Source organism: Ovis aries, chromosome 16, assembly GCF_016772045.2.
Source record: "Ovis aries strain OAR_USU_Benz2616 breed Rambouillet chromosome 16, ARS-UI_Ramb_v3.0, whole genome shotgun sequence".
Lineage (NCBI taxonomy): Eukaryota > Metazoa > Chordata > Mammalia > Artiodactyla > Bovidae > Ovis > Ovis aries.
In genome coordinates this window covers 39,883,863-39,944,692 of record NC_056069.1, presented here as the reverse complement: position 1 = coordinate 39,944,692, position 60,830 = coordinate 39,883,863, and the positions used below count along the sequence as shown (strand labels likewise).

The 60,830-nt window shown below is 42.2% G+C and overlaps 2 protein-coding genes, 1 non-coding gene and 1 pseudogene across 5 annotated transcripts; 1 reads left to right on the top strand and 3 right to left on the bottom strand.

The window, feature by feature from the left end:
* Positions 1–7,622: 7,622 nt before the first annotated feature.
* Positions 7,623–23,075, bottom strand: AMACR (alpha-methylacyl-CoA racemase). The gene is made up of 5 exons (XM_004017063.6): positions 22,769–23,075; positions 19,942–20,085; positions 15,893–16,053; positions 12,368–12,554; positions 7,623–8,375 (listed from the first exon to the last, which is right to left on the bottom strand). The coding sequence occupies exons 1-5, from the start codon at positions 23,013–23,015 to the stop codon at positions 7,966–7,968; spliced, it is 1,149 nt and encodes a 382-aa protein (XP_004017112.2). The 5' UTR covers positions 23,016–23,075; the 3' UTR covers positions 7,623–7,965.
* Positions 23,076–27,338: 4,263 nt separating this feature from the next.
* On the bottom strand, positions 27,339–59,816 carry C1QTNF3 (C1q and TNF related 3). 3 transcript variants are annotated; one of them, XM_004017062.6, is made up of 6 exons: positions 59,422–59,816; positions 51,702–51,813; positions 49,203–49,357; positions 43,589–43,718; positions 31,008–31,107; positions 27,339–29,461 (listed from the first exon to the last, which is right to left on the bottom strand). In XM_004017062.6, exons 1-6 carry the CDS (start codon positions 59,722–59,724, stop codon positions 29,302–29,304), a joined length of 960 nt encoding a protein of 319 aa, XP_004017111.1. In that variant the 5' UTR covers positions 59,725–59,816; the 3' UTR covers positions 27,339–29,301. The 3 variants fall into 3 exon arrangements, with proteins under 3 accessions (XP_004017111.1, XP_011952502.1, XP_004017110.1); XM_012097112.5 differs by having other exon boundaries at positions 59,461–59,816; XM_004017061.6 differs by having other exon boundaries at positions 59,641–59,816.
* Positions 31,964–34,370, bottom strand: LOC114118745 (zinc finger CCCH domain-containing protein 14-like; annotated as a pseudogene).
* LOC114118791 (U6 spliceosomal RNA) lies at positions 37,475–37,581 on the top strand. The gene has a single exon (XR_003591954.1). It is a non-coding gene; the product is annotated as a U6 spliceosomal RNA (small nuclear RNA).
* Positions 59,817–60,830: the final 1,014 nt, after the last annotated feature.

Here is a 60,830-nt window from a genome sequence, read left to right as displayed (position 1 = left end):
CTATAATGTAGATGTTAAGTGTGAAGGGGGTTAATATTTTTTCTAAACTTTTTCTGGATATAAATATTCTGTCTTCCTTGAACACAGGTTTTCTACATACACACACATTGGGTCAATTAACTAGACTTAAAACAGTGAGAGGCTGCCCCTTCTAAATTACTAACTCTCCCACAGCACTGCAATATTTTTCATCCATACTTGACATAGCTCTGTTTATTCTCCTCCTGCTTTTTTTTTTAAATTAATTTTTTTATTGAAGGATAATTGCTTTACGGAATTTTGTTGTTTTCTGTCTAACCTCAACACGAATCAGCCATAAGTATACATATATCCCCTCCCTTTTGAACCTCCCTCCCATCTTCCTCCGCATCCCATCCCTCTAGGTTGATACAGAGCCCCTATTTGGGTTTCCAGAGCCATTCGGCAAATTCCTGTTGGCTATCTGTTTTACATATGGTAATGTAAGTTTCCATGTGTTTTCATAAGTGTATTCTCTATGTCTGTTTCTCCTTTCAGTTCAGTTCAGTTGCTCAGTCACGTCCGACTCTTTGTGACACCATGAACCGCAGCATACCAGGCCTCCCTGTCCATTACCAACTCCCAGAGTTCACCCAAACCCATGTCCATCGAGTCGGTAATGCCATCCAACCATCTCATCCTCTGTCATCTCCTTCTCCTCCTGCCCTCAACCTTTCCCAGCATCAGGGTCTTTTCAAATGAGTCAGCTCTTCACATCAGCTGGCCAAAGTATTGGAGTTTCAGCTTCAACATCAGTCCTTCCAATGAACATCCAGGACTGATCTCCTTTAGAATGGACTGGCTGGATCTCCTTGTAATCCAAGGGACTCTCAAGAGTCTTCTCTAACACCACAGTTCAAAAGCATCAATTCTTTGGCACTCAGCTTTCTTTATAGTCCAACTCTCACATCCATACATGACCACTGGAAAAACCATAGCCTTGACTAGACAGACCTTTGTTGGCAAGGTAATGTCTCTGCTTTTTAACATGCTGTCTAGGTTGGTCATAACTTTCCTTCCAGGGAGTAAGCATCTTTTAATTTCATGGCGGCAATCACCATCTGCAGTGATTTTGGAGCCCAGAAAAATAAAGTCAGCCACTGTTTCCCCATCTATTTGCCATGTTGCTTCCCTGTAAATAAATTCTTCAGAACCATGTTTCTAGATTCTGTGTATGTGCGTTAGAATATGATATTTATCTTTCTCTTTCTGACTCACTTCACTCTGTATAATAGGTTCTAGGTTCATCCACCTCATCAGAACTGACTCAAATGTGTTCTTTTTTATGGCTGAGTAATGTTCCATTGTGTATATGTACCACAACTTCTTTATCCATTCATCTGTCGTTTCCTTCTGTTTTAGTCTTTGATCCTCTAATGAGCAGTGGTCAGGTCTGTTCTGCTCATTACGGCATCTAGCATGACACCTGGCACCTAGTAGGTCCTCAGTAAATGTTTGCTAAAGGAAGTATAAAGTATATGTGCTACACTTTGCAGTGCTGGTCAACTGCCTGTTGGCTCAGATCCATTCCTTCCCCCTCATCTTATGCTCCATACCTAAGGGACTATGTTTCCCAGGTTCCCTTGCTCTCTGGCTTCCAGGTAGATTTGTCCAGTGGGAGGAACTGGTGGGAAGTCTGGAGACAGGAGAAAGGAAGATATCAGGATACTTCCTCCCCCTCTTTCTGTATCCTGAGACATCTCTGGCAGTGGCTGCATTTCCACTGTGGGTCTAGCTGCCAACCTTAGCTTCTGGGTCCCCATAACACTACCTTTCCCATCGATCCTGCACCTCTGGGAGTGTTCCTAGATTCCTGTGGTCGCTTGTATCTGAGTTGCCTCACTGTTCCCTTGGCTTCTCATCTCTTTTATCACCAATGTAATAATTGGTGATATTAATTTCCTCTGTTTTAAAGACTTCTAGTGGTTTGTATTGGAGAAGGCAATGGCACCCCACTCCAGTACTTTCGCCTGGAAAATCCCATGGACGGAGGAGCCTGGAGGGCTGCAGTTCATGGAGTCGCTAAGAGTCAGACATGACTGAACGACTTCACTTTCACTTTTCACTTTCATGCACTGGAGAAGGAAATGGCAACCCATTCCAGTGTTCTTGCCTGGAGAATCCCAGGGACGGGGGAGCCTGGTGGGCTGCCGTCTATGGGGTCGCACAGAGTCAGACACGACTGAAGTGACTTAGCAGCAGCAGCTGCGGTGGTTTGTATTTTCCTTGTTGGACACTGAATTCAAATGAAAGTCTGAGTGACAAGGGAAACATGATCTCATAGGAAAGACAGTAAAAATGGTTTAAGAACAAGACTTGGAGTCAAAATGTTAAAGTTTAAATGCTGGTTCTGCCTGTTTCTTCCTGTATCACCCTGAGCAAATCACTTAAACTGGTATTTCTCAAACTGTGTGCCAAGGTAACCTAGGGAGCCACAGTGAACTCAAAGGAGTATCTCAGGAGATTTAAGATTTTTAAGACAGTAGAACAGTGAAACTCAACATCTTTCAGATTAACACATGAAGTAAGAGTGAAGCAGTTCATACTTGCAACATTAGACTGCACTACAATCCTTTCACTGACTTTAGATTATTGTAAGGCTGGGTTTTCCACAGACATAAGAAGCATTATGAATCTCAGTGTGGAACAGAAAACGAAGATACTGACATCCAATCTGATTCCAAGGTATGAGAAGCTGCACAGAGTACAACAGGCGCTTATGACCCATTAGTGATTAAAAATGATATAAGCAGGAAGATCAAGATGATGGGGTAGGAGGATGTGGAGCCTAACTCCCTTCACAAACACAACAGAAATGCAATTTACTAAAACTGAGTCAAGAAGAAACAGGCAATGTGAACAGACTGGTCACTAGAAGTGAAATAGAACCTATACTTAAAAAAAAAAAAAAAAACCTTCTTGCAAACAAAAGTCCAAGATTGGATGGCTTCACTGGGAAATTCTGCCAAACATACAAATAAGAACTTACACCTATCCTTCTCAAACTACTCCCAAATATTAAAAAGGAGGAAACATTCCCAAAGTCATTCTATGAAGCCACCATCACCCTGATACCAAATCAGACAAAAAATATTACCAATAAAGAAAATTACAGGACAATATCTTTAATGAAAAGCAAAAATCCTCAACAAAATATTGGCAAATTGCATCCAAAAATACATAAAAAGGATCATATACTATGATCAAGTGGTATTTATTCCAGGGTCAAAAGGATGGTTCAGTTCAGTTCAGTCGCTCAGTCGTGTCCGACTCTTTGCGACCCCATGAATTGCAGCACGCCAGGCCTCCCTGTCCATCACCAACTCCGGAGTTCACTCAAACTCATGTCGACTGAGTCGGTGATGCCATCCAGCCATCTCATCCTCTGTCGTCCCTTTCTCCTCCTGGCCCCAATCCCTCCCAGCATCAGAGTCTTTTCCAATGAGTCAACTCTTCTCATGAGGTGGCCAAATTAAACAAGCACAAATCAATGGGAAGCATTACGTTAAGAAAAAAGGAAAAACAAAAACCACATGATCATTTCAATAGACACAGAAAAAGAATTTGACAAAATTCAACATCCATTCATGACAAAGCCTCTCATCAAAATGAGTATAGAAGGAAAATATCTCAACATAATAAAAAGCACTTACCACAAACCCACAGCCAACATAATACTCAACAGTGAAAAACTAAAGCTTTCCTGCTAAATCCATAAATAAAACAAGGATGCCCACTCTTACCACTTCCATTCAACATAGCATTGGAAGTCCTAGCCATAACAATCAAACAAGAAAATGAAATCAAAGGTACTAAATTTGGAAAGGAAGAGTAAAATTGTCATTATTTGGATATGACATGATACTCTGTACAGAGAACCCTAAAGACTTCACACAAAAACTATTAGAACAAATGAATTCAGCAAGGTAGCAGGATACATGATTAACACAGAACTCTGTTGCATTTCTTTATGCTAACAATGAACTATCAGAAAGAGAAAGTGAAAGTGAAGTTGCTCAGTCATGTCCGACTCTTTGCGACCCCATGGACTGTAGCCCACCAGGCTCCTCTGTCCATGGAATTCTCCAGGCAAGAATAATGAAATGGGTTGCCATTTCCTTCTCCAGGGGATCTTCCGGACCCAGGGATCAAACCTGGGTCTCCTGCATCATAGGCAGACACTTTTACCATCTGAGCCACCAGGGAATGCAAAGAGAAAGAGAAAGTTCTCAGAAAGAGAAAGTTTTCTCAGAAAGTTAAAAAATCATTTTAAAATTACATTTAGAAAGATGGTAACGATAACCCTGTGTGCGAGACAGCAAAAGAGACACAGATGTATAGAACAGTCTTTTGGACTCTGTGGGAGAGGGAGAGGGTGGGATGATTTGGGAGAATGGCACTGAAACATGTATAATATCATATAAGAAACGAATCGCCAGACTAGGTTCGATGCAGGATACAGGATGCTTGTGGCTGGTGCACTGGGATGACCCAGAGAGATGGTATGGGGAGAGAGGTGGGAGGGGGGTTCAGGATTGAGAACATGTGTACACCCGTGGTGGATTCGTGTTGATGTATGGCAAAACCAATACAATATTGTAAAGTTTAAAAAAAAAAAAAATACCTGGGAATAAACTTAACCAAGGTGGTGAGCTACCATGTGAACCAGTAATCTCATTTCTGAGGACATAGGCAGAAAAGACAAAAACTCTAATTTGAAAAGATGCATGCACCTCAATGTTCATAGCATCACTATTTACAATAGCCAAAACATGGAAACAACCTAACTGCCCATCAACAGACAATTAGATTAAGAAGATGTGGTATATATATATACACAATAGAATACAACAGAATACTACTCAGCAATAAAAAAGCATGAAATACTGTCATTTGCAGCAATATGGATGGACATAGAGAATATGATACTTAATGTCAGAGAAAGACAAATATTATATAGTTTCACTAATATGTGGAATCTAAACAATACAAATGAACCTATATAAAAAACAGAAACATACTCATAGAAAACAAACTTATGGTTAACAAAAGAGAAAGGTGATAAAGGGGTAGAGAAAGGATAAACTAGGAGCATGGGATTAACAGATACAAACTACTATATGTAAATAAGTAAACAAAGATTTACAATCCTTACATAACACAGGGAACTATATTCAATATCTTGTAATAACTTATAAAGGAAAATAGTCTGAGAAGTATATATACATAAATGAATCACATTGCTATATTTGAAACACAATGTTGTAAATCAACTATAATTTTTTTAAAAAGAATGAAAAAATTAAAAATTTTAAAAAAGAATGAAAAATAAATGTCTTCTTTCAAGTGTGTCCACTATATTTTTCAATCAGCTAATAAGCTGTTAGGACAAAAATACTTAAGTTGTTGCTGCTGCTGCTGCTAAGTTGCTTCAGTCGTGTGCGACTCTGTGTGACCCCATAGACGGCAGCCCACCAGGCTCTCCCGTCCCTGGGATTCTCCAGGCAAGAACACTGGAGTGGGTTGCCATTTCCTTCTCCAATGCATGAAAGTGAAAAGTAAAAGTGAAGTCACTCAGTCATGTCTGACTTCGCTACCCCATGGACTACAGCCTACCAGGCTCCTCCGTCCACGGGATTTTCCAGGCAAGAGTACTGGAGTGGGGTGCCATTGCCTTGTTGGGACCTAATTATTTACAAATGGAATGATTATGTATTTCTTTTGGCTTAGGGCCACCATGAAAAAAATCAAGACACTAAGGGACATGTGAACTAAGGTTTAGGACCATCTGAGCCTTGTGTCCACATCTATAAAGTGTAGAAACCTACGCTGTCTACCTCTTGTGATTGGTAAAGAGCAACTGAGATACTGTATGTCAGAGATGTTAACATAAATTCTCCACTCCTTCATTCTGATGGAATCTGGACCAGCTTCCAGAATCTACCCCTCCCTCAAACATCCACATGCTTCCAGGAAGTTGAGTCCAGGGGAGCTCCAGGAGCAAGTTGGTTTTCTCTAAGGATAATCCTACCTTCTCCACCAAAGACCAGTATGGGGATGGCTTGTGATTTAACTTGACCCAAGGAGACACGCTTGCTCCTTGGAAGAAAAGCTATGACCAACCTAGACAGCATATTAAAAAGCAGAGACATTACTTGGCCAATGGTCCGTGTAGTCAAAGCTATGGTTTTTCCAGTGGTCATGTATGGATGTGAGAGGTGGACCGTAAAGAAGGCTGAGTGCTGAAGAATTGATGCTTTTGAACTGTGGTGTTGGAGAAGACTCTTGAGAGTCCCTTGGACTGCAAGGAGATCCAACTGGTTGATCCTAAAGGAAATCAGTCCTGAGTGTTCATTGGAAGGACTGCTGCTGAAGCTGAAGCTCCAATACTTTGGCCACCTCATGGGAAGAACTGACTCACTTGAAAAGACCCTGATGCTGGGAAAGATTGAAGGCAGGAGGAGAAGGGGATGACAGAGAATGAGATGGTTTGATGGCATCATCGACTGAATGGACATGAGTTTGAGCAAGCTCCAGGAGATGGTGAAGGACAGGGAAGTCTGGCCTGCTGCAGTCCACGGGGTGGAAAAGAGTCGAACATGACTGAGTAATTGAACAACAAAAGGAAACATGAGATAAGATTTGCAGAGGGCGGCTGAGACCCTCTCTTCTTTTGGATGTTGTGCTGTGTGGAAATGAGATTCCAGATCTTTCTAAGGATGGGGGGCAGGGAAATTGAAGGCAATGATACTAGGGGTGTAAAGCTGGGTAGGGAAGTTGAACAGTAGTCCAAGGAAGAAGTGATAGTGTCTGGATGAAAGAAGCAATGGGATATGGGGAAAGGGAAGGAGATGGGAGTTCTGAAAGTGGAACTGATAGCACTTCACTATTGAGATTCATCACTTTAATAAATATTCACAAAATTTCCCATATGGGCCAGGCACTATTCCAGGAACTGGGAACTGAGCAATGAATGAAACCTACAAAGTCCTTCATAAAGTTTCCATTTTAGCACTCCCTAATTTAGAAGGAATGAGGCAGGGGTTAATCCATACAATGTCAGCAGTGATAGGCAGTATGAAGGAAAATGAAAAGGGTTCCCGGAGAGTGAGTGAGTGCTATTTTAGACAGGGATCAGGAAAGGACTCTCTGGAAGGGACATTTGAACAGTGGCCAAATGGAGTGATAGGTAAACTGTGGGGTCTATTGAGATAGAGGTAGACATACTGGGAGTGGAAGCTGGAGACTAGTAAGAGGAAGGAAAGTCTAGTAAGACTTTCAAATGGATGATGGTACAGTTTATTGATAAAGAGACACACGTGGATGATGCTAATAACAGGCAGTTATACACAGGAGCTGGTCTAGATGGAGAGGTGGCAGTTATCTGAACGAAACCTCAAGGACATTTTCTAAAATTTCAATTCAGAGACACCAGCTGAATGGTTTTCTTACCAAATTAAAAGGATCAGACTTTTCCACCTAAGGACATTCATTCTGGTTAACAGCAGAGCCTAAAATATTTCAATGAGCAACAAAAGGCTATGTTAGTACTACTGAAAGAACTTTCTTGAAAGCTTTTCACAAATTTAGAAGCAGGAGTAAACTTTATGGGGAATAAAGCTTTATTTAATAAAAAGCATTATATTAATGTATTTCAAGTATTTTATAAATATATAAGCATTTTAAATTGACAAATATAACCTATCAAGTAAATTGAAAGGCAGAAAAACTGCCACAATTTAGTACAGGCAAACTAAAAATATTCCCAAATCAAAAGCCACAATAACCATTTTCACAATTCCATCATTACTCTATAATCAGTCCTGTTTCCTGATTAGAATAGTTAGACCACTGTGATACTGTTTTTTCATGTTTCCATGCACACAATTTTTTGTATTATACTGTAAATGCAATGTTCAAATTCATTTGCATTATGGGGCTTGGAACTTAGAGATTAACACTAAGTTTATGAATTTCAACAATATTATCTAACTTAAGCTGAATGATCTCTTTCTGGCTGAACCCAAGTTCTTTAAGAATCTGTTCAGTGTGTTCTCCTACAAAAGGATCCCTTTTAGTCGAAGGGAGAGCTGGGGTGTTGGACAGCAGAGGAGCAGGGCGGGGACTCACACGCTGCTCTGTATCAGTAATAAACGAGCCTCGATCTTTGTTGTGACCATGATGGATAACCTCTTCAAAAGTCAGCACAGGAGTCACGCATGCATCAGTGCCGTCAAAGATCTGACACCACTCTGCCTTTGTCTTCTTTGCAAAGATATCTGCAAATTTCTTCTTCATTTCTGGCCAATCCTTTATACTCATCTGATTGGGAAGTTCATCAGACTTTAGCCCAAGTCCTGAGAGAAAAACAGAATTTCTTAAATCAGCATGCTTTGGGTATAGTAAATATAATCAGTGCAAATGAGTTTTGAACTCATCATACTTGCCCCAAATGGGATATTTTATAAGAATTCTCAAGTGAGTCAAGAGAAGAAATTTAAACTCAACTTGAAGTTGGAGCCAAAGCTGGAGAAGGCAGTAGTGTAACGGGACTCAAAACAGACAGTTTCTAAGTCTTTGCGAGATCTTACTATTTACATTTCATCAAAAGCAGTCTATTTTTAATTGTCTAGTTTCCAGAAATCAACTTCTTCCCTCTGAGAAGTTTTTCCAAAAGAGACTTCCTCATGAAGTTAGTATCTGCCATGTGTGTGCTAAGTCGCTAAGCTGTGTCTGACTCTTTCGTGACCCCCTGTAGCCCAGCAGGCTTCTCTGTCCATGGGATTTCCCAGGCAAGAACACTGGAGTGGATTGTCATTTTCTTCTCCAGGGGATCTTCCTGACCCAGGAATTAAACCCAAGTCTCCTGCATTGGCAGGCAGATTCTTTACCACTGAGCCACCTGGGAAGCCCAAAGACACAAGCAAATTGTTCCGACAGCGCACATGAGAGCAAGTTATCAGCCAGCCAGTCAACAGGGGACACAGAGACCTTTTCTCTCTCAAGTACAAAGAGCTCTGAAGGGCCCCTTAACACAAGGGGCAGAGAAGATGAAAGGATTTGCCAGGGAATATCACAAGAAGGATGGCTTCTCCAGTCCATGACTTCATCTGTGCTCCCTTTATTGACTATAGGAACCCACCCCTGTAGACACACCCCAACTCCAGTGCTGATTAAATTATACCCAAAGGGCAACTTTGCCTTTGGGGTTTGGTGTAACTGTCATTTTTATTCTCTCTTGTATAAGAGGGTTTCTCAATTTAAATTATGCATAATATTTTGCATAAGTTTAGCCAAGTTAATCAAGCAGTTCTCATTTTTTATCATCCTTTCCTTATCTACCATGTTGAAAAACAATGACCAATAATTGTAAGCTGCTCTGAAGATGCAGAAGTGCCTACAGAGGTAAGAAGACAGGAATACTATAAGCTCTTCTTAGAGTTTTGAGGGATATAAGGCTATAAGAACTCACATAATTCTGAACAGCTGTGAAAAAACATCTGTGCAAATACATTGTTCTCTGTAGCCACCTGTCCCATTCAAAACCAGGAAAGAGATAAAGCCATAGTTTCAGATTTACCACAGTAATCTATGAAGAACTATTTCTAAGGATGTCTTTCACTTTGCTTTCTTCTTCTTGACTGTCCCAAACTCTATGATTAAGAAGCATATAAAATGAGCAGTTAGCCAAAGCACTTAAGTAGACCACAGCTAACTGCTGGAAACATACACGCATGCTTTTATGAAGTTTCCTTTTTTTTTAATCAGAATGTGATCAGAATCACCAACTAAAACTGGAGCCAATAGTTCTCCAACAAACACTAAACTTAAGGTTACACAGGTTTTGTTAAGGTACACAGGTTTGTACACTGGAATCAGTTCAGTTCAGTTCAGTCACTCAGTCATGTCCGACTCTTTCTAGAAATCAGGACACTTCCACCCCTGACTGTGACACACCAGCTGTGTCAACACGGCTGCTATTTAAAAGGGTGAGGAGGAAGATATTTGGTACTGACAAAAAAGGATGTCTTTGCTATATTTTTTAATTAAAAAATTATTAATTATAAACTTATATGATTATGTATTTTACAAATTATATACTGTATATAGTTTTATATACATTATAAAAATTATATAATACAAATACATATACAAATTATAATATATTTATATTATATAGATTATTTTAAAAATTTAATTGTGTCCGTATGTGTACAGGGAAAATTCATAAAGGCCACATTCCAAACTTTCCTAAAGTAGAAGGACATGGGAGAATTTTTACCTCTTACCTTATAAATTCTGTGTTGTTTACACTTTTTTCATAAAAAATACATTATTTTGAATTCTTTCATTTTTTAAAATTGTGGTAAAATATACAAAATATAAAATTGACCATTTTAGCCACTATTAAGAATACAGTACTATGTTATTAAGTACATTCATACTGTTCTGGAACCATTACCACCATTCATCTCCAGAACTTTTTATCTTTCCAAATTGAAACTGTACCGGCTTCCCTGGTGGCTCAGATGGTAAAATATCTGCCTGCAATGCAGGAGACCCAGGTTCAATTCCTGAGTTGGGAAGATCCCCTGGCGAAGGGAATGACAACCCACTCCAATATTCTTGCATGAAGAAATCCATGGACAGAGGAGCCTGGCGGGCTACAGTCCATGGGGTTGCAAAGAGCTGGACACAACTGAGCCACTAACACTTTTACCCATTAAACACTAATATTCTATTCTCTGCTTTCCCAAGTCCTTGTTCAAATATCTGTTCAAGTTCCCACTTTTAATTCTTTTGGATATATAACCAGAAGTAGAATTGCTGGGTCATATGGTAATTCTATGTTTAATTTTTTGAGGAGTCACTATATCATTTTCCACAATGGTTGTACAATTTTACATTCTTACCAGTAATGCATGGGGTTCCAATCTCTCCACATCCTCACCAACACTTATTTCCTGGCTTTCTTTTAATAAGTATTTTGAAATTTTAAAGCAACTTAAAAAAATTCTCTATTGCCTTTACTACAAGAATGTTATGTCATGAGAGTCTCAGTATCTTCAGATTTCTTTGCCCTGGAAAGCATTAGGAACATAGCACAGAGGAGTCTGAGCCTTACAAAAACCTTGTGTATTTATGCTCAGACACTGAGAGCTAAATGAAGCTATGGTCTCAAAGATCTCAAAATGTACGGTGAAATAATAAATTAACACTAACAAAAAAATCATTACAGATGTGGGAGTTTGTCCAAACCACTCTGTTCTATCGTTCTTCTAACTTATGGTTAAGTTAGTGAAGTTAATATAGTTGGTCACAGAATGCATTCTGATGCTTATAAAAACCATCATTCCAGCTATATACAGACTACTCTGAGCAGCATTTTGCATCTGAAAAGCTATCAAACATAGAACTCCAGACTTAAAACTGGAAGATGAATGTGCTGCAGCACATGTGCCTGTCACACTGCTTCAGCATATATTCTAAAACTTCTTAGAAACCAAATGATCTGTGAAGTAAACTTTAAATTCACATTTCACAGGGACAAAATAAGTGCAGTCCAATTATCAGTCAGGGCAGAAGGGATCCCAAATTTTTCTGCTAACCTGTGGCAACATATCAGTAAGACAAGAATCTGCAAGAAAGGTGAACCGCAGAAGCATCAAGTGATGGTGACATATCCCAACAAACTCTCACTTGCCAAAGTCTCTCTGTGCTCTGGTGACCCCATTATTAAGAACCAGGAGGGGCAACTATCCATCAAGGAATAAAAACTGGTAGAACCAGCAGACCATTTCTAGGCAAGAACAGACTGTGGCCATGCAACGGGCAAGAAAAATATCCAGCACTACTGAGTATGGGCTTCCCAGGTGGCACCAGTGGTAAAGACCCTGCCTGCCAGTGCAGGAGACATAAGAGATCTGAGTTCGATCCCTGGGTTGGGAGGGTCCCCTGGAGAAGGGCATGGCAACCCACTCCAGGATTCTTGCCTGGAGAATCCCAGGGACAGAGGAGCCTGGCGGGCTACGGTCCATAGCATCGCACAGAGTTGGACACAACTGAAGAGACTTAGCACAGCACTGAGTATGAAATGTAATAAAAACACTGAACGCCCACAAAAAGGATTATGATCTGTTTAATCTGAGCTAATTTATAGACCTTTTTAATAAAACTACTTGTCAATTTAAAAGATGGGGGAAGTGCCTCACAATATAATGATGACCATCATTAGGCTAATTATAAACTGGATATATACACATAATAAAAGACATCATGAACTTCACAAGACCCCAAAATAGAGGCTGGAAAACATCCACAGAAAAGAAGTTCCTGAAAAGTTACTCACCCTTGATCAGCAGCTCGTAGAACTGGGGCTCTAATGCTCCGACAGCCATGAACCCCCCGTCGGCTGTCCGGTAGGTTGTGTAGAATGGCGCTCCGCCATCTAACACGTTCTGTCCACGGGGCTGGTCCCACAATCCTGCTTCTTGGGTTTTCCACAGAAAAGAACTTAGATATGCTGTTCCTTCCACCTTTGAAGAAACAGAATGCAATGTGAATCCAGGTAATGAAACTATACAAATTATGACTGTTTCCTACTTGGGTTTTTAAAAAAATGTTTGTATAAAAATGTTTATCTTCTAATAAGAAGGATTATACCTAATAATACAACTTCTTTGATATTTTGAGAAAGTGAATTAGGGCAGGTTTATGATAGAGCTCCTGCACTATTCAGATCAGGGAATATTGTTCAGAAAAGACTTCAGGGAACTACTTCTGCTCTTCCTTTCAAATAAGACTGGCAGAATGTTGACAATTTTTGAAGCTAAGTGAGGCTAGCTTCACTAGTAAGCTTACTGCACCATTAGGAAGCTAATTATATATTCTCTTTACGTTTATATATGTTCAGGATAAAAAAGCTGAAAATAAAAAGGTTTTTTAAAAATCTATCATCTGATCTCAATACTTATAAACACATACACACAAACACATGAAGCAGATCACATTTTAAAGGTAAATCGCATGACAGTTATATTTAGTTGATTCTAGTTTTGATACCAAGCACAAGAAAAACAAATTTGAATATTTAACATATTTTAACTTTAATTATCACTAGAAAGTTACAGAATAAACATAACAACATGGGTGGCAGGTGATAAGGGTTTTCTGAGTACAGACAAACTAGTTTGGGAATGCCAGCTTCCCACTAGTCCTGAAATAAAAAGGACTCACATCTCCGGTATGATTGTCATGAGACTGGATGCACTGAGCTAACTAAAGCACACTTCCCTACGCTGCTGGCAGTCCAGGAAGAGGGCCAGCAAAGTATCCTTGTCTCTGAGGTTACTAATAGAAAGGCCCCATTCCAACCGTGAGCATGGGATTTCTCACAGATTCTGGCTACGAAACAAACACAAAATTTAACAGGCAAGAAGACTGCAGTGGGTTGCCGTTTCCTCCTCCAGGGGATCTTCCCAACCCAGGCATCAAACCCTTGTCTCCAGGGTCCGCAGGTGGATTCTTTACCACTGAGCCAGTTGGGAGCCCATCTTTAGATACGTCTCAGTTTTCTCTTTTAGCTTGAAGAAGCTCATGAACACTTGAATCCATGGATCTGACATTTGCTGTCACCAAGTAGTGGAGTTTGCATAAGTGGCCTTTGGTGGTGCTGTTTTTTGAAATGAGGTTACACAGATTTTACAGTCCCCACATTTATACATACACACACAAACACACATATAGAAACATCTCACACACACACACATATATACATTTAATCTCTTTTATACACTGGATGTACTGATGAGTATTGAAAAAAGACGTCCTGTCAGTGTTATGGGTCTATTTTGGGTCACTCAGGATACAAACAGGCTCTAATCTAACTCCACCTTTACTGGGCGCCATAGAAGGACACAGGACAAGACACAGCAATTATAATCCTTATCTCATCAAGAGGCTGCCGAGCACACACCTTTCTTCCCCCTTCATCCACACGCAGCGTATGCTGCCACGGATGACAGCCCTTGACACAGGGAAATTGCAGCCTCAATTTCCCAACTTTTTATATTATTCTCATCACATAGGCAATGGCCTGCATGCCAACATGCAGTCCCCCAGGTCAGAAGTGTTCCCTTAGGTCAGGAGTAAACACAGTAAAACAGACCCCACATGCCATGTGCATGCATGCTGTTGCTTCAGTCCTGTCTGATATCCAGACTCTTTGTAACCCAATGGATTAGAGCCCAGCAGGCTCCTTTGCCCATGAGGATTCTCCAGGCAAGCATACTGGAGTGTCATGCCATGCCCTCCCCAAGGGGATCCCTGCAACCCAGGGATCGAACCCAAGTCTCAGGCATCTCCTGTATTGGCACGTGGGTTCTTTACCACTAGCACCCCCTGGGAAGCCCTAACTCTAGTTTCTAAGGGAACAGTCTGATGAAGAGATGACTCCAGGTCATCATGGGCAGGCCTAGGTCATAGACTCTGCTGCTAAAGTCATTTGGAAACTATCCGTCTAAAAGAATAAGATGTATGTCCCCTCCAATCAGCCTCCTCCTTCAGTGGTTCTCCCCAGGGTACCAGAGCCACCATCCACTGGGTCTTCTAAGTCAGAGATCAGGGAGCAATCCTTGATTCCTTCCTCTCCCTCCACTGCCAAATAGGAATCGTTAAATTCAGACCTATTCTATCACTGACCATTTTAGTACTTGCCTTTATCTCTTAGTCTTGTCTTCATCAGATCCACTCTACAGCCTACCAGCAAAGATAGGTCCAAATGTAACCTGTATAGTGGTACTAGCCTGGGCTCTCATCAACTAGCTGTGAGAACTCAGGCAAAGTTCTGAATGCACTGATGAGTCTGTTGAAGAAAGATGTCCTAACAGCTTTATGGATCTGTGCTTAGTTGCTCATTCATGTCCGACTCTTTGCAACCCCACGGACGGTAGCCCACCAGGCTCCTCTGGCCATGGGATTTTTCAGACAAGAATACTGGAGTGAGTTGCCATTTCCTCCTCCAGGGGATCTTCCTGACCCAGGGATCAAACCCACGTCTCCTGTGTTTCCTGTACTATAGGTGAATTCTTTACCTGCTGAGCCATCAGGGAAGCCCTGTTACGGGTCTAACTGGGTTCAGTACCAATGTATCTCAGGAGAAGGGAATGGCAACCCACTCCAGTATTCTTGCCTGGAAAGTCCGTGGACAAAAAAGCCTCATGGGCTGCAGCCCATGGGGGTCACACAACTGAGTGCACATGTGTGAGGGGTCTGGAGGGAGATGGGTTGGTAGCAATAAACAGGTAGAACTGGAAAAAACAAACAAACAATGTATTCCAAGTGAAATTGTTGTTTGGGGGATTAGGAGAGATCACACAGGAGAAGTGCCTAGGAGAACATGAAGCAAGTGCTCCGTGCGTGAGAGTGAAGACACTGAAGCATCCTGACATTCGAATCTCCACTACACAGAGCAGCAGGAAGGTCTAGACGGTCCATTTTATTTGAGCATCATCAAGAATCTCTTCCTCCTGCTAAAGGAGACCTCCTGAGCCCAGTTTTGAATGAAGATCTCTTAAAAATCATATTCAAAGCGCAAAACACAAGATGGGGAAAATTGCTGAAACACAGTGTAGTAATCAGGTGAGTCATGAACAGTTTAGAAAACTGACTCCACAAACAGACGATCAAAATATGACACTGGGACACATGTCAAACATAGGAAGCTATTTTAAAGAGAAGGCTATCTTTGCTAACTTGGATTCAAATTTCAAATCTCAATTTATCTCCTGTCTTGTTCAAAAGAGGATTTGAGGCAGCCATGTATAAACCTTAGGAAAAAACGCTAGGTTTATCATTTCCCCCAGTTATCACTTACCATGCTTGCATCGATGACCTGACCTTTGCCAGAGCGTGTGCGTTCAAACAACGCCATAATGATGCCCATTGTGCACATGAGGCCACCACCACCAAAATCAGCCAGGAGATTCAACGGGGCATATGGATTCTCACCACTTCTGCCAATTCTTGATAAAACACCTATACCATGGGAAAAAAAATGGAGGACCATTAAGGGTAAATTTAATGTGTCTTTTAAATTTGTATTTATTTATTTTTGGCTGTGCAGGATCTTCGTTGCTCTCTCTGGTTGCACTGAGTGGAGGCTGCTCTCTAATTGCGGTGTGTGGGCTTCTCATTACAGTGGCTTCTCTTTTTGCAGAGCACAGGCTCCAGGACACACAGGCTTCAGTAGCTGTGGCACGTGGGCTCTGTCATTGCGGCTCCGGGGCTATAGAACAACAGGCTCAACAGTAAGCCTGTACTTTACAGGCTTAGTTGCTCCACGGCATATGGGATCTTCCCGGACCTGGGAGCAAACCCTGTGTCTCCTGCATTAGCAGGCAGATTCTTTACCAACAAGCCATCCAGTGGTAAATGGGTTATAAATCCCATTTAATGTGTACTTTAAATAAATACCTGAACATCTTAGAAGGAAAACCAATCTCTTTAGCTACTAGTTGTAAGTAAAAATTAATATCTAATGCCTTTCTAAATCTAAACTTGTTCGGTATAAGATGGTTTTCCTTTTTTTTTTTTTTGTCTTTATTTTCCTTAAAACTTTATTCCTACAAACATTTTCAGAATTCTACTGCTAAGTTTTTATTCACTGAGTTGTGGAGGGGAGGGGAATGGTTGCTATCCACTTAGTTTATGACTTAACAATGGTATAAGGCACTTCCATTCTTATTAGAAAGAGATGCAAGAAAATAAACACAAAAAAGAAAAGGAATTGCATTTTTAAATAGATGTGAAAAATCAACTCTCCACTCACTCTTTTACTCAACCTTTAAATGTGTACACACAGACTATTTGAGACTTCTTTTACTCAGCAATATGATTCTTAGAAATCTAGAATTAGGTCATTCTAAGAGCTCCTCATTGCCAAATTCAGACTTAAATTGAAGAAAGTAGGGAAAACCACTAAACCATTCAGGTATGACCTAAATTAAATCCCTTATGATTATACAGTGGAAGTGAGAAATAGATTTAAGGGACTAGATCTGATAGATAGAGTGCCTGATGAACTATGGACGGAGGTTTGTGACATTGTACAGTAGACAGGGATCAAGACCATCCCCATGGAAAAGAAATGAAAAAAGCAAAATGGCTGTCTGAAGAGGCCTTACAAATATGTATGAAAAGAAGAGAAGTGAAAAGCAAAGGAGAAAAGCAAAGATATAAGCATCTGAATGAAGAGTTCCAAAGAATAGCAAGGAGAGAGAAGAAAGCCTTCCTCAGTGATCAGTGCAAAGAAATAGAGGAAAACAACAGAATGGGAAAGACTAGAGATCTCTTCAAGAAAATTAGAGATACCAAAGGAACATTTCATGCAAAGATGGGCTCGATAAAGGACAGAAATGGTATAGACCTAACAGAAGCAGAAGATATTAAGAAGAGGTGGCAAGAATACACAGAAGAACTGTATAAAAAAGATCTTCAAGACCAGATAATCACAATGGTGTGATCACACACCTAGAGCCAGACATCCTGGAATGTGAAGTCAAGTGGGCCTTAGAAAGCATCACTAAAAACAAAGCAAGTGGAGGTGATGGAATTCCAGTTGAGCTGTTTCAAATCCTGAAAGATGATGCTGTGAAAGTGCCGCACTCAATATGCCAGCAAATTTGGAAAACTCAGCAGTGGCCACAGGACTGGAAAAGGTCAGTTTTCATTCCAGTTCCAAAGAAAGGCAATGCTAAAGAATGCTCAAACTACCACCCAATTGCACTCATCTCACATGCTAGTAAAGCAATGCTCAAAATTCTCCAAGCCAGGCTTCAGCAATACATGAACCGTGAACTTCCAGATGTTCAAGCTGGTTTTAGAAAAGCCAGAGGAACGAGAGATCAAATTGCCAACATCTGCTGGATCATCGAAAAAGCAAGAGAGTTTCAGAAAAACATCTATTTCTGCTTTATTGACTATGCCAAAGCCTTTGACTGGGTGGATCACAATAAACTGTGGAAAATTCTGAAAGAGATGGGAATACCAGACCACCTGACCTGCCTCTTGAGAAACCTGTATACAGGTCAGGAAGCAACAGTTAGAACTGGACATGGAACAACAGACTGGTTGGTTCCAAATAGGAAAAGGAGTACGTCAAGGCTGTATATTGTCACCCTGCTTATTTAACTTCTATGCAGAGTACATCATGAGAAACGCTGGGCTGGAAGAAGCACAAGCTGGAATCAAGATTGCCGGGCGAAATATCAATAACTTCAGATATGCAGATGACTCCACCCTTATGGCAGAAAGTGAAGAGCAACTAAAAAGCTTCTTGATGAAAGTGAAAGAGGAGAGTGAAAAAGTTGGCTTAAAGCTCAACATTTGGAAAACTAAGGTCATGGCATCTGGTCCCATCACTTCGTGGGAAATAGTTGGGGAAACAGTGTCAGACTTTATTTTTCGGGGCTCCAAAATCACTGCAGATGGTGATTGCAGCCATGAAATTAAAAGATGATTACTCCTTGGAAGGAAAGTTATGACCAATCTAGAGAGCATATTCAAAAGCAGAGACATAACTTTGCCAACAAAGGTCCGTCTAGTCAAGGCTATGGTTTTTCCAGTGGTCATGTATGGATGTGAGAGTTGGACTGTGAAGAAAGCTGAGCACCAAAGAATTGATGCTTTTGAACTGTGGTGTTGGAGAAGACTCTTGAGAGTCCCTTGGACTGCAAGGAGATGCAACCAGTCCATCCTAAAGGAGATCAGTCCTGGGATTTCTTTGGAAGGACTGATGCTGAAGCTGAAACTCCAATACTTTGGCCACCTCATGTGAAGAGTTGACTCACTGGAAGACTCTGATGCTGGGAGGGGTTGGGGGCAGGAAGAGAAGGGGATGACAGAGGATGAGATGGTTGGATGGCATCACCGACTCAATAGACATGAGTTTGGGTAAACTCTGGGAGTTGGTGATGAACAGGGAGGCCTGGCGTGCTGCGATTCATGGGGTCGCAAAGAGTCGGACACGACTGAGCGACTGAGCGACAGAACTGAACTGAACTGAAGCGCTTCCCTGGTGGCTCAGAGGGTAAAGAACCTGCCTGTCATGCAGGAGACTCAGATTCTATCCCTGAGTCAGGAAGATCCCCTGGAGAAGGGAATGGCAACCTACTCCAGTATTCTTGCCTGGAAAAATCCATGGACAGAAGAGCCTGGTGGGATACAGTCCATGGGGTCACGAAGAGCTGGACATGACTGAGTGGTTAACACTTTCAAGATATGTTCGTACAGGTGAAAACCATGGGCTTTTTCTAGTATTCACAGAATTTCTAAAATCATGCCTCAGTCAACAATTCACAATAAAGTAAGGGGGTACCAGAATCAAACTATTAATACATCTTTGCAAACCACAGAGCAACCATTTCTGCTATCAATAAGTCTCTTACTTCTTAGCAGGGGCCTGTTTGAGAATTCACTCCACAAACATAGTCAGTAAATGTTACTAGTGAGTGTATTACGCCTCCCTGTGTGTTAAGGCAGGGGAAAGTGAAAGTGTTAGTTGCTCGGCTCTTTGCGACGCCAGGAAGTGTAGACTGCCAGGCTCCTCTGTCCATGTATTCTCCAGGCAAGAATACTGGAGTGGGTGGCCATGCTCTCCTCCAAGGGATATTCCTGACCCAGGCATCAAACCCATGTCTCCTGCTTTGCAGGCAGATTCCTTACGATCTGAGTCACCAGAGGGAGGCTGACAGTGATTGTTCCAAGACAAACCAATCTTTTTTAAAGAAGTACACGCTCTTTATTAATTCCAATAAATATTCCAAACTTCACCTTTAAAACATTCTTTCTAATAAGTGTAACTGTAGATCTTGACTGGGGGAAAAAAGAGTGTAGAGAAATTGCTTTTTTTTTTTCCCAACATACCTGACAAAGCCAAATAGTTGATGTCATGTCCGGCTGCCTTGGAGAACCTTCCTGACTGGCCGAATCCACTCAACCTGCCATAGATAAGCCTTGGGTTCTTCTTCTGCAGAATCTCTGGACCGAGCTGGAGTCTTTCCATTACCCCTTAAGAGAAAAGTTACATTTTTTTTGAAGACAGCATGAACTGAAGATGGGTATAATCCCTTCTTTGTGGCAAATATAAAATAGCACTTTTTTGCAAGGAAAATTGGTAACATTTGTTGTGAGTTTATAGTGAACGTATTGCCAGTAATTAAGAACCCAGACAGTGAAGCCCCCATTTCTGGAATGTGTGGCAGATCCCCCCACCCCAAGAATGCTATTTCCCTTCAGCACTGCCCTACATCCCTGCAGGCATACCCAAACATCTTCAGAGTGGATATGCCATCCCTTCAGTCAGCCCCTTCAGAGTTTCCCCAGTTTGCTCCTAAGTAATTTATTAGAAGTGGTCTGTTCTTTTGGAAGTTACTCTGGGTCTTTAATTGATCAAAAATTCACTTTGGAAGCTGCTTTTCCTTTCAGGACCTCTTTTATGTCTATGCCTGCATGGGTGCCTGCTATGCTTATGCATGTATATATTCCATCTTCCCAAACAGCTCAGATGCTCCTCTGGCAGGATTCATGCCTCATCTGTTCCCACAGGCCTTTAACATGCCCAGCAGTTCCTCTACAAAAAGACTCAGTATAAATATCTGGTGAAAGAAGGGTTAGCAACAACAGCATTTAATTGCTCTTATCAGCGAGTACAGCTGACCCTTGAACAAGGCGAGTTTGAACTGTTTGGGTCCACTGACATCCAGTTTTTCAAAAGTAAATACTACAGTATTACACAGTCTGTGGTTGATGGATGCCGAGGAACTGTGAAGAACCACTGTAACTAAAGTACAGGTTAGCCCTGGTTTGTTCAAGGGTCAATCAATATTTATTCTGCTAAAGCCAGGGAACCTAAGGAGTCCTGGGGTTAAAGACATAAAATTAGATAGTAAAACTCACTGACTTTGTCTCCACAAAGCTATGACAAGTTACAAAAGGATTCTATTCCTAGACTGGTGGTTACCAAGGGGGAAGGATAGGAGAGGGATGAATTGGGAGCTTGGGATTAGCAGATGCAAACAAGTATATACAGAATGGATAAACAATAAGGTTCTACCATATAGCACAGGAAGCTCTATTCAATATCCTGTGATAAACCTGTGATAAATGAAAAATATGAAAAAGAATATATATGTAACTCAGTGGCTCTGCTGTACAGTAGTAATTAACACAACATTGTAAATCAACCATACTTCAATAAAAAATAGAACTCTATTTCTCTAACTAGAAAAACATCAGCCTCAAACCACCCCAACACCCCCTGCAACTAGCTCCACCTCTCCCCTAATTCTGCAACAAATTATTTACCCATATGGAGTCTCCTTCAATTTCAAGTTGTGTATTATTAAATTATAACATAATCCTAATTACTAAATTATTATTGTTGTAATCTCAGATCTGAGGGTGGATTCATTCACATATTTAAATACACCTGGTGCCCCACATAGCAGATTCATTCCCCATTTACTGACTTCCAGCTATATACCAAAGCTTGGGATTTGTACTTGAGCAACAGCAGGTGTCTGAGCAAAGATCAAAGTGGTGCTAGACCCAAACATCAGCTTTAAAAAGGCTGTTACAACTGTTATCAAGGAAGCTGCAGCAGGCATGCAAAGAATCCAGAAGTCACAGAAAGGAAGAAGAATGATGGGACTGATGATAACTGAAAGCTGGTGGTGGAAAAGGAAGATTTGGGAGCCTAGACAAAGGTACGAGTTTTTCATTCAGGCAACTGGGTGGACATTGGTTCTATTCACTGAAATGATACAGAAAGAGAAGAGGACATTTTAGTAGGGAAGACGTGGGACTGTTTGGAATATGTGGAAGCTGCAGTGCCTAGGAGACAGTCAGATAGAAGTGGGCAGAACTTGCCTATTCTGGAAGTCTGTGGCTCTAAAAGAAGGGGGCACAGTTATAGACTTGGCCATCACCTGCCTATAAAAAATAAAAACAGCAGAAATGGATAAGGGCTGCAAGAAGCAGAGTGTAAAGGAAATTGAGCAGAAGCTGGAACCTGAACCCCAGCATTTAAGGAAGCAGGTGTTAGCCTGGCTTTACCCCGGTAAACCAAGCTCCAAAATTTGTCAAAGTTTGACTATGAACCTACATGCAGTTTTCCAGGGAGAGAATCTATGGCTTTCGTTTGTTTCTCATAGGGTTCATGACCTTCACGTAATTAAGAAACGCAAATGGGAAAGAGTAACTAAAAAAAAGGGGGGGAACTTGGGAAGGAGTCAGAGGTATAGGGAAAGTGGGGACAACAGCATTATCTCGGACTCCAAGAGTGGAAGATCGTCTCAGGGGGCGAACGATCAGCAACATCAAATGCAACAGCAAGGTCTAGAAAGGGATGGAAAGGGTTCAGGTGGCAACAGGGTAAAGGTATACCGGTAGGCTGCAGTCCATGGGGTCCCTAGGAGTAGGACACGACTGAGCGACTTCACTTTCACTTTCATGCATTGGAGAAGGAAATGGCAACCCACTCCAGTGCTCTTGCCTGGAGAATCCCAGGGACGGAGGAGCCTGGTGGGCTGCAGTCTATGAGGTCGCACAGAGTTGGACACAACTGAAGCGACTTAGCAGCAGCAGCAGCAGCAGCAGCATGCGGGGTGCAGCCCCAAGCGGCCGGGCGCGGCGACCTCCCTTCTGCGGGGACCGTCCCCTCTCTGGCCCCGCGTAGGGGCAGGAGGCTCACCGGGGCGGAAAGGTTCCAACAGCACGTCCGCCTGGGCGCACAGGCGCCGCAGCACCGCGGCTCCCCGCGGCCGCTTCAGGTCCACCGCCAGCGAGCGCTTGCCTCGGGCCAACCCGCTCGGGTCGCTGCGGGTGCCGGGTCGGTCCACGCGCACCACGTGAGCCCCGAAGTCCGCCAGGACCATACCGCAGAAGGGAACCGGGGCCAGGCCGCCGAGTTCCACGACTGTGATGCCCCTAAGCGCCATGGGCCCCGCGTCTCCTTCCCAAACCGAAGAAGCAGCAGCTGCCTGAACTTCGACCTCTACAGCCTAGCGTCCGCCTCGGGGGCACATTTCCTGCCTCGTGGCCCCGCCCCCACGCGCCTGCGCGCAGCCGTAGAGCCTGCGAGCTAGTGCGTCTTCGGACCGCCTCCAGATCTGGGCGGCTGTTAGTGGACTGAGGTAGCTTAGATTTTAAAATTCTGCTGCTGCTGCTGCTGCTGCTGCTGCTAAATCGCAAACTCTAGGGGATCCTAAATTGTGCCCTAGGGGTTGACCTGGGGGCATGGGGGATGGGAGTGGGGGTGGGACCCATGGCTGGCCCTGGATGTCTCAGGATGGTTTTACTTTCCTTGCAGTCCCAGCCGCTGTGCTCTATGGACCCGTTTATTACCTCTCTGGCCTTGAAAAACATGAAAAATACATAAATATTTAAGAATAATGTTAAAGTGTTGTTTTTAGCTTCTCAGCTATCTGGGGTTAGTATCCTGTGTTTTTACAGCCTGAGTTTCCTCCCTTTCACACCGAGGGAGTGACTGTAGTCCCATGACTGTCAGAAGGAAGGTACTCTTTTCTTTCCTGAGCTGGTTAGGCTCACCAGCTCACCTTTGGCAATAACTACAATGGACCCTTCGTTTAGTGACATGGCAGGCAATGTGCCAGTTATGATTATTCACCACCCACAAAAAGCTTGTGTGCTATCATGGAATATAAAAAGCACATGTTGAGCAGGTGGTGCTCATGAGAGACAAATCTGAGAAGTTTAAAAATATTTTTAATTTGTTGCCTGCCATCTCTACAATTATAGTTTGGAGTTTTTAATTTCAGTGCATTTTAAAAGTACAATAAAATAACAAATAGCCCCACTCCTTGCAGTTTGGAGTCTCCAAGAGCTAGGGAGAGAGTTTAATAGAGAAAAGTTGAGGCAAGGAAATTATTCATTGACTAGATGTAATTGCCTAGTTGACTGCATTTGTTTCGTACTTTGATTTCTGGACTCTCAGACCAGGTTAGATTCCGCTTGCTTACAGAGGATGCCAGGGCATGAGAGCCACATCACTCTAATGGCTTCCTTGTTTAGTTAGCACCTATTTGTTCCCTCTAGCCCTTTGTTCAAGCATAAATTTTCTAACCCAGCCCTCTTTTATTTTGATTTTGAGAAACTTAAAAGGGAAATGTCTAAAAAATACTCTAGCAAACACCCATAGATGGAGGTACTATTATTTCATGGTGACCCCCAGTCTAAAAAATAAGCAGTACAGATATTGCTTAAGCTAACACCCATGATTAGATTCACATGAATCAGATATCTTACCAGAATTAAGCTTTACTAATAAGGTCAAAGATGCAGATCGTAGAGATATTTTCAGACAAAGCTGAGGTCCTGGAAATCTCACTTGACACTGCAGGCCCTTCCTTCCTGCATGGGCAACATACTCTCTGTTACTGATCTCGAGAGGCAGCAGTGAACGGTCCTGAAGAGAGATCTTAGCTGCCTGCCTAGGAATTGAATGTGGGTAGTCTGGCAATGGTGCCCCACTCCAGTACTCTTGCCTAGAAAATCCCATGGACGGAGGAGCCTGGAGGGCTGCAGTCTATGGGGTCGCTGAGGGTCAGACACGACTGAAGTGACTTAGCAGCAGCAGTCTGGATGAAAACCAGGACTCCTAGCCACCAGATCATCAAGGTATTAGAGGCCAGAAGCAGCGGCCCTGACTCGTTCTCCCATTTGAAAGCGAGAATGCTTCAAAAGAGACAAAAACTGTGAAAACAGGTACAAAGTTTATTATAAGAGACACAGCATAGCATGTGGGAGAACGTTCAGAGAAACAGTTTATTTATTTAAGACTGAAGCCAGGTGGCGCAGCGGTAAAGGATCTGCCTGCCAATGCAGGAGACACGAGAGAGATGTGGGTTTGATCCATGAGCCAGGAAGATCCCCTGTAGTAGGAAATGGCAACCCACTCCAGTATTCTTTGAAAAATCCCATGCTCAGAGGAGCCTGGAGGGCTACAGCTCACAGGGTTGCAAAGAGTTGGAGGGAAATGAGCACACACACAGGCAGAGATACAGACCCAGAGAGAAAGGGTGTGGGCCTCCTCTCTCATGATGCATGCAGTAGTGAAATGATTGAAATCAATTATAGAGGACAGGTCTTCCAGGTCTTTGTTTACCTTTGGCCGGTTATCTCATTTCTTTTTTCACACTTGACTGCTCCTAGGACCCTCTCCAAAATGGGTGCACAACTCTTTGTTAAGATGGATCCCATCATGTAGGACTGTGGGTGCATGTCTACTCATTATGGGGTAGGAGCCCCTCCCTTGTTGACCTCCAAGGAGCCTTCCTGTGCATGTGCAGACAGGGAAGTTCTCCTTGACCTCAAGAGTGGTCATCTTATCTCTTTACTTCTGCAGAGCTCAGCTTCTGCCATTAGCTTTTTCATTGGACAAAAATTCAATTTTACTCCATTTGACAAATAGCAGCTATCCAACCTTAGGGCCCATCAGTCTCCTACCTTAATACAAGCTGAATTGTGTCTCTTTAAAATTCATATATTTTAGTCTTTACCCCAGTACTGTGACTGTATTTGGAGACAGAGCCTGTAGAGGTAATTAAGACAAAAAGAGGTCATATGTGTGGGACCTAATCCAATAGGACTGGTGTCCTTATAAGAAAAGATTAGGAAAACACAGACCAAGAGAGGACCATGTGAAGACACAGCAGAAGGCAGCCCTCTGCAAGCCAAGAAAAGAAGCTTCGAAAGAAAGCCGTCCCGCTGACCCATGAGCTTGGACTTTTAGCTAACAAAACTGTGAGAAATTAAATTTCTGTTGTTTAAGCCACCCAGTCTATTAATTTTTTCTGGAATTCCTTGCAAATTAATATATTCTCAGATCCACGGTTACAGATGAGGATCTAATGAGGTCTCTAATGAGGTTCTCAGATCACCAAACAGACTATTTTCTATTCCAGAAAGTTACTTAGCCATGGAACCATGTTTCCTAAATTCTGGGCTTATTTAGCATAATCAAAGGAGATCCAACCAGTCCATCCTAAAGGAGACCAGTCCTGGGTGTTCATTGGAAGGACTGATGCTGAGGCTGAAACTCCAATACTTTGGCCTTCTCATGAGAAGAGCTGACTCATTGGAAAAGACTCTGATGCTGGCGGGGATTGGGGGCAGGAGGAGAAGGGGACAACAGAGGATGAGATGGCTGGATGGCATCACGGACTCAATGCACATGAGTTTGGGTGAACTCCGGGAGTTGGTGATGGACAGGGAAGCCTGGCATGCTGCAATTCTTGGGGTTGCAAAGAGTCGGACACAACTGAGCGACTGAACTGAACTGAACTGAATCAGTCTTGTGACCAGGGATAACCATTAAGTCTATTCAATATGTAAATTCTCTTAAGCCTGGCATGTTGCAGTTTGTGAGGTTGGAAAGAGTCGACCACAACTTAGCGTCTGAACAACGAACTTCTTCTTAGCAAATATGATTAATTTATTTACCTACAGTCCAGTGGAGTCATGTGCCCTTTTCTTTGGCCTCCAGGGCTTCCCTGTACTAAAGAGAGTAAATAGATCAAAAGTCAGCTGCTTTCAACTCTTTCCAAAGCTTCAGTTCAGTTCAGTTCAGTCGTTCAGTCGTGTCCGACTCTTTGCGACCCCATAAATCGCAGCATGCCAGGCCTCCCTGTCCATCACCATCTCCCAGAGCTCACTCAGATTCACGTCCATTGAGTCAGAGATGCCATCCAGCCATCTCATCCTCTGTCGTCCCCTTCTCCTGCCCCCAATCCCTCCCAGCATCAGAGTCTTTTCCAATGAGTCAACTCTTCGCATCAGGTGGCCAAAGTACTGGAGTTTCAGCCTCAGCATCATTCCTTCCAAAGAAATCCCTGGGTTGATCTCCTTCAGAATGAACTGGTTGGATCTCCTTGCAGTCCAAGGGACTCTCAAGAGTCTTCTCCAATACCACAGCTCAAAAGCATCAATTCTTCGGCGCTCAGCCTTCTTCACAGTCCAACTGACATCCACACATGACCACTGGAAAAACCATAGCCTTGACTAGATGGACCTTAGTTGGCAAAGCAATGTCTCTGCTTTTGAATATGCTATCTAGGTTGGTCATAACTTTTCTTCCAAGGAGTAAGCGTCTTTTAATTTCATGGCTGCAGTCACCATCTGCAGTAATTTTGGAGTCCCCCCAAAATAAAGTCTGACACTGTTTCCACTGTTTCCCCATCTATTTCCCATAGTGACTTATAATTACATGATTATTCAACTTAATTAAAAACATTCTAAAATAGTACAATTAACAAAAGTGGGTTTATTTCCATGTAATGCTTATTACATTTTTCTCATCTCAGTTTTATTTAAAGCCAGGTCAATATCTTACTCTAAATCACTTTATTAGTAATGCATGCTCTTTAGATATAAAGTCCTTCTGGGAAACATGCAACATTCAGTTATCTATTGGCAATGCACTTCAAGGAAAGTTTTGAAATTTGGTAAAAATAAACTTCAACCCATGACCCCATACTAAGGTGAGGTGGGAGAGGGAAAATATACACAAAAATCACAAAGATATTACAGTCAAGCACCTTAGAGCTAATATCCATTTCACTTTAAAATAGTATTGCGTATGGATTCAGGAAGAATTTCAAAATATTTGAAGATCAAAAGAAAAGAGTCAAAGACTGACATGAATTTGGAATACATTAAATTAGCTAACAGGGTAGCTCTCATTCACTATTTCCATTTCTAGCTATAGAGGTAATCAAATACAAGTAAATTTACAGTTAAAAGGCTTTTGTGAATATTCAAATTATAACGGAAAATAAATTTAAGGGTTTATTACTTCTAAGGGAATTCATTATGTAATATTTGTTAGATGGACATCTCTGTAGCGCATTTTAAATATGATTCAACATCAAGATAAATTCATATTCCAATAATTCTTTGCTTAAAGTTAATTCTTTGGGGTTCTATCATCAGAATTTATGGCACATTCTCATGAGCATAGTTTTCGTGGAAAATTTAATCCTTTGAGAATTGATTTTGGGGGAGGAATAGGCAAAAGTCTAGCTGTATGGATGCTCCATGAAAATGGATTAAATATGGTAATCAAATAAGTCATATAACTTTTAAAAATACACAGATTTAAAAAAATTTTTGGCCCCACTATGCAGCTTGTGGGATCTTAGTTCCTTGACCAGGGATTGAACCCAGGCCTGGCAATAAAAGCACTGAGTCCTAACCACTGGACCACCAGGGAATTCCCATATAATCTTCTATTTTTAAAAAAGCTTAAGCAATTTTATTATATGTCTGCTGAGCGAAATGCCCTTATATTTTGTACGCATCAGTTTGACTGCATATGACTGGGTTTACAATTCCTTAAATACTCCATGCCAGTGTGTGTAAAGAATATTAGGCTAATTTCTAAGCTGACAGAAAAGTAGGTGATTACATTTGCACAATATGAACCTGCCCTCACTGCAGGCCAGAGTCAACAGAGCTCTATCGTAATGTAAAAAATGCAATGGAAAAAGAGTCCATCTGATAATCTAGACCTGATAAGCCCAATTTTGGATCATAGGAAAATTCTATTTCCAAAAATAAATGCCATTAGAAGTCAAGATTTAATTATAGCAGTATCCTTATGAAAAAGGAGTCAATTATTTGTGAGCATTGTGAATACTTCTGCTATCTAAAAGCTATCTGGAATTACTAAAATATATCTACTTTATTCATGAATATTGACCCACTGGATCAAAGTGTTACTCCCCAGTTTAGACTTTACAAATATTCTGGTACCTTGATCCAGGCAAGTGCCCCTTATTCTTTTGTTGTCCCCATCATAATCACTGCACCCTATTCTCTGAAATGCTCCAAAGAATAAGGAACCCCAAACCTTATAGCTTCCTGAAAGCTGTTATTAGAGCACCCAAAACTGACTTTTCTGATGGGAACAATCATTTCTAACCTGTATGAAGAGGGGAATTCTCTTTTAGGTGCCTGGAAAAGAGCAATAAATGTTGCTGGGTATATTAGTCAAGGTCTCTTGGTAAGACTGTTTTGTGGTTTATTCTTCTGAGCCCCTGAGTCATCCCACATTATTGATGTAACTGTACTGTGATTAGCAATGTAACCAATAAAAATGTTTTTAAATACAACATGTAGAGCCATCAACTCTAAAATCCCTTGGATCGTGACAACACCATCTCAGCTATAAGTCTTTCCCAAAGTGGAGCTGATCTATTCATAGTTTTACTTAGTTTCGAAGAGCAGGAAGCCTGCAAAGGTAGAGAAGCGCTGGTGGTCCCCATGAAGAGCACCATTGCCCATTCTCAGCCACACCTCATCCCCTTTGGCCAGCTTCAGCACTGCATGGTTGCTGGATGTATCTGATTTCCCCTTTGTTTCATAGCTAGAAGGAAAAAGAACAAGCACCAACTACTTAGTCTTTGAAGAGAACAGTCGGCTCTTAACCAAAATCTATCCCCCTTCTCTCCCAGAGTCCATACATTTAGGTATAATCTGGATTAAATTCTCTAAATGACACGTGAGCAGAAATTACATGTGCCACTTATAGAACTGGCCAGTAAAACTCCCACAAACAATCCCCCTTGATCTTTCCTCATTACGACTGTGTGGAATGCTAATAACAATGACCAGAATGAACTTGGAAACCTTTTGTTGAAGCCTGAGTGCTTGAAGACTGTGGCACGAAAAGGAACTTCTATCATGTTCAAGCCCTTGGGTCAATGTTAGAGCAATTCAATCCACCTTAACTAACAATAGAATTTGTATCTAAAGAAGTGTGCTGCCCTAATCCAAACTAAAACATGTTGCATCAGCTAATGGTCAGGGATGGAGCAATGAGGAAATAGATATTGTGGGCTTCAAAGCTGGACATCCTTGTCATGTTAGAGAAAACCATTTGGGAAAATGTGGTGACTTGGAGTAGAATGTCTGATGCATCAAAGCTTGTTCTTCTTTCCACCTTCTGACTGTGGCAATGATAATGACCAGTGCAAATTTGGGAGTCAGTTTCACAGATGGCAGAAAAGCTTTTACCAGCCCACATCCCTCAGAAACCTGTTGGAGCAATCCTCCATCCAACTTCCATACATTCCCCTCCTCTCTTTCTATCCCATTGTTCCCCAACCTGGAACCAACCAAGAAAAATAGAATTCTAATACGTTCAAGCCACAATCTTCTAGATCTCTTTGTTGTAGCAGTTTCACCTATCTAACTCATCTTTTCTCTTTTGGCTTTTTGAATACCCCATCTTACTAGAGGCCAGGTTCCAAAAGAAAAAAAAAAGGATGGCAATCCCCACAAATCATCAAAAAAAAAAAAAATAGATAGCAAACAAAAAGTTTTTCACAGTTTCTCAACACCCATTTATTTAATTATGGGAAAGGTGTTGGCTCTCTGCCTCTTTTCTACATCTTAGGCTTACATCAGAGCAAAGTGCATTTTTTCTTTTTTGTATGGACTTTTCTCCAAGGAGCCTTAGGGCCAGGTTGCTAAGATAAACATCAGAGTTGCAGCACAGCCTAAAGAGGGAGACTGGTTCCCAGCTCTTAATTTGCCAGCTCCAGGGATGATGAAGGTCATCAAGAGAGCTAAACTCTAGGCAAAGGGAGCGGAGAGTAGGAAAGGAGAAGGAAAATCTGAGAGAGAAGGAAAGAAAGAAAGAGTTAAGAAAAGAATGCAAATAATTAGTTATGATGAGCGTTGCTAGTAATTAGCTCAAGACCTCTTATCAACCTGTGTATGTTCAAGTTTATCAGATTCACTGCCCCACAAAGAGTAATGGTAATCTGACCATATACTGGTGTGTGGGAGCTCTGGATGACAACAAAGTTTGTGCTGATCTCTGTTGAATCCTATTCACGTCCTGACATTGGCCATCCTTTGAGCAAACAATGGCAGCATGGATACCTACGATAGGAAAGACCACTTACCTGTACATGCTGAAGACCGTGTTGCCATTGTGCATGAGGTATACATACACTTCCTCAACATCCTCATGCTTCATCATGCTGAAGGTGAAGAAGTACACACCTGGAAGAGGCAGATATGCATCCACATTTTTGTTAACTATTGAACACTGAGGACTGGGACTTCACATTCATGTCACTGGACTTCACATTTCATTTGTTGCTATTCTAAGTGGTATGTAGGTTCTTTTTAAAAAAACATTTTTTTGAAAGTGTAAATGTTACTCGCTCAGTTCTGTCTGACTCTTTGCAACCACATGGACTGTAGCTTGCCAGGCTCCACTGTCCATGGAATTCTCCAGGCCATTTCCTTCTCCAGGGAATCTTCCTTTCCCAGCAATTGAAACTGGGTCTGTTGTATTGAAAGGAGATTCTTTACCATCTGAGCCACCAGGTAAGCTCATTTTTTGTGTGTTTTGGTTTTTTTTTTTTTTCCTGCTGTCCTTGGTCTTAGTTATGGCACTCAGGATCTTCAATCTTCATTGCGGCACGTGAAATCTTTAGTTTCAGCATGAGAACTCCTAGTTGTGCCATGCGGGATCTAGTTCCCTGACCAGGGATTGGACCTCAGGTCCCTGAACTGGGAGCACAGAGTCTTAGCCACTGGACCACTGGGGAATTCCCGATATCCCATGGACGGAGGAGCCTGGTAGGCTGCAGTCCATGGGGTCGCTAAGAGTCGGACACGACTGAGCAACTTCACTTTGACTTTTCATTTGCATGCATTGGAGAAGGAAATGGCAACCCACTCCAGTATTCTTTTTTTTTTTTTTTTTGCCTCAAGTGTTTTAATAGAGTTCAGCTTTTCCTTAAACTGTCTTTCCACAGTCAAAACAAAACAATAAAAAAAGACCCAATGTTAAAATCACTTAATAAACTTACAAACTTGAAAAATTAGACACTTCAGATAGGCAATAAACTTCATATCATGAAAGCAATATATTCCAAGTTTCAAAGACCTGACAAATTCTGCAGAGCGTCTTTCATCAGTAGACGGAAACTCTCAAACGCCACCGTCTTCTGTCAGGTAGGACTGGGTGTCACTCACTGGTCTGAGGTCGAATCCATTTCAAGGCATGTCGTGGTGGTACCGCAATGGTGGGATGGTAGAACGTGCAGTCAGGCCGTGTACACTGAGTGTTAAATCTACAGTGTTTCGGATGATAGAAGGGACACTCCATTTTCTTACAAGCTGGGAAGTAGCGGCACAGCTGACTACTGGAAGGCGGTGCTGCTGCTGTGACTGGTTTTGGAGGCAGTCCTGGAGTTCTTCGGCTCATGTGAGTGAAGGGACAGTCTGGTTTAGTACATTTTGCATCATATTTACAATTTGGATGAACAAACAGACACTTCTCAGCAAATTTACAATTGGGAAAGGCTTTGCAAGGCGACACGGGGTGATGGTAAGCGCACTCGTCCCCGTTCTTGCAGGCAGGCCAGTACTTGCAGCGCTCCAGCAGCTTCTCCGGCTTCTGCGCCACGCTCAGCTCGCTCAGCTCAGCGTTTGCAAAGCTACCATCGGGGTCCTCAAGCTGCCTGCTCAGCACGTGCAACTGCTGCGGGGGGAGGAGGCCCGCGAGTCCCCCGTGTGAGGCTGCAGGGTGCTGTGCGGGTCTCACTCCTTCAGAGCACATGTCCTCCTCTTGATCTGACATGTATCCTGGGGGGCTGGGGACACCGTCCAGCGTCACTATAAACTTGGGACTCGCAGGTTTATCTGGTTGTACAAGATCTCGTGTCTGCACAAGGTGTCCTGAAAGGGCCCGAAGGGCATCTGCCGTCTTCATCCCCGCCTCCTGGTTTGCTGCCACTACTAGCTCCTCAGACAGCTTTGGCTTCTTCAGAATAAATGATCTCGTGTCTGCATGGACCATGGATTCCATGTCATAGTAATCTTGACTGATCTGCAGAGTTTCTGCCATTACGGGATCAATTTGCAATCGGGATAACAACTGCCTCTGTTGAGTTCCTTGACTTTTGTCTATATTATCTCCTTTTGCTTCCTCTTATTTAATAGGAGAACTTATCCTGGGGACTCTGCCTTGTCCCTGGACCATTTCTGCTAGCAATTCTTCCTGAGAAGTTCGAGTTCTGGGAGCAACTGGAAGTGTCTGTTTCTGTGAGACTGTAGAATAGTTAGTTGTTTTTGTTACAGATTCTTGAGCTTCAGATATAGCCTTTAAAATTAGATTCTTGTTAGCTTGTTTAGAAGGTGGAAGTGAAGGTCTCCGCTCAGGCTTCGCAGGCACTGACACACTGCTGGAGATGCTTCCTGTGCGGGACCCACAATCGTCGTCTTCCTCCTCCTCTTCTCCGTCGTGACTGAACTTTTTCACTTTAACAACTGAGCTTACCACAGGCAACTTTCTCTTCCGAAAGTTTTCTTCCTCAATACTCATCTTTTCTGCGTTGCTTCTGAAGAAGGGACTGTAAGTCTCTTCTAAGCTGTTAAGCACTTCTGGCTCACACAAGCGTCCTGTTTCATACACCCGGCTGCTCTGAACATCAAGCTGCTTGGCAGCATGAACACTGTTTGCTGCTGCTGAAACTGCAGCCTGTTTACATGAGCACCACCGTCTGTGTTTCGAGTTGCAGGTGGTCGATAGATTTCAATAGAAGGGCGAGAAGAACCGTATGTAAGTGTCACTGTAGTTTTTTTCTGAGATAAGGGATTCTCCTGCACAAAATTGAGGTCTTCATCAATGAGATCATCTGGTTCTGGCTTAATATCAATCACATCTTCAGAGGGTGCTAGCTCCCTCAAAGGTTTCAGTGTGGACATTAGTCTGGTTGCAGCTCCATCATCGTAACTCTGTCTGACATTAGTGGCTTTCTGCTCCTGAGAACTTGTAGAAACTCTGGACTCTCTTTTTTCAGGTCTAGTACTAGAAACTGCAAGAGGCGGCACTGCAGCTTCGTGCCTTCTCTCATCTCCTCGACTGAAACTGCTCTTGTTTGAAGGTACGGTACCATCAAAGAGGTTGGTATCAGAAGACCTCAGACTAGAGGGGTCGGTTGTTACAGAACGAAGTTTATCTAATACACCGTGAAGCCATACGGTGAATCGAATTGTGTTGTTCCCTAGAAACAGGGACAGGTCCTCTGTCATTTGGTCCTGACTTTTCTTGTTGGCCACCATCACCATAATGTAATCAGGAAGTTCTTCATCGACGTACGCTCCTAATTCTTGCAATTTCCCCTTAATGGCACTGGCTGATCTCCGTGCCGATCTCCATGGCTCCGCGGCGGGAAGCGGCGGGCACTGCGCGGCGTCCCGCGGACCAGGGGCCCGGCGCCGGCTTCCTCGCCCGCAGCCAGACCGCCACCGCCGCTCCCGGCCGCGCCCACTCCAGTATTCTTGCCTGCAGAATCTCAGGGATGGGGGAGCCTGGTGGGCTGCCTTCTATGGGGTCGCACAGAGTCGGACACGACTGAAGCGACTTAGCAGCAACAGCAGCAGCAGCAGGTTCTTCTTGGCCTTTATTCCTATGAGTATCCGTTTATCTGCTTGCACCTTCAAACTCCTTTAAATTTTTATGAGACTTTCTCAGTGCATAGAATAAAGTATAAAAGCCTATCCTTTAGGTTTAGAGTAACCATCAGCAGCGCCTTCCTCAAAACATATACGGACACAGTAGAGAGCCCAGCATGGAGGCACCCATGGGCTTCTGTGGCCTGACAAAATGACCCAAGGACAACACTGCTATTAACCAAAGATAAGGAAGTCATATAGCACAGAGAAATGTTCATCACTTCTGATGGCTACAGCAATTTCTCATGTTATTCACTGTAAGTAGGTGAAATTATGTACAATAAATAGATTGAACTTTGAGCAGCATGACCTTGCTACTAAAAATATGAACACTTTTCATTGAAAAAAAAGACCAACACACTTTAAAATATGTTAGTTTTCCTGTAAGGGCCTAGGGTTGCTAATTGAAAGCAACTTAATATACCTGATTCACTTTAAATACCAGTTTAGGAAATACTTTTACTGAAAGATTAAGAGGAATCCAATAGTAGAGAGATGAATGAAAGGGAAAATCTTCCTAACTTCAAATGATCTTGGTTTTGAGAGTACATTTTAGAAAGATGAATGAACATAAAGTATCACATTCTTATTGATTTCCATGTTACATGTTTAAACTAATGGCCTTGCCTTAATGCATTTGAGCTGCTGTAACCAAATACAACCGACTGCTCGTGCTCAGTTGCTCAGACATGTCTGACTCTTTGTGACTCCATGGACTGTAGCCTGCCAGGGTCCTCTGTCCGTGGGATTCCCCAAGCAAGAATATTGGAGTGGGTTGCCATTTCCTCCTCCAGAGGGTCTTCCCAACCCAAGGACTGAACCCGGGTCTCTTGCATCTCCTGCACAGGCAGGCAGATTCTGCCACTGTACCACTTGGGAAGCTTAGAAATAGCTTAGTAGCTTAGAAATAGCAACAGATTTATTTCTCACAGCTCTGGAGGCTGGAATTCTAAGACCAGGTTAGGGCCCTCTTACAGGTCACTGAGTTCTGGTTGTGTCCTCTCATAGCAGAATGGGTTAGGGAGCTTTGTGGGGTCTCTTCTCTGAGGGCACTAATTCCATTTATGAGAGTTCATTGTGATGCCTAACACCATCACCTTGGGCATCAGATTTTCAGTGTGTGGGTTTTGGGGGAACACAATCAGACCATAGTATACTTTGTGAAAGAAAGGCCCAGAAACATCTGGAAGGAAAAAAAAAAAAAAGCACCACACACAGTTCTATGCTGTTTTCCAAAGGTGCAATCAAGTGAAAGAGAAGCTGTAAGGCTACCATGTTGATCCATCTGCCTCTGAGTCAAGTTGAACCACATACAGATGTATCAGTTCAGTTCAGTTCAGTTTAGTCGCTCAGTCGTGTCTGACTCTTTGTGAAACCATGGACTGCAGCACACCAGGCCTCCCTGTCCATCACCAACTCCCGGAGTTTACCCAAACTCATGTCCATTGAGATGTATGATTTTTCTTAATTTAGAGCCAGGCTTGCATTTTCAATGAGCTGAGAATAAAAGATACAGTATAAAAATAAGCCATGCCCATTCATATGCCTAAAGATGGATCTACAGATGAAACATAAAGGCAGCTAGAAATCAGAGACTCAAATAAAATAATTTCTATATGTGCAGTTTTTTGCATTTTATAAAAGTTCTTATTACACAATTTTCAATGCTTCAAGAAGATAAAGTGGGAATCAAAATGACAGAAAAAAAATATTACTTTTCCTGAAGAAAAATGATGACTGCTATTAAAAAAATAGATGTAGGGGTATTTTAGAAACACTAAGAAACCAGATGGCGAATAAATGAAATGACTAGAATTGGAAATTTAAAAGTGCATCTGTCTTACATCCACACATGGCTTTTCTCCGCAAGGGAACATACTGAAACCAGAGACAATATATTTTCACTCTGGTTTTCACATCTTCATGTGAAATTCAACCTTCTCTGTCCCTTAGCTCTCAAATGGTCATTTATAATTAACTCAAAGTTTAAACAGTAAAGTGGGAGTCTAATGATGGCTGTTATTGTCCAAATTATGTCCAGCCCAAGAAAATTCTTAAAACCAACTAAATCCTTGAGCTTCAATTATAACATCATTGAAAGCAATGGAACTACTCATTGGGCATATCTAGAAGTGTTTGACAAAACAGTTATAGGAAAATTTAACATAAATTTTCAGAGCAGAAAATCACATAAAAAGGCTTAAAGCTGACTGAAGGGTGATGAAAGATTGCTTCTTTCACTTCATATGTCAGTTCATTTCTGACTTCAACTGGGTAGAAAAATAAATCAAAGCACACATTAAAAGTATTTGTGACAATCTAACATGACCACTGCCTCCATCAGAATTTTCTTCTTTTCCTTCTCAATGCCGTAGACAGAGACAAAGAAAATTGAAAACAAGCACCCAAAATATCCATTCTCTGCAAAACTAGGAGACCGGAAAGAAAATCAATCAACTTAAAGTATCAGTTAAGTGCTGTCATATGTCAGTGATAGCAGGCAGAGTCACATGGAGACGACATGGACGTTGGGCAAGGAATTTTGCGGAGGCCAAGTGGTAGCAGATCTCAAACAATTCCCAGAAAAGTGCCCTCCCCCCACCCCCAGGACAGAAGGGTCACTCTGAAGTACTGATGCTGAAAAGAAGCTCCCTTGAGCAGAGCTGAGATAAAGCAAAAGTTATGTTTGGGAGGAAGTTTGCCAGATAAAGTACAGAGAGTATGAAAAGTCCTTCTGCAGTGGTGGATCCTGGAATCTGCCAACAAATAGGAGGCAAAGGAAATGGCAAGTGCAAGGCTGGCTTCATGTGTTTCTAGACCCGGTGTAGTCTGGGAAGGCAGAGAAGTGTACCCACACAGAGAAAACACACAGAGCTGCTATAGTTAAAAGAAATGGAGAGTGCTTGCTTCAGCAGCACATATATTAAAATTGGAACAATATAGAGAAGATTAACAGGGACCCTGCGCAAGGATTACATACACATTTATGAAGCATTTTATATTTTTAAAAAAGAGAGAGAGATGAGGAGTCCCCTGGCAGCAAGGGAGGAACCATTGAATTACCAAGCCAGGAAGTAGGGTGGGGTCCCTTCCCTTCTTCAAGAAACTATGGCATAGTGCTGATCTAGGAAATCCATCAACCATCAGTTAATTTTAGAAAGTAGAAAAGAACAAAAATCATCAATAGATAAGGACTACTCAACAAGAAGAAATGTCATGTGGGAGATGAAAAATAAAACCAAAGATTCCATCATGGGTTTAAAAGTATATTAATGAATGAAATCCCTCTATGAAAGAACATTGTAAGACAGAACGTGGAAACCCATGGTAGAAATGATCAGACAAGAGGAAGAACTGAAAATCAGGATGACGAGACTAATGTAAAACACAGAACAGGTCAAAACAGTACCGCAGAAACAAGGCAGAAGAGAGAAAGAACTGGGAGAAGCAAAAGGAGAATTAATCCTAGGAAGAAGCAATTAAGCATGTGTAAGATGTGTGTGCAGAGAAGGCGATGACAACCCCACTCCAGCACTCTTGCCTGGAAAATCCCATGGACGGAGGAGCCTGGTGGGCTGCAGTCCATGGGGTTGCTAAGAGCTGGACATGGCTGAGCAACTTCACTTTCACTTTTCACTTTCATGCTTTGGAGAAGGAAATGGCAACCCACTCCAGTGTTCTTTCCTGGAGAATCCCAGGGATGGGGGAGCCTGGTGGGCTGCCATCTATGGGGTCGCACAGAGTTGGACATGACTGAAGCGACTTAGCAGCAGCAGCAGCAGCAGCAGGCTGTGTGTGTGTTGGCCGCTCAATCGTGTCTGACTCTTTGCAACCCCATGGACTGTAGCCCATTAGGCTCCTCTATCCATGGAATTCTCCAGGCAAGAATACTGGAGTGGGTTGTCGGGACCTCCTCCAAGGGCTCTTCCCAACCCAGAGATGGAACCTGCATCTCTTGTGTCTGCTGCATTGGCAGGAGGGTTCTTCACCACTCGTGCCACCAAGGGAAGAAAGCAAACATGAAATGGAACTTATTCTGTCTTTATTCTACAAAAAAATTAGAGAAAATAATACATGTAGAAGACAAACTAAAGAAAGTTAAAAACAACACAAAGTGTAATCAGAGTTCTTAAAAAAGTTAACAAGTGTTGTACTAAGATGGACGGGGTACTGTTTGTGAGCATATAAGAATATTTTATATCTGACATTGTTCAGAACTGCTAGTCTATGATGATAAAAATCTAGTTGACTTTTAATTGGGTTTATTATAACTGAAATATGCTATAGACAATACACCCCATTATTGTCTGATTTCCTAACAGAAGACAAACTACTCCCAATGCCACCTCACCTTAGTACCACAATGAGAAGAAAAAACTGTATTTATATTTTAAGATATAATTCAAAGAAACTTTCCTGGGCAAAAAGAAGGGTTCCATACACATAATGAAAGGACACAGCAGGAAAATTTGATCCAGAATGATTAACATTTCTTCTAGAAAAATCACTAAACTTTGAAGATAAAGAATTCTTCGGGAAGTCAAGCAAAAAGATTAAGTCATTTATAAAAGGAAAAAGCTCAGATTTATGTCTGAGTTCTCCAAGCCAAATGCCAGAAAACAGGACCATAAAAAATATATAAACTAAGGTTTTTATTTGCAGCCAAAGTTATAAAGCATGTAAGTTATAGAGCATGTAAAGTCTTAGAGAATACTGATGTCATAAGCTTTTTTGAGAAAATAATTAAAGGACAAGAATATTTGAGTGGGTAGCCTATTCCTTCTCCAGGGGATCTTCCCAACTCAGGAATCGAGCTGGGGTCTTCTGCATTGCAGGCAGATTCTTTACCAACTGAGCTATTAGGGAATCTCTAATTAATAGGACAAAGTTTAGCTAATAAAGAGATGTTTGGGAAACTCTGGCAAAATGACCAATGGTGAACAATGAATATATATAACTATAGGATAAGTTCAAATTGTAGAAGAGGATAATATTGATAAACTAAAATGCAATTATTTTATACCTTGACAATGTACAAATGATTCAACCAGCAAAAGTTAAAAATTAAGAAAGCGAGAAAGAATAAGTTCATTGACTGGCTTATTTGTAATAATATATTTAACATTACATATTATATATATAAACACACATAATACTATCCAAAAGAAAACTGAAGAAGCTACAATGTATTAAACAAAATAGTTTTTGTTTTTTAGTCCCAAAGTTGTGTCCAACTCTTTGGAGACCTCATGGAGGGTAGCCTGCCAGGCTCTTCTATGGAATTTCCCAGGCAAGAATACTGGGTAGCTATCCCCTTCTTCAAGGAATCTTCCTGACCCAGGGATCAAACCTATGTCTCCTGCTTGGCAGGCATTGGCAGGTGGATTCTTTAACGCTGAGCCACCAGGGAGCAAACAAAGTAGGCCTCAGAAATATTATTAAGGGCAAATAGAAACATTATATGATGATAAAGGGTCAATTCACCAATAGTCTAAATTGCTTTTTAACTCATGAATGGATAAACTAATATCATCACTCAGTGAAATACATAACAAGAAAAAGGAACACACTGCTGATTCATACATAGACTTGGATAAATATTAATTTTGTTAAGTGACTTATATTCTACTATTTAATACCAAAAGACTGTATGACAATTCCATTTATATGATATTTTAGAGCTCTAGGAATGGAAAATCAATCAGTCATTGTCAGGGGTTGTAGTTCACAGAGGTTGACTACAAAGAGATAGCACAAGGGAATTGGGGAGATGAAAGCTTGTTGTGTTTGAAACTATAGTGATGGAGACATACCTCTATGTACTTGTCAAAACCCATAGAACTGTACACCACAAAGAATACATTTTGCTGCATGCTGAATTTTAAAGGCTCAAGTACAATATCAGAGAATTTCAAAATAAGATTATGACAAATGAATCTAACCGTGTTATAAAATCAATGAAGTAACAGAACTAAAGGGCATGAGGAAAAAAGATGATCGGTTTTAAGGGCTTCCCAGGTGGCTCAGCTCCGCCTGCCAGTGCAGGAGATGCGGGTTGCATCCCTAAGTCAGGAAGATCCCCTGGAGAAGGAAATGGCAACCCACTCCAGTATTCTTGCCTGGGAAATCCCGTGGACAGAGGAGCCTGGTGGGCTACCGTCCATGGGGTTGCAAAAGAGTTGGAGACAACTTAGCCACTAAACAACAACAGCAAGGGTTTTAAAGGTGGCATTTTGAATAGATACCATAAAAAGAAAAAAAAATGTACACAAACATTACACCTTAGTCGGTAAATTTATTTTTCATGGGACATGGGTGTGCAATTTTTTAACTACTTTATTTTTATACCGCTGCTGCTAAGTTGCTTCAGTCACGTCCAACTCTGTGCGATCCCATAGACAGCGGTTCAACAAATAAGTAAATATATTACAGATTAAGAGAGCTGGGGTTCTCCTTGTCAAAGAAAAATTTACAAAGAAATAAAGAGGATGCTAGGATGAACCCAGTGGATTTGAGTTAGAGGTATCAGGATTAACTCATGGTTTTTTTTGTTTTTTAACACACAAGATAGATAGATAGAAAAATATAGTTATGTATGCACTCATGATTAGTAATATGTATATTTCTCAGCCCTGCCCATGGATAGGACCCAGAAGAGGTGAAATCTTCAGAGCAATGGGTATGTTTAGCATGGGTCTTTGTTTCTAAATACTGCTCCTCAACAAAAGGAACCAGGGCGCCTTGGAAAAGTGAGTATTGCCAGAGCTGGGACAGAAGAAAATGGAATATGAGCTCGAAGCAGCTTGTGGCACAAGAAGTAAGAAAGTTGTTGGGGACTGAATAATAGATTCCACATGTGCTCATGTCTGGGCTTCCCAGGTGGAGAGAGTGATAAAGAATCTTCCTGCCCATGTAGAAGGTAGACATAAGAGACCTGGTTTTGATCCCTGGGTTGGGAAGATACCCTGGAGGAGGGTATGGCAACCTACTCCTGTATTCTTGCCTGGGAAATCCCACGGACAGAGGAGTTTGCTGGGCTGCGGTTCACGGGGTCATAAAGAGTTGGAAAAACTGAAGGGACTTAGCATGCATGCATGCATACTCACGTCCTAAAATCACAGGATCTGTGACTGTTGCCTTATATGGCAAAAGAGATTTTGCAGGTATGATTAAATTTAAGGTTTTATGATGGGGAGCTTATCCTAGATTTTCCAGGTAGCCCCAAGGTAATCACACCATCTCTATGAAAGAGCCAAGGAGGTCAGAATCTGAGAAAACGAAGTGATGTAACAATGGAAGCAGAGCCTGAGATGATGTGGGGCTGGTGACAGCCTCTGGGAGTTGGCAGAGGCAAGGCACTAGAGCTTCCAGAGGAACCGGCTCTGGCCACCCCTTGACTTTAGCCCAGGTGAACTGATTCTGAACTACCTATCTCTAGAACTGTAAGAGGATAATTTTGTGTTGTTTTAAACATCAGTTCAGTTCAGTTCAGTCGCTCAGTCGTGTCCGACTCTTTGCGACCCCATGAATTGCAGCACGCCAGGCCTCCCTGTCCATCACCAACTCCCGGAGTTCACTCAGACTCGTGTCCATCGAGTCAGTGATGCCATTCAGCCATCTCATCCTCTGTTGGCCCCTTCTCCTGCCCCCAATACCTCCCAGCATCAGAGTCTTTTCCAATGAGTCAATTCTTTGCATGAGGTGGCCAAAGTACTGGAGTTTCAGCTTTAGCATCATTCCTTCCAAAGAAATCCCAGGGCTGATCTCCTTCAGAATGGACTGGTTGGATCTCCTTGCAGTCCAAGGGACTCCCAAGAGTCTTCTCCAACACCGCAGTTCAAAAGCATCAATTCTTCAGTGCTCAGCCTTCTTCACAGTCCAACTCTCACAGTTTGTGGTAATTTGTTTCAGCATCAATAGGAATTGAGTACAGAAGTACTCAAATAAAAGTTTTAATGTTTTTAAAAAATGATGTGACCTTCCTTGGGGGGTCAAGGCGAAGGGATGAACACAGCTATGACATGTTTAAATTGCAATGAACTCAGTTATACCATATTTAAATTGTGAGAATATAATTTAAAGGGTTTTTCAAGTCGGAGATAACTGTGCCCTCTCATTGAACTCTCAGTTCAAATGAGAGTTAAGAATGTACCTTCTCCAATATACACACTGTATTGTATTTACATATACATATACATATGTGTATGTATGAAAGTGAAAGTGTCAGTTTCTTAGTAATGTCCGACTGTTTGCGAGCCCATGAACTATAGCCTGCCAGGCTACTCTATCCATGCAGTTCACCAGGCAAGAATACTAGAGAGTTCCCGTGCTCTCCTCCAGGGGATCTTCCTGACCCAGGGATCAAACCCGCATCTCCTATGTCTCCTGCGCTGGCAGGCAGGTTCTTACCACTAGCGTCACCTGGGAAACCAGGAACTGAAGATTAACTGTACCTACAGCAATCAAGATGATGTTGGTCAGATGACTAAAGATGACTATCAAAGCTGACTGTGCTGTTTCTGCAGGTAACCTCCTCTCTGTGTATATAAAAGCTCTTGCTCCACTGGTTGCCTGGGGTGGGGGCGGGGATGAGCAGTTGCTGGCATCTGAAATAAAGCTTATTTTCCTTTCCACCCCTGACCTGTTTATTGGTGGCAAGCAGCCAGACTCCCCCATCCCCCATCCTTTCAGTAACAGGTTGACATTTCCTTCTCCAGAGGATCTTCCTGACCTAGGGATCAAACCTGAGTCTCGTGCATGGCAGGCAGACTCTTCATTGTCTAAGCCCCATGTATGTGTATATATGTGTATATTTATGTGTGTGTGTATATACATATGTGTGTATGTGTGTGTATATATGTGTGTATGTGTTATATATATATATATATATGTATGTTTTAACCAGAATTACAGAGAACTCATTCCCTTCCTCCCTCTCTTCCTCCCTTCCCTCCTTCCTTCCCCTTTTTGGTTGCTAGATTAATTAATACACTCATTCATTTTTACCTCTCACCTGATACTGGGGCCCCAAATCTCCCGGTCATGACATCAAAGAAGTTCCCGATGTTGGTTTCAACACTGCTGAAAATGATCCCACTGTTCTGATTGGTGAAGTGAGTTGCCAGGGAAGCCATGAACGCAATCTAAGGAAAGAGTTAGAGGTTAATTAAAAGGCAATTTATCTTAGAGAAACAACATTTCAGGACAAGTATTATTTCAGCAATATTTGTAACAGCAAGAGTGGGAATAATATGAACATTAATCTATGGAGAAAAATTGAATCATGGTGATTTTTAACATTTTAATGCTATGCAGCCATTGGAATGACAGTATATATCAATAGTTGTGAGCATGGGTTTCAGTGAACATTAGACTTTAAAAGGCTTTTTGAGATATTAAAATTCTATTAGCAAATAATACTGGAAAATTTTGATGAAATATTCTATGTACAGTTATTAAATGCCCATTGGCATATACTAAAGGATCTGAAAAGTCCTTCAGACAAACAACTTTTTAATTTTATTTACCCTGTGTTTTTTCCATAAAAGACATCTGTGACATTATGATTTATGATAAATATATATTTAATATTTGTCCCTCAGTTTTGACAGAGACCTCCTAAAATCCTCAGAATTTCCTAAGTATTAAGGGCAATCAATGTGTATTTTGTTATGTCAATGAGGTAACTTTGGAAAAGCCCCTCAGGAGGGTCTGGTTGCCTATAGAGCCAACTGAAAGTTTTGAACTCTCAGTGCCTCCTGATGAAAGTGAAAGAGGAGAGTGACAAAGTTGGCTTAAAACTCAACATTCAGAAAACTAAGATTAGAGCATCTGATCCCATCACTTCATGGCAAATAGATGGGGAAACAGTGGAAACAGTGAGAGACTTTATTTTCTCAGGCTCCAAAATCACTGCAGATGCTGACTGCAGCCATGAATTTCATGGACACTTGCTCCTTGGAAGAAAAATTATGACAAACCTAGATAGCACATTAAAAAGCAGAGACATTACTTTGCCAACAAAGGTCTGTCTAGTCAAAGCTATGGTTTTTCCAGTAGTCAGGTATGGATGTGAAAGTTGGACTATAAAGAAAGCTGAGAGCTGAAGAATTGATGCTTTTGAATTGTGATGTTGGAGAAGATGCTTGCGAGTCCCTTGGACCGCAAGGAGATCCAACCAGTCCATCGTAAAGGAAATCAGTCCTGAATATTCACTGGAAGGACTGATGCTGAAGCTGAAACTCCAGTACTTTGGCCACCTGATGCAAAGAACTGACTCATGGAAAAGACCCTGATGCCAGGAAAGATTGAAGGTGGGAGAAGGGGATGACAGAAGATGAGATGGTTGGATGGCATCACCACCTCAATGGACATGAGTTTCAGTAAGCTCTGGGAGTTGGTGATGGACAGGGAAACCTGGCGTGCTGCAGTCCTTGGGGTCACAAATAATCGGACACAACTGAGCGACTGAACTGAATGGAACTGAGCTGTGCCTCCCATCCCCCATACCTCTCTGCTCCCAGCCCTTCCCTGACAGATCTCTGTGGAGAAGATAGGGCCTGGACAGAGAATCCAGTAGCTAGAGATTTAATCATTTATGCCTGAAAAATGAAGCCTCCATAAAAACCCAAAAGACAAGTTTTGGAGAGTTTCCAGGTTGGTGAACACATAGAGATTTGGGGAGAGTACCTCTCAGCCCCCTTTCTCCATACCTTGCCTTATGCATCTCTTCTATCGGGCTGCTCTTCAGTTACATCCTTTTATAATAAATGGGTGAGAAAGTAAGTAAAATGTTTCTCTGAGTTCTTCTGTGAGCCTCTTTAGTACATTAATCAAACCCAATGAGGGGCTCACTTGGAACCTTTGATCTATAGCCAGACAGAAGCACAGGTGACAACCTGAACTTGGATTGGTACCAAAAGTAGAGGAAGGGTGGAGCAGTCCCAAAGGGCTGAGGCCTTAAGGGTCAGAATTGAGCTGAACTGTAAGACATCGGCTTCCTAGGTGGCGCTACTGGTAAAGCATTCACCTGCCAATGCAGGAGACGTGGGTCCAATTCCTAAGTCAGGAAGATCCCCTGGAGAAGGGAATGGCAACCCACTCCAGTATTCTTGCCTGGAGAATCCCATGGACAGAAGAGCCTGGTGGGCTACAGTACATGGGGTCACAAAGAGTCACAATTGAGTGACTTAGCACACACACACACATAGGACATCTAGGTGGTGTTGGAGAATTGCTCACTGATGTGGGAATAACCCACACATGGAAATTGTACCACCCCTGGAGAGTCACATTTGAAAGTCAATGCCAATCCCCTGTCCAAAGGAGTCATTGAGACTGAGTGTGAATTAAATCAATAATTTCTTTAAAAAAAACCAAATCGTTATTTCTTGGCTGTGCTGGTTCTTCGCTGCTGCATGTTCTTTTCTCTAGCTCCAAGGATTGGGGTGTACTCTCTAGTGTGACGCATGGGCTTCATGTTGCACTGTCTTCTCTTGTTGCAGAGTATGGGCTCTTGAGTGCACAGGCTTCGGTAGTTGATAAAGGGGGCTTGGTAGTTGCAGCATGGGCTCTACAGTGCTGGCTCAGTAGTTGTGGAACACAGGCTTAGTTACTCCATCACATGTAGGATCTTCCTAGGCCAGGGATGGAACCTTCGTCTCCTGCATTGGCAGGCAGATTTTTTTTTATCACTGAGCCACCAGAGAAACCCCTAGATCAGTAAGTTCTTTAATTTGGTGGGGGGCAGTTATCTTCCTGAATGAATGGAAGTTTTAAGGGAGAAGAGTGAGAGAAGAAAGAGCAAATAACGTGAAGTTCTGGAAGACTTGGGGTAGAGTGGGAAGGCAGACCTGGGAGAATCAACACAGAAAGGATTTGGGCAGTCAGAAGGACCACAGGAGGGCACGGAATGCAGAAAGATGAAGGGGTGACATGAGACGAAAGATTTAGGAATGGGGATGAAGGGGCCAGAAGTTACCCTCCTTTACAATCTGTCTAAGACCAATCTTCTATCCTCTTTAAGGCTTCCTTCAAAATGTGTGACTGTAGTTCTCCCAAATGATCATATTATGGTTTTAGGGTTAAGAAGCGACAGAGCAAAGGTAACAGTTGCCAAGGTGTTCTCCCTTAAACTGGCTACTACATGGCCCCTTAACTAGAATATAACCATTCACAGATTTGGGTTAATTCTAGCCTTGAGAATGTTTATCATCCATCTTATTAGGTACCTATAACCCAGACAGGGAAGCCTGGTGTGCAGCAGTCCATGGGGTCACAAAGAGTCAGATACAACTGAGCAACTGAATAACAACAATAACCTGGGCGGCTGTATCTGTCTCCTTTTCTTTCTAAATTTATACTGGCACACAGACCCCAGGTTATTGCAATTAGTAAACAGCATTCATTACGAAATTACGAAAACACAAACACTGGTTGAATAACACACAGGACATCTTAGTTTACCCTTTAAAAAAACCTGAGACCCAGAAAAATGATGGACTTTATCCAAGGGTAATCAACTACCACATGTGCTCAAATAAAGGGCAGTTTTTCCCCCATTGATCTTTCAGATAGAGTTATTGTACTTTCTAGTTCTTTAAAAGTTTCTCGTGTTATAGTATTGTCCATGAAAACATTACTAATCTATGAAAGAAACTGGAAACTTTTATTAGAGCCAACCTGAGGATTCTAACCCAGGAGACAGTCTTTCAGAAAGCCCTGAGGACTGTCGTGAAGAGGTAAGGGGGTCAGGGGAGAGACCAGCGTGTGTGTGGTTTTGGTGAAGAAGTGCATGCCATCACGTGCGCATCTCGGTGGAAGGTGACTGCTATTCTCGAGGACCAGACGTCTTAGTCACTGGTTTCAGTGCTTTTCTAAGTGTGGGAAGATGCAGGAAACTGGATCCCTAAGATTCTCTCCTGAAAAGGTTTCACTGTCTGAGGGCCAATTCTGCCAGTTTTCCCAGAGCACAAAGTGCTTCATCCTGATCTTCACCTTGAATTCCTTTCAGGGTATATTGTAGGTCAGCGACTGCAATGGCTAACAACTTGGTTCTTACAGAACTGGCTGGTGGGAAACACTCTTTATTTTACAGTCCTTTCCCTTTTGCCCTTAATTTCAACCAAGGTTTGGGAGGCATTTTGTGATCAACTGTCCCATTGCCGTAGGGATGCTCATTCCAAGACCAGGCCAAGACTTCCTTGATAAGACACTCCATGTACTGTTACTGGATGAGGCCCACTTAACAGTAGCCAACAGCCTCTGGACCACCTGCCTTACTAGTCTACAACGGTCCAGGAAATGGTTCCTCCTTGTTGCTTCTTCCCGTATCTATTACAATCATTGATCATACAGAACTATTTGGTTAATTGTTTCAAGTTCCCTAGTCATCACTATTTTTATGAGAGACTCAGTCACACACTGGTAATGCAAGAAACAATAATCTTATATAATAGGCAGAATACAAGTAACATAGCTAGTGACTTTAATAAGGTTGTAAATAAGTAGTGTTATCTTCTAAGGAGTTACATGTCTTCTGTCAAAAGAAGAGAAATTGAGCTTTATGGTCGAGTAGGTATTTCTGCCACTGGCGTGGTCTGGCTAATGCATAATGCAGACGTGCAACGCACACTAGAGGGGAGAGAGGAGGCCCAAATGGGCAGAGAAAATATTATGTATAAATTTTCCTTGACTTGCTTTAAAATATAAATTTTACTTCATCAGTATATTCTCTCAATTAACTAATTTTAATCACAAGTTACTATTTCAGAAAGACATTTCAGCCAGAAACAAGCAATATAAAATGCTAGTTTTCAGTGTTGATAGGTGTTTCTTGGAAGAATCCATTTTTAAAATATTAACCAAATAAATACATAAGCAACTCAGACTTAGTTGAGTTTAATTTTCTTAGTGTGACCTAATCTCACATTTGCAAGTTTTAGGTGTTACTGACAACAAGAATTTCAGAAGATCACTTAAAAGAGAAATAACAGATAAATGGGTAGTTGGGCTTGAGATTAAAATGTCCAATGATAGCCTCATAAATGAATTTTTTAAACTGTAAGCTGAAGTGAATATGGTCTGTTCTGGAAATCTGTAGGTGAAGGGCTCAGAATGTCTTTAGTGATAAAGAATATACTGATGAGAAAATTTAAATAAAAATTACTGGCACAAAAACTGATTTGATAGAAAGCAATATTTGTACATTAATATCTATCTGTGTGACCTAAACATGCAAATGTAACAAAATTTATAAATAAATGGGATAGTCAAATGTCTAATAATATTTCATGCATCTAAAAGTTTATATATTCAAGTTGCCAAAAATCTTTTTATTGCACATATGTTTTCATTTGGAAAACAGAAATTAGCTGATGTTCAGGGTTACTCTGTATTTGGTCTAAAGAGGGTGCTGAACTTCACCCTTCATACATCTCTCTTCTCCCTAAGAATGATCTCAAAACACTCTGACGGCATTGGTCTTAGGCAAATATCCCGTGGTGAAAAGATTGAGATGAACAAATTGAGACAGGGTTTGTTTACTCAACAGTGAGGATGAAAAAACACTCAAGCCTTCTGACTCCTGGACCCTAAGGGTCACTTGGAGACATGCCAAGATGGTTTACCTGCAGTTCTGGTGGAATCCCCGGGTAGCCCTTCTCTCCTTTGGGGCCATGCTGCCCACGCTCCCCTCGTGGTCCCAGATCACCTTTGTCTCCTTTCTCACCTTTGGCCCCTTCGTGGCCAGTGGCTCCATTGTTGCCATTGTTTCCGTGGTTTCCTTAAACAACCAGACATCATCACATGAGAAAGCCTAGTCACTCATACTCACTGTCTATTTCTATAGAAACATAGTTCCTTTCTTCAAAAATATAGATTCAATGGCATAAGGGGACCATTTGAAACAAGCCTAAACACAGCCATGAGGTCATCATGGAATAGGATCTCTCTTAAATGGAACAATGAAAACAGACTTAGATACTCTTAAGTCTCCAGATTCTAAAGCCTATTTTTCCTATAAAGCAAGACTTGGAAGAATAGTTGCATAGAAGACTGATTATCAAAGGATCCTTTATAATAGCAAAGATTAGAAACCACCTAAAGGTCCATCAATACTGAAAGGGTAAAATTTTTTAATGGTAGGGAATTCCCTGGTGATCTAGTGGTTAAAACTCTGTGTTTTCACTGCAGGGGGCATGAGTTCTATCCCTGGTCAGGGAGCTACACCCCTGCAAACTGCATGGCACAGCCAAAATAATAATAATAATAAAGGATTTGTAAACAGAATTGTTTTAAAATGGTGTATATGTATCCCAGTAAATAATGTTATATAGTCACAAAAAAATAATGATGAAGAAAAATATTTAATAGTATATGTTTTAGATAAAAGAGGCTACAAATCAACAGGGTTCGCATGATACTACATGTAGGTTATGTATATTACATATTCATATACATATGTATATGTGTATATATATATACATGCTTTATCCAAAGGGGAAAAAGACTATAACAAATTACATAAAAATATTTTACAGTGGTTCATTTTGCGTGGGAAATCCCACGGACAGAGGAGCCTGGCAGGCTATAGTCCATGGGGTCGCAAAGAGTCGGACGCGACTTAGCGACTAAACAATAGCAATGTTTTTTCTAAGTGGATGGGACACAAGTGATTTTTGTATCATCCTATATAACTTTCTGCCTTTTTAAAAATTTCTACAATAATATACACCACTTTTATAACTGAAGGAAAAGTAAAATCATTGATAAAAATTATAACAATAATCTTGAAAGCAAGATTTGGATAATGATTTCAACTCTTTACTCAGTGGGAATTTCTACATCTCTTCTTTTATTTTTACACTTGTTGAATTCCAGGCCCTTCTGCCATTTATTTTGCGTGCCACCTTTGGTCAGGTTTCATAACAAGCTTGCGATTCTTCCATACTGATGAACTTTGACTGTATTTGCAGGTTAATGTGCTGATGACAAAACTGTTTCTGATAGGAAATGTGTAGTCAAAGCCAGTCCATCCTCTGGCCTCAGAAGAGTGTAGAACTAAGAATATTTTAGGAGGGTCTGAATGTTCCCTACCCCTAATCACTGCACCTGCTGCCTGCTGCCCGTGATGGTCAGTGACATAGGTTCCAAGATACTAATCATAAAGTCTAACAGAGCAGTTGCCGGTTCTATATTTGGTTTTGTTTGAGAAGCCTCTCAAAGGTATTAAGAAAAATTAAGTCTCATTGTTTTTAACTACTAACATCAACGGGAGTAAGAGAAGAGTAAGAGGACTTTTGCCGAACCTTGAGAAAAAGTTGTACTCCCAGGAACTGACCTGGAGACAACAGAGTCAGATAGGCCCTCAGATTTGGAGGTCGTGGACAGAGGGGACCTGGCTGCCTACTCCTTGCCTGACCCAGGAGGCTAGCAAGTTCCGCAAATGATCCATCCCTGGGGCTCCACTCAGTAGAGTAGAGATGGCTGAGCGGTGGCTCTAGAGGGACCCAGTGGAGCTCGACAGCACACCCCGTGCCACCATATGGTGCTGGAGCCCAGAAATGTTCCCATGAGTCCAAGAGAAGTACAAGGGTCAACTGAGAGACAGCTGAGCATGGAGCACCTAGAGGCTAGAGGAAGACAAACTCAGCTAGACCTAGAATCAAACAGAAGGATGCGTCATTCAGTGAAAAGGACTGTGAAGATGACTATAACCCAGACCAGCAGTCTCTCCTCCCCCCTCTCAATCCCCAGAAGGCTAGATCTAGAGTGCCCTATGGAGCACACAGTGGCAGAAACACAGAAACCAAAGTATGAACCTGTTAAGCTCCAGTGATTCCACACTCCACGCTGGTGAAGGGCCTCCTGGCATGTAGGCTGAGGTCCCAGTATGCCTAATGCCTGTTGGATTCTGCGAGTGGTATGGATAATAAATACTCTATCTTATATACATCTTCCTCACGAACTCAGTAAGCTCAGTTGCCTACCCCACTCTCTTTCGGATTTTCCATGCGCGAGCTCTGGGTCATACACAAGCGATGCCAGATCACTGAGGTTCACCCCTGGCTCCTAATTTGGTATGGTCTGCAAGTAGGCTGGAAATAATGCATGTCTCTCATCCTTACCTGGGATGCCAGGGGGACCAGGAGGTCCAGGGGGGCCTTGGTAGCCTCGGAAGCTGTAGTCTCCATGGCAACACTTGCTGCAGTCTGGGGGCAGTCCTCCAGTTTGTGGAGACTTAAAAAAAAAAAAAAAAGACACAAAGAGAAACTTCAAAGAAAGGTACATGTGAGTGATTAGAACTTTTGAATTTCTTCTGGCTTTGGTCCCTAGGTAAGTTTAATTCCAAACAACCCACAACAACATCAGAAAAGAAGGTGTGGGGTGGGTATGTCAATGGCAAAGGAGTCAGGGAATAGCTCAGGTGAGGCGATGATCAGAAGGCAAAGGAAAGAATAGAGTGGGTAGAATAGGCTCCTTGGAAAGTGGGAGTGGAGGATCAGGGCAGTGTTTCTAGAAAGTATGTTCCAGAAGCTATGAGAAAAGAGAAATCTCCTTCAGAAGTAGACTTGGAAACATTCCTTTTCTTTTCCAACTGTCTATAGTCTCAGACATAGCTAGACTGAGTAGATGACCCACAAATGATAAAACTACCAGCATCAAATACAGTAATTAAGACTATGTATATTCATATACTACTGCATTAAAAGTTCTTAGAAATTCTAAATTGCAACTCTAGTTTTTCCAACAGTCGCAGCACACAAAAATTGCCTTAGAAAAGTAAGATTCATGACTCCAAAAAGTTATTATTAATTATTTACAACTTGAAACAATTTCACCTTTTTAAACTTCTGCCCTTAACATGCAGGTCTGTTTTATATTCCACTTGAAAATTTAAGCGATTATTGCATTATTTGAATCAGGATAGAATGTCCATTGAGTCAGTGATGTCATTCAACCATCTCATCCTCTGTCATCCCCTTCACTTCCTACCTTCAATCCTTCCCAGCATCAGGGTCTTTTCCATGAGTCAGTTATTTGCATCAGATGGCCAAAGTATTGGAGCTTCAGCATCAGTCCTTCCAATGAATATTCAGGGTTGACTTCCTTTAGGATTGACTGGTTGGATCTCCTTGCAGTCCAAGGGACTCTCAAGAGTCTTCTCCAACACCATAGTTCAAAAGAATCAATTCTTTGGTGCTCAGCTTTCTTTATGGTCCACCTCTCATATCCATACATGACTGCTGGAAAAACCACAGCTTTGACTAGATGAACCTTTGTTGGCAAAGTAATGTCTCTGCTCTTTAGTATGCTGTCTAGGTTTGTCATAGCTTTTCTTCCAAGGAGCAAGCATCTTTTAATTTCATGGCTGCAGTCACCATCTGCAGTGATTTTGGAACCCAAAACGATAAAGTCTGTCACTATTTCCATTGTTTCCCCATTTCTATTTGCCTTGAAGCGATGGGACTGGATACCATGATCTTAGTTGTCTGAATGTTGAGTTTTAAGCCAGCTTTTTCACTCCACTCTTTCACTTTCATCAAGAGGCTCTTTAGTTCTTCTTCACTTTCTGCCATAAGGGTGGTGTCATCTGCATATCTGAGGTGACTGATATTTCTCCCAGCAATCTTGATTCTAGCTTGTGCTTCCTCTAGCCTGGCATTTCATATGATGTACTCTGCATATAAGTTAAATAATCAGGGTGACAATATACAGCCTTGAGGTACTCCTTTCCTGATTTGGAACCAGTCTGTTGTTCCATGTTCAGTTCTAACTGTTTCTTCATGAACTGCATACAGATTTCTCAGGAAGCAGGTCAGGTGGTCTGGTATTCCTATCTCTTGAAGAATTTTCCACAGTTTCTTGTGATCAGCACAGTCAAAGGCTTTGGTGTAGTCAATGAAACAGAAGTAGATGTTTTTCTGTAACTCTCTTGCTTTTTCTATGATCCAACAGATGTTGGCAATTTGATCTCTGGTTCCTCTGCCTTTTCTAAATCCAGCTTGAACATCTGAAAGTTCTCGGTTCATGTACTGTTGAAGCCTTGCTTAATGAATATTAAATGTATTCAAATATGATTCTGAGTTCAACTATTACTTATTCAATGATAAATGTCTAAAATTTGGGCTTACTGTCAAGGAGGTAGAGATTTGATAGAAGTTGAACAGCAGAAGAGTTAGTCATTCACAAAACTTTGAGTCTTCTAAATGGACAACTTTTAATTATAGATAGCATACAAAAAACTTGTGGAAACTTTCCTTGACACCAATTAAAAAATCAAAGGGTTTTTTTGAAAATAGCATATTGTTGCTAAGGGATTCATTTTTTAAAAGAAAGGGATGGGAGGAGAGAGGAAGGAAGGAAGAGAGAGAAAGGAAGAAAAGGAGGGAGGAAGAAGTCATTTAAAATTCAAGTTTTCTCTGTCATTAGAAATCGAAGCGAAAAAAAAAGAAAGAAAAAATAAAGAAATCCAAGCAGAACAATGGATCAGTGCTTCACATTGTTGCACCTCTAGACATTTACAGCACAGCAAATTCTACTCAATACTCTGTAATAGCCTATATGGGAAAAGAATCTAAAAAAGAATGGATAGAACATCCCTTGTGGTCCAGTGGTGAAGAATCTGCCTGCTAATGCTAGAGACCAGTTTGATCCCTGGTCAGGGAAGATTCCATGTGCTGTGGGGCAACTAAGTCTGTGAGCCACAACCACTGGGCCCATGTGCCCTAGAGCTGATGCTCTGCAACAAGAGAAGCCACCACAATGAGAAGCTCAAACACCACAGCTAGAGAGTAGTCCCCGCTCACAGCAACTAGCTAAAGCCTGTGCATGGCAATGAAGACCCAGTGGGGACAAAAATAAAATAAATAAATAAATAAAATTTAAAGAAAGAGTGTATGTGTGCTAAGTTGCTTCAGTTATGGCCTACTCTTTGCAACCCTACGAGCCTTCCAGGCTCCTCTGTCCATTGGATTCTCCAGGCAAGAATACTGGAGTGGGTTGCCATTTCGTCCTCCAGAGGACCTTCCCAACCGAGGGATTGAACCAGAGTCTCCTATGTCTCTTGTACTAGTAGGCAGGTTCTTTACCATCGTCACCACCTGGGAAACGCCATGTATATGTGTATGTATAACTGATTTACTTTGCTGTACATCTGAAACTAACGCAACATTGCAAATCAACTATACTCTGATAAAAATTATTTTAAAAAACTAAATTTGCATAAACAAAACAGAAAACAAGCTAGAATTTTTCCCTGACTCTTATTTCTTTTTTATTTAAACAGGTTCCCATCTAGTTATAATATTAAGAAACAAACGCCTCATCTGTAGTCCAGCAAAAGCTGCAACAGCTGAGAGCCCAAACTCAAGGTTTCAGGAGCTAGGATTTGGATCAAGCTCCTGGTTTAGTCTTCAGTTCCTCAGACCCAACCCTGGACAGGTATGGGAGTCTAGGAAAACCTTCTACAAAACTAGTGGAGGAAAAGAAAATTAGCCAAAGCAATTGGTTGGAAACAAGGGATTTCAGACACTTGGAAAGTCAGACACTGCAGCACTGCCCCACCTTCTAATCCAAAGATGAAATCTGAGGAGTAAGTATTCTGTAATTTCCTGGTATGATTTTGCTAATATGAAATACAGATTTTTAAGCTCCAAGAAATTCTAAGCTCTGCCAATAATGAATTTAAGGGAAGGAGATGGGTGGGGATGAGGGAAAATCCTGAAGTGGAACCATTTATTTAAAAATAGAATTGAAAAACTGAGACAACCAAGAATGTCAGAAAGAGAACTGGACTGGAACCAGAACTCCCATTACAGGTCTGTGTGACTTGCATGAAGTCATTTTCTCCCAGACATCATTTTTCTTGTCCACTAAATTAGAGGACAGGGTAAAAATGGTCATGAAATTTCCTTCCAGCTCTATAACACAAACAATGATACTGAAGTCTTTCCCAAAGCCTCAGATGGTGACTAGAAAGCTTTTGTTTTGAAGTCTAGTGTCTGGGCACAGGAAATTAGCAAGAGATGAGGTGCACACCCAAGCACTTTGAGAGCACAGTTGTTTAGTCGCTAAGTTGCGTCTGATTCTTTTACGGCTCCATGGACTGTAGCCCGCCAGGCTCCTCTGTCTGTGGGATTTCCCAGGCAAGAATACTGGAGTGGGTTGCCATTTCTCAAGGGGATCTTCCCGACTCAGGGATTGAATCTGTGTCTCCTGCATCTCCTGCATTGCTAGGCAGATTCTTTACCACTGAGCGAGCCATCAGGGAAGTTGAGAGCACAGAGCTGCCACCAAAACAGGGAGAGATTTCTGGTCACTAGAAGGCAATGGCACCCCACTCCAGTACTCTTGCTTGGAAAATCCTATGGACAGAGGAGCCTGGTGGGCTGCAATCCATGGGATCGCTGAGTCGGAAACAACTTTACTTTCACTTTTCACTTTCATGCACTGGAGAAGCAAATGGCAAGCAACTCCGGTGTTCTTGCCTGGAGAATCCCAGGGACGGGGGAGCCTAGTGGGCCACCGTCTATGGGGTCGCACAGACTCGGACATGACTGAGGCGACTTAGCAGCAGCAGCAGCAGCAGCATCATGTGGGCCCCATCCTAAGAACCCTCTTGCAACATTTCACAACATGGTCCTCCCTCTGGCCTGGTCTTTCAAAAATCAATCAAATGCAACAATGTCTGTGACCCTTAAAACAAGTTGGACAGGATGTGTTAGTTGAGAAGTTTTCTCCCAGGTAAGGGAGATTCATATACTAGCTAGTTCTACAGGTCAACTTGCTATCGACTCTTTTCCCAAAATTAGGTCAAATTTGAGCACAAAGTTCATGCAAATATGTGGTATGGGAGGAAGAAGGTCACTAAGACAAGTTCCATCTATTCTGTAGCTGTAGGCCTAGGAGCAGCTACCGAGAATGAAGCTCTACTATTGGGAAATGACTTCAGGAAAAAGGGTCTACGGCTCCTTCTGTGGAAAGGGAAAAGGGAAGAGAAACAAAGTGAAGGGAAGTGGAGGAGGGAGAGACAGGCGCCAAGAAAGAGCAGAGAAGTTGATAAAGATGGAAATGCTGAAGAGCTTCACAGAAGAAAATGCCAGGAAAAGGGAGTGCAGGTCTCCCTGGGAGAGTGGTCCCCCACCTCTACACATCTTTGCACAAACTCTATGGCCAGAGTCCTCTTTTTAGAACACAACCCTCACTTCACTGCCCCGCTATGCACAAACAAAACTTCTACTTGCAAAATAAGGTCTAAGCTTTTTAACCAGTCAACAGAATCCATCAAATGGCACTAAAATCATGGGTGTCTTCCTCCCGCAGCCCAGGCACGCCACCAACACCCACTCCTCCAGGCTCTCTCAAGGCTCTTCCCGTCACACAAATTTATCTTTTCTGTGAATAGCCATCCTTTTTGTCTCATCCTTTGAGATCCAACTCAACAGCCACCACCATTCTGACCCTTTCCTCCCAACAGTCTTTTGTGTGTGATCTTTATCACATGGTATTGAATTATCTGTTAATTTAGCCCCATGAGAGCCCTTCAGAACTGTTCAGCAATAGAAGCTTGAGTGTATCTATCCCCATCCTAAAATGTGACTCACAGGAGAAGCATAGGGAAAAGATTGGTGAAGGAAAAAAAAAAAAAGATTGGTAAAGGAGTGAATGAGGATTAAGAGAAGAGGCGGGAAGTGGGGGGAGTGAGGAAAGAAGGAAGCATACAGAAAAATCCTAAGTTCAACATGGGGCTCCATATCCATGGGCAGAGAATTGTACTAAAACTTTAGGGTATCAGTGGCTAAATCTCCACAGTCACTCCTGTTGGGGGCTGATTTGCAAATACTGCAGGAATCCAAGGGAGCTTAAAAGCACCCCCCTTCAAAAGAAAAAATAAAAAGGAAACTCCCAAGTGGCTTCTTACCAACCTCATCTGATTTTAATATGCTAGATGCCTAGGGCCACCAGCAGGCAGCATGGAACAGAAATGTAATTTGAACTTCAGTGGCCTGCTGGGCACCAAGAAATAATGACCCATGACAGCCCACATCTGCCTTCTGCTGCCTCTGGGGGCTCACACTGCCATGGCCAAGAAGGATCCAGCAGAGAGCCCATTTACTGCAGTGGGAAGTCCAAATCAAGGCTCAGACAAAAGCACAGACATCTTCACCACTGATAAACACAAATCAGTATTAATCACTCTTCAGCCAAAAGACTGTCAGATGAAAGGACAATCTCTAAAAGTGGCTTTCAAAGAGCAGGACTGGGGATTTCCCTGGTGGTCCAGCGGTTAGGACTTCTCACTTCCACTGCAGGGGACACGGATTCATCCCTGGTTGGGACACTAAGATCTCACTTGCCACACAGCATGGCCAAAAAAAAATTAATAAACAAACAGGATTGTGTATAGAGTTTATCTTTTCTCCCGCAGCTCCACAAATTCAACCAGGCCCCACAGAACGGTTTGAACAACTGTATCTGTGGTCAAGTTAGAAGTCCAGGTTTGTCTCAGATCCACAACTGCTTCTGCCTGTGATCTTGGTGTGATCATTCTACCGGTCTCAACCCACACGTTCAGTTTGTGGTTGGAAAGGTTGAGGTTTCAACTGCATGGACGTTTTCAGGGCCTATCCATTGCATGTGTGTGTGCATGCTCAATTGCTTTGCACGCTCAGTCACTTCAGTCATGTCCCACTCTGACCCCGTGGACTGGAGCCCACCAGACTCCTCTGTTCATGGGATTCTTCTGGCCAGAAAACTGGAGTGGGTTGCCATTCCCTTCTCCAGGGGATCTTCCCAACCCAGGAATTGAACTGGGGTCTCACACATTTCAGGCAGGTTCTTTACCAGCTGAGCTACCAGAAACAGTTAATTCTTATAGTAAAATTTACCTGTTCAAAAATCATATAATTCAGAGTAACTCTCCTTGCCCTCTCATCTGATTTCATCATGCTGATTCCTGGAAGGCAAATCAAAATCTGCTTCTTCCTTATGTTGTACACCTGAGACTAATATCATGTTATATATACCTCAATTAAATTTTTTAAATTAAAAATGTTAGACCTTTAAAAACCTGTTTCTTCCTGTTCTTAATGTTTTCAATGAAATTGAGTTTCATCAATTTGCTATTCACTACACTAAAACATTAACTCACTCCCACACCACCCTGAAAGAGTTAAAGATGCCTCCTTAGATGCTGAGCTTATACTCAGCATTTTACACAGATCCTCTGATTATTAGGCACTCGGTCATACAATAGCATGAGGTCTGCATTTTAAATACAGATAGATATATGTTTTTGTTTTAACTCTTTGGTCCTTTTCAAAACAAATTGAAAGTAGAGGCTTAGTAACCTAGAGTGCTATTAAATCAAATAATCAAGCCTGGCATGAAATGTCACAGTAAACTCGCAAATCAAATGAAAAACTCAAAGGGCAGCTTCTCTCTGCCAGGAAGAATTAAGAAAATCCAATTTATGATCTGTAAATGATTATCTCCAGCAACCCGTCTATCGGCAAAGGTCAGCTCTCCTCCTCCTTTCCACACCAGCAGAGCAAGAAACAAAACCAGAGCAGCGCAGGGCTGATGCTCCACTCCCCTTTCTGATGGGGCGTCTATGGCTTCTCTTTATCTCAGTATATCAGTGCTACCTCTGCTGAGTGTCTAACGCACACTGCCAGCGCCCCTAGCATCCCACAGCAAGCCAGAGAGAGAGACCCTCAAGCAGTTCAGCCAGCTTCTAGATAGCACTGCTCCGGGGAATCACAGCTGAAAAAAAAAAAAAAAAGAGCAAAGACAACAGAACTCATGAAGCTTTGACAGTAACCCTTAAAAGAGAATTCCGAGTACCTGGCCCCAGAATGGGATGGTCTGGGCTAGGTCATCTACCTCGGGGGGCGGTAGCTCATCCGGCCTCAGGGATTTTAGGTCTGTAGAAGTGTTATTATCCACAGTCCCAGCTCTAGGATGGCTCCGCTCTCTCACTTTCTCCCTTCTGGAGCCGCTACGGCCAGTCTGCTGATGGCTTTGCACTATTCGCGCCACCACTTTATTAGCTCTTCCGCTCACCTCCATGTATTCATCTTGACACAGGCAAAAAGGGAGAAAAAGCAAAGCCAGAAGGTGCCAATAGACGAGCTGCCTCCCCAGCATGGTTCTCAACAGAGCCACAGAGCTCCCCGGGGCAGACGGCTGGGGCTCTGGGCGCCGTGGTCTCCTCGGGCAAGCGCCAGGGGCTGGAGATCAGAGCTGCCTCTGGCCGGGCGGTTTTTATAGTTCAGTGTGTAATAAATAAGGCAGCAGGCAAGCCAGAGGGAGAGCGGTCCTCCTCCGCGGGCAGAAGGGGCCCCATTCATCACTTTCCCACACCACAGGCAAAACGATTTGTGTGCACAGCTCCCAGTTGGTGGGGTTCATAAATGTCACACCTTGGCACGTTTTTTTGTGAAAGTGTGAAGGGAACATACACAACCAGCTGGAAACAGGCAGCATGTGTCCAGCGGTTTGTTTTTGCGATTAGACACGGAATGGCTGCGCTTTTGCGGTCTAAGATGCCTTTTGGAAAAAACTCCTCCCGGGCTTGCCAGGAAATTCGGGCTTAACTGCATCAGTTCCGTCTGAAATGGCAGTGGGAACGTGTTCAGGGCCATCGAGAGAGCTATGCGCTCTCATTATACAGTTCATATTTCCCTCACTTAAAGGAACTCATTTCCCGTTCTGGCTCCGGCAGCAAAAGGCAGTTGGGTGACTCCAGAACGCTGAGCTGGATTCAGGTTCATAGTCTCTGGGTTTAGCAAAAGCATCTCCCCATCCTAGGTTTCATTTCCTTTTCCCTGGAGTTTTCAAAAGCCAGAGTTAGATCAAAGCAGATGAAGTCGCTTCTGGCCAGATGAATATCTGACATCCTGCTTCATATTAAAAGAAAATTGTCTCTGGCTTCTCTTCCTTCTGACACATTCTTGATTAAAATGAAAGAAATGCAAAGATTCCAACCAAACACCCTCCTCCAAGTAGATCAGGCTGGAGAAGACTGTCATTGCCTTTAGGATGCTTGCCACATTTTAATGAATTCAGCCAAAGAGAAGGTAGACTTTCCTAACTCTTTCTTTTTTTTTTCTCTTGGCCTGCTGGGTCTTCCTTGCGGTGAGCTGGCTTCTTGAGTTGTGGCACCAGCTTAGTTGCCCTGCATCGTGTGGGATCTTAGTTCCCCAACCAGCAATTGAACTCATGTCCTCTTCGTTGTGGATTCTTAACCACTG

Bases quoted from the DNA above. Each gene is read 5' to 3' on its own strand.
- AMACR (XM_004017063.6), bottom strand. From the start codon at position 23,015: ATGGCGCTTAGGGGCATCACAGTCGTGGAACTCGGCGGCCTGGCCCCG. The intron at 20,086-22,768 runs GTGAGCCTCCTG...TTTTCTCTTAAG, and splicing joins GTTGGAACCTTTCCGCCCCG to GGGTAATGGAAAGACTCCAG. The intron at 16,054-19,941 runs GTATGTTGGGAA...CCCATGGTATAG, and splicing joins CAACTATTTGGCTTTGTCAG to GTGTTTTATCAAGAATTGGC.
- C1QTNF3 (XM_004017062.6), bottom strand. From the start codon at position 59,724: ATGCTGGGGAGGCAGCTCGTCTATTGGCACCTTCTGGCTTTGCTTTTT. The intron at 49,358-51,701 runs GTAAGGATGAGA...TGGTTGTTTAAG, and splicing joins TGGTCCCCCTGGCATCCCAG to GAAACCACGGAAACAATGGC. The intron at 43,719-49,202 runs GTAAACCATCTT...CTCTTTCCTTAG, and splicing joins GGATTCCACCAGAACTGCAG to ATTGCGTTCATGGCTTCCCT.